Raw genomic sequence first — 70911 nt, 5'->3', positions numbered from 1 at the left:
AGAGAAGAAGGAGAAGGTGATGGGGTGGGAGGACTGCAAAGGGAAGAGATCAGAAACGTTTAGGTGTGGAATATTAATTATGGAACACACAACTCTCTTCACTTTTCTTTGCTCAGTAAGAAAGCCTCGTCTTCCCCCGCTCCCCCTCTTGCTCCTTCTCCCTCTCTTTTATTGGAAAGAGGATCCTAAATTCCTTTTGACTGATAGGAAGTTACAAGACAAGATGCTATTTTCCCTTTCTTTTCTGACAACTCTGTCATCCCCGGGATCATAGTCATGTCAGAGTGTCTGTCTGGGAGAAGAAGAAGAAGAAGGAAAAAAAAAAAATCAGTGGAGCCTGTGGCCATCTTTGCATCAAAATTTTCCAGACCTCTATTTTTGATTGTGATCCCGCTGATCTGAGTTTGAAATGCGAACACAGCAAAGCCCCTAAGCCTTCAATCGTGTGAAATTTTCAAAAGATCTCTAGAAGCAATCTCAGGCTGTCTGACCCCTGACAGGCGGAGATCTCTTTATACCTCTCTCTGCCAGCACTTCATTTGTTGGAATATCTTTCAGATTTGCACCTCCAGATGACAACCTGAGTGTTTATTATGTGTATGAATCTGAAATCTTCACTGCAGTACAAAGGAGACGTCTTAAACATCATGTTTAATTTCAGATCATAATTACCTGCTCCTCTTTTGCTTCTAATTATCTATTCCTCCTTCCTCTCTGTGGCATGTTGATATTTTGTTGATTCTCCCTTTTAATCAGCCTTTCTTGCTTACTTTTTTTTTTTTTCTTTTTTCGTATTACTTTAGTCCACGGGGGAATTAAACATGTCACAGTGGACACACATCATGCCTACGTGGAGAGATAAAATTCTAGCCATGAGTGCTTGCTCCCTACGGCTCTCTGTATATATGGATGTGCTCTGGAGAAATAATAACTATTCCTGCCATTATAATCCAGGTTGTTAGTATGCTTCATCTCCCATTAATCTTTATCCATCAGTTCAAATTGGCAGCAGTGTTTATGTTTTGTCCCGTGACGTAGCAGCAATGTCATTTGATAGCAACCAAAGCAGCCGGAGCCCTTTGGCGTCCCTCCTTTCAGGAAAGCAGAAAGTGGGGGGGGGCGGAGGAGGAATGGGAAAAATACAAACAATATATTAAACAAAACACCCCCAAACACCTCTAACTTTCCCCCTTTTCTTTAAGGGGACGTTTATAACTCCTTCCTACCCTCCTGTTCACCTGTTTAAAGAAACCCTCGGTTGTCCAGGCTCTTTGGAGAGGGAGATGGAGCTGGTGATGTCGATCCCGGTTATTTTTATTGCATTTCACATTGCTGGCGTTAATGCCTCAGGTGGAACGGCCGTCCATTGAAAACATCGTAGGTGCCATCCCAAGTGCCCAGCTCGTTTTCACAGGCTCGCTAAGGTAGAACCCTGCCTTGCTCTGCGGCTAAAAAAGGGGGGAAATAAATGATTCCTGTGGCATGGCAAAAGCCCGCAGAGGTGGGAGGCTGTGCGGGATCCCCGGCGTCCACCTCCTCCCCGGCGACCTCCCATCTCTTCCAAGGTGCTTAGGAGTGGAAGATAATTTTTTTCCCCTATGGGGATTTCACATCATTTGTCCCTACCCCGATGCTGTAGACCTGTGGTGCTGCTCTGCTGAACTTATGAAAATATCTCCTCCTTGGTTTAGTTTGCCCCGCAAACTCTTTGCCTATGTGTTCAGCTGTTTCTGTGTTTATCCATTTTTCCCATAAAACTTGTATTAAAACAAAATGTTACTTTTCTTTCTCTCAGGAGCTGTGTATAGAGACCCTCCCTTTTTGAAATAGACCGCAGGGACTGTCATTAGATCAGATGGCAAGCCTTTATAGAAAGTGTTTTGCATAATTACATACCAAAGCCAGAATAGTCACCCTCACATTTTATGGGTCACAAACCATCAACAATTGGCACATTATTGTCCAAGAAACCCAGTCCATTCACTGATAGAGAAAACTAGACTGCCTAATCTAGAACTGAAGAAGATTGAAATTTCTTCTAACAAGAACCCAGAGAAGATTATTTTCAAACTGACAACGTGTTTACATATAGTTATAAAGTTCAGAGGACCGGTGGGGAGAGAGAAAGGGTATAAACCACTAAACATGATTAAGAATCGCACAGTGGCCTAATATAGATGGTTCATCAAAAAGGAACAGACTGAAAGCTCCCCCCAACCCCGCCCGCCCCCCCCGCCAGCCCCTCTCCTTTTCAGATCTGTTCCCTTTTCTACCGTTGTGATTCAGTAATTAAGATATTCTTATTTGGACAGACAGCTCCTCTGGTAACTGAATAATATTAGTTCCCTTTGATGTCAAACTTTTGACAGTTATCACACTAGCATTGGGCAATTTAGCACAAATGCCCTCTTTTTTTTTTAGGGGGGAAAAAAAAGTCTTTGAAGAAAAGTAATAAGTGTGATCGCTATCAGCAAATGATGTAAATCTCAGTGGACAGGCATCCCTGGGTATAAATTACATTTTGTTGTATATAATGAAGCGAGTTTTGTTTTTACCTCATTCCCTTATCAATGTCCAAAATTAAGGCAATAATCCCACTTCCTTCACACCGATTCACCACAGTCCCTCTCCCCCCTGATTATTTTCTTTTTCTTTCACAGGAAAATTGGACGGTTTTCTAAACCCTCCCTCCTTCCCTCCCTCCCTCTCTGCCCCGCTTCCCACCCACCCTGCGCAGCGCGGAGCCACCGGCGCTGCCGTGCGGGGGAGCGGCGGCAGCTGCGGGCGGAGCGGGGCTGCGGCCCCGACCCGGCTCCCGCTTCACCTGAGCCCCTCCAGCCTCGCCCTGATGCCCCTCCTTTTGCCACGGCCAAAAAAAAACAAACCAGCAATCCAAAGCCCTCAGCCCTTCGCTTGTGGCGGCTGGCATTAGCGGGGTGGAGGAGGAGGAATAATAGTAATAGTAATAGTAATAATAATAATAATAATATAATGTGTGTCCCCGAGCTGGATTTTGCGAGGGGCGTGGAGCCCGGCTGGTTGGGAATAGAACCGGTTCCTGCGAGGAGGGGGGGGGTGGATTGCAAACATTGCAAGATCCAGTTCGGGACTTTGGGAGAAGGGGGTCTCCCGGGGGCTGTTCGCCTCTCTCCAGCATCCCCTGTCCCCGAGCAGGAGCTTTTCACCGCAGCTTTAGGGATGAGCCCCCCACTTGCCCCCGCGCCCGGCAAGAAACCTGCCCGAGATGCAGAGATGGATTTATTCTGCTTTTTCCATCATAACTTTGGTGGAGGGGGGCGGGGATGGGGGGGATGAATCCAGCTCTCGCCAGGTTTGCCTTATCGCGAGATCTGGGCAATTAAAATAATATTAAATGGATTTTTAAAGAAACATAATAAACCCACCCTTCAGTTCTTAGCGGAGGCGCACGGAGGGAGGTGGGGGGAGGAAGAGGGTGCAGCTCCCAGGCTGCAGTGCCCTCGCTAATCCCGCGGTCAGCCGGGACAGCTGGGTGGAAGTGGCGTGACCCCGTGTGCCGCCAAGCCGCATCCCCATCCTCCCCATCCATCCTCATCCTCCCCATCCTCCGCACGGCTCTGCAGGCACGGGCAGCGCCCCGAGCCGCCCCGCGGGGCCGAGCAGCGCCCCCCGGTCCCTCCCCAGCGCTCAGCCCGGCCCGGGGGTGCCGCCCGTGGGCTCCTCCCGGCGCGGCGCAGGCGGCCCCGGCCAGCCCTCCCTTCCCTCCCCGCCTAATTAGCAGCCGTGGGGAGCGCCCTGATTAATTTAAATGCTTTTTGTAACACTGTAAGGGTGAGAGCCGTGTCTGCGGCCGCAGACGGGTTATATTATTTTCGGGCTCGGGTTTCAGTGGCCCGGGAAGGGGGGAAGCGCGGCGGGATGGCTGAGGATGCGTTTGTGCTTCCCGGGCGATAACGTCGCCCCCAGCATCGTCGCTCGCCCCCAGGGAAGCGGCCAGGCTTTTCTGGACGCTTCGCTCCAAAAGGCTATCCTCGTGTTGTGTAACATTTTCCGAGGATTTTCATTACACGTTCAGCCAAAGGTAACACAATCAGAGAGGGGAAAGTTTCTTTCCGTGGCCTTTTCCCCGATGCCGGCACCCCGGGGCTGGCCGGGCCGGGGACTTGCTCGCCCGAGGCAAGGCCAGCTCGGGGCCGGTGGCCCGAGGGCTGTGACAGAAACTGGGCCCAGCTCGCCGCACAGACTCCTACCGTAAAAATAAATCTTCGCCTGCCGCTGCCTCCGCATCCTCCGTGCGAATAAACCTCGGGGAAACCTCCCTGGAGCTCCTGGGCAGTCCACGCAGGGTGTGGGGCGAGGGAAGCGCATCTCCCCAGCGCGGCGGGGCAGGGGACACTGGGCTGGGCTGTGGGACAGGCAGGGGACACTGAGCCCCGCACGGCCCGGGGTCGGCACCCACGGACCCCCCTGGCAAGCGTGGAGCCGTTCCCGCCCGACCCCGCGTTCCCCGCAGCCACCAGCTGCTGCTGCCAGCTGGGGGCACGGGGAGTCACTGGGGCAGTCGGCACTTGCAACAGGTATAGAAGGCATTTTCCTTCCTCCTGAGCTCTTTGCTAAACAGAGAGGCTATTTTTTTTTTTTTTCCGAGAGAAAGAGGTCCCTGTGGAGGATCTGTTGTTTTTCTTAGGGGAATAAAAAAAATTAAAAAAAGAAGAAAAATGTATCTGCGTCTCCATATTTTTCAAGGATAAAGACTTGAGAAGTGCAATGTAAGAGACAGCTTCAGCTTCGGAGAGAGTGTAGTCAGACAAGGAACTTCAAATAAAGTCCTTGTGCGGTGAAAGAGAAAGTGCGGAAACTTTCCCAAAGGTCACCTTTAAAGCAGCAGAGAAACTTCTCTCTCAAGTTCTCTGCTCTGACATTTCTCGGGGGGGCGAGGGCGCCAAGACTCGCCTAAACTCGATAACACTTTATAGAAAGAAGCCCGGGTAACATCTCAGACACCCCCCAGCCCCAGTTCCCAGCCCGTGGGCCGCGGTTGTGGCCGCTGGTCCCGCGCTCCGCACGCAGCCGCGCTCGGGCGTCCGCGGAGCTCCGCGCTCGGGCGCGCATCTCTGCCCCTCGCCACCTCCGGGGAAAGAAGCCCAGGACTAGAAAAAAATCAAGGACAGCTAGCAGTGCTGGGAAAGGAAGAGCAGCGCTTTGATTTATATTGTGCTCGGGAAAGAAAAAGGGGGGGAAAAAAGGCAATTAAAAAATCCGTTCCGGCCCTGAATCCCAAGAAGAGTTCTCTCCGTTTGTTTGTCTGTTTACAGCTTATTTTAACACCATTTTACGAACCAAAAAAAAAGGAAAAGTTTATAACCCCCCGGGCGGTATTTGTATTTCCCAAGAGCAGAGGCAAAGCCTCCGCACCCCGTCCCGAGCGAGGTTCGGGAAGGGCGCAAGGAGCGCCTGCGGGAGCGAACCCTCCGCACATAAAACCAGTCATTGATTCATCCCTGATCATTCCTTAGAAAGGAATTCCTTCTTTTTCAATTCCTTCTTTCTCAGTACTTTTCAGGTTACACGCGAGGCCGGGAAGGGACGGGAGGAACGGGCGATATCCCCATCACGCTTGCACTTGTTTCGCCCACGAAAATTATCTTTTTTCCCCGAAAAGAATCGACCTTTTCCTCTCTTGTTATTCCATTCGATTTTCTTTTTTTCATTTATTTCCCTTTTTATTTTTTTTCCCACGCTGTGCCTACAAGCTTGCAGGTAGTAAACGAATCAGGTAAAGGGGAGGAAATGGCCCATATTTATTTTGAAAACCTTCCTGGTGGAGCTACAAGGATCAGTTTGGCCTTAAATACCAGTAACGTGGCGAGACTTTTGCTCGAAAGGCCTCTAAAAACGACGAGAAAAAAAAAAAAAAAAAAAAAAAAATAGCTGATGCCTCCCTTTCCCAGCTGGATGTTGGGGATCGTTTAAATACCCCTTTTTCCCTTCGAGGGTCCGTAATAAAAGCGGTGACAATGACACTGGTTTCCGCACAAGGAGGAATGTTTCGCTGCTTTAACATTGTTATTTTTGGCGGCGGGTGAGGCTCGGGGAAGGCGGCAGCACCCAACGCCGCTGCGCTCCCGCAGCTCCTACTGCGACACTGTATTAACTCCTAGTTAAGCCAGCAAATAATATTGTTCATTCATCTTTTTCAAAGTTGATTTATAGCAATCGACAGGTTAAAGCGTCATCTGACTTCATTACTTTTAAAAGCTGTCTATTTCAGAACTGTCACTTTTCATCACTTAAACCGAATAAACGGTTGAAGAAATGAATTGAGAGAGACTTGGAGATCGTGTTTATAATTCTTTGTCTCGACGTTAACATTCCTAATGACCTGACCTGCATGGGGAACCTGCGTGCCTAACACCGAGATTAAAAACAATAATAAAATGAAAATCAACATCAACCCACCAGCCTCCAAAAGTTACAGGGAAGGCGGAAAGTGGGGACAGAGGAAGAGCAGGACCGAGATGCTGCACTGGCGCGGAGGAAGCATCATGTATGATCACACATGTGCCCACGCACGGGGATGTGGAAGTTAGCGCTGGGTTAGCCGTAAATAATTCTCTTGTGCCCGTTTCTTCCTCACGGGAGTATGAGGGGGGAGTAATAATAGTAATCATCATCCTCATATTCTAAAAACCATTACAGGAAAGGTATCTCGGATCCTTTTAGCTCATGGAGTAATTTTCATACACTATTAAGACATTTCTTTAAAAGCTACAAAGCGATCATCTCTGAGAAGGTTGCGGGTATTGCAGGGAAAGGATAGACCCACAAAGGATTTTTTTTCGCGTTTTTTAGAGACCTTACAAGAGTAAACAAAAAAAAAAATCTAAATCAGAGAAACGCACTCCTCAATGACAGCACGCGTCAAAGCTCTCAGGAGTTTCCCTGGCCGCAGAAGAACTGGCGGCTCTGTGTTTGCTCCCCATGCTGGGAATTCACCTTTGTGGGAGTTCTCCTCCCTGCGCGGCCAGGTTCCCGCAGCGTGTGTGGCTCTATAAAACTATTGCCAATAACCTGCGTTTATTAATAAATCCGCGCCAGAGCTGCTTCCAGGGGGCAGAGCTGGGCGAGAGGGGGAATTATTTTAAACAAAGCAGACAGGTTGCTCCCTACCTTTGCTCTCTCCTAACGCCTGAGCGCTGAAATAAGACTGACCACCCTAAAAACGCAGCAGAGGTGCCGGCAGAGCCTGACCCCGCTCCGCGGCCGCGCAGGAGGCGGGATGCCCGCAGGGAGAGCGCGGGTGCGGAAGGTGCGCGCTCCGGAGCGCTGCAAGGGGAATCGGGGGAGGGTCAGAGCTGCCATCGGGCGGGTTGTATTTTAATAAAAAACGCGTATGATGGGTTAGGACGGTGCTTTTTTTGGTGGGGTGACCCCGCTGCGCGCCCGCGTCCCCCCGCGCCGCCTCCCGCCGCGCTCCCCAGCGCCACCTCGCTGCGCTGGGCGCTACTGCAGCCGCGCAGGGACCGCGCACCTGCGGGGCCGCGCACGGGCGCGCGGAGCGAGGGGACAGCACCAGGGGACAGCCCCAGGGGACAGCCCCAGGGGACAGCCCCCGCGGAGCTCCCGCAGCAAGGTTTCAAAAAGAACAGAAAGGGTTTTCTCGCTTTCTCTGCAATTTTTAATATTTTTTTCGCCCTCCTGCACGGTGGTGCCTGACCTCGCAGGGAGATTGAGCTCGGGAGTGTCCCGGAGCACAAACTGCTTCGATAGGATTGGACATTCGGGTAAAAAGAGCAGAATTGAAGGAGTTCTCTCTACCCGCTATGGCCCGGGCCCTCAGGCAACAATTTCTGCACCAAAAACCAAAAAAACCCCAAAATCCCACATTAACTACTATCAACTACTTTCTTTAAATCAAAATGATACTCAGAAGGCAGAGTCATTTCCTTATGGAGCACGTACCGCTGCTATTTCTCAAGATAATTTAACATTTTTTAATCTGTTTGTTTTCCCCAGGAAAAAAAAATTAAATTAAATGGTAAAACCCCCCAAACACCAGCATTAGCGCCGATATAGTTCGAAATTCCCACGTCGCTTAAGGGAATAATCATAATAATAATGGAAAAGGAAGCAGTGAATAATGCAATGTAAAGAAGATGATGAAAACGTAAAGTCTCGAAATAGTTTCAGCACTTGGAGGACTCATTTGGGAAATTATTAAAAACAAAAAGAAAAGGAAAAAAAAAAAAAAAAAAAAAAGAGGAAGGCCCCTGCAGGCTCACAATAGGGACAGTGTCACATGCGCGTTTCAAAGCACCCCGCGGATCTCTCCGCGGGCCGGCTCTCAGGCAGGTGCTGCTCGGGGAGGCGGATTTGGGGGGATCCCTTTTCGGTCCTTCTGAGAAAGGAGCAGCGGCAGAGGCAGGGAGGAGAGGAAAGTCCCCATCTCCCAAGCTTTTGGTGGCTTTGGGTGACAACGGAGGGCAGACATCCCCCGGGTCCTCTTCGCCCTCCCGTTCGCACAGAACTCCTGCTCACCAGCGCACATGGCAGTTGTTTAGCATGAAACGTGCTATTAAGTATTGATCAAGAGCATCCACATGTTATTCCGAGAATGTAAAGAGCTATTAAGAGCCATTTGACTTTACCAGAAAGTAGCGAATATTAGTTAATGAGTCATGGAGGAAATAGAGAGGTGCGGGGCGGCGGGGCCCCGGCCGGCCCCAGCACAATTGGATTCTTTCAAAGAAAGCAGAAAAGAAGAGGGAAAATCGCTCTATTTTTTAATTCCAGCGAGAATTTCAACCGGGAACAATATAAGCCAACAGCTGCGACAGGTGGAAGAGAGATAATTGAGCAAAGGCTGCTTTTGACAATTAATATTGCGGGGAGATAATGTCCCCGGCCGGGGTTTGTTAAGAGCCCGGGGATGCGAACAGGCAGTGCGGGGGATGCAGCAACACCCAGAAATTATGAAAAACACTCAGAATTATGGAAAAGAGAAAAAAAAAACCCAAAAAAAACAGGAGGGCGAAAAGATTGGGAAGAAATTCCCTCTGTCCAGTGCGGACAGTGGATCCCTCAAGCTGAGAGGTTGCCCGTCCTAACACCACCTTTTGTTTGTTTGGTTGGTTGTTTGTTTTGTTTTGTTTTTTGGTTTCTTGTTTTTTGGGGTATTTTTTTGTTTAGAAGAGAGTGTTTCAGGTAGACAACTTAATGCCCGGAGTCTTTTTTAAAAAATGCTTTTATTGCTATTGCACTTCCTACCACAAGATGCAGAGCAAGTCAGCGGAGTTTGTATTACAACTATGTCATAATGTTTCACTGATGCAAAACATGTAGCCAGAGGGGGTTGCTAATGATTCCTGGATTAGAGAGAGGGAGAGCGAGAAGTGAGAAAAAGAAAACCTGGTTTCTTTTTTTCTTTTTTTTTTTTTTTTTTTTTTCTTCTTAAACTACGTAAAACCTGCCCATTAATAACCGGCCCTTGCGACATCTCAGTCACTCGCACAGACACGCGGACCTGCCACGAGCCTTTTAAACACCGCAAACGTTTTGCATATTCCACCTATTAATTATGTTCGCAGCCTATTAATTTCGGGAGGTTCTTTTCAAGAGAAGACAACTTCCAACTTTGTATCCGTGTGGGGGGCGGGATGCTCCAAGGGCTGGGGATTTCCGCTCGGGCTGAAGAGCGCTTCAAAGTTACCCTACCAGTGCCCCCCAAAACCTCTCCCCTCTGCCCAGGGCATGCAAAACCTCTGTCCCGGCTGCTCCGGGTGCGGACCGGCTCCTCTCGGGGCGTTCAAGGCCCCCGGGGAGATGAGGAGAGCGGTGGGAAGGGGAGATGTCGGGATTCAGGAGCGCCCTGCCGAGATGCCACCCGGCGCTGCGGGGCTTTCCTCGCCCTCCTCCTGTGCTGGGCTCCAGGCCCGGTGGCAAAGGCTCTGCTGGGCAGGGTGGGAGGTTTGTGGGGAGGGTGTGAGCCGAGCAGAGCCCCCCTGCACGATGAGCAGGGAGAGAGGGGCTTCGGCCGCCCGGAGCAGGGGCTGCGGAGCCGCCGGGCTCGGGGTGCCCGTTCCCGGCCTCGTGGTGCCTGTTCCCCGCAGCCTCTCCAGCAAAGCTGCAGCTGGAAAAGATTTCCCCTATTTGACAAGATAGTTTTCCTTTTAATTTCTCTCCTTCCTTTTTTTTTTTTTTTTTTTGTTAATTTATTTTTCTCCTGAACCTCTGAAACCTGTGCAGGGATCGACAGGCGTCCCGGGGAGCGGGGCAGCGCCCGGCCACCACGGGCTGGAGCCATCTCCATCCTTCCCGCAGGCTCCGGGGGGCGATGCTGGCCGCCGTCCTACCCCTCCTGCCCCCAGGGGCAGCCCCTCCGGTGTGTCCCTCTCCCCGGAGTGACACTTTGCCCGGTCCCATCCCTGTCCCCTGGGCCCAGCTTGGCATCACCCCTGCAGCGAGGCCGGATCAGGGACCTGCGGGGCCAGGTGGGACCAAAGAGCCCCAGACCTGTAGCATCCTCGGGAAAAGGCAGAGGCGAGGAGAGGGCTCGGGTCATGGTTACAGCCCCTGAGATCTGCCGGGCAGGAGTGAGCTGTGCCCCTAAACCCCGCCTAAGCAGGACCCTCGGGCAGCTGCCAGCCCTGAAGGCCGACCCCGACCCCAGGGCTGCCACCAGCCCCGGGCACCCCGCCGGGACGGGCAGCGGCAGGAGCTGTCCGGCCCTTTTATCTCCGCGTTTCGCTCAGAAAAGATGAAAAATAAAAAGTTTCAAATGTGACCTACTTCCATCTCCCCCTCCCCCTTTCCCTTCAGATATTCACGTCATCTATTAAGGGAAGGTGGGGGGGAGAAGGGAGAAGCTAAATTTACGAGGTCTGGTGGGTTCTGGAGTCTGGGTGCTGGGAAACAGGTGTTGGCAGTTCGCTAGAGTGTCAGTCAACTTTTGGAGATGAAGTCATTAGGGAGGTAGTCTCCTCGGAACAATCTGGTGGTTTCAGTCGGAGTTAATTTATACCGAAAAAAAAAAAGAGAGAGAGAGAGAGATGGGAGAAAAAAAAAAAAAAAAGAAAGGAAAAAATAAAAGAGCCTGTAGAAATACCGAAGGGGACAAACATAACGAGAACAGATTCACACTCCCACAGATTATGCCACTTGGAAGTCACATCCTGAGAAAAATAGCCGGCTCTCGCACAGCGGCGGCGAGGGGCGGGCGGGGGCTGCGCCGGGGGCGCGCCGGGGCTGGGAGGGCGCAGCCGGGGGGAGAACAGGTCCTGGCCGCTCCCCTGGCCGCCCCGCACCTCCACCGCCTCCGCTCCGGCTCCCAAGGCGGCAACTGTCCCGGAGGGACCGGCCAGGGTCACCCTCTGCCCGTGTCCCCCCCACCCCGGCGGCAGCGGGGCTGGGAATCGCCGGTGACCCTGAACTGTTCGCGGCTGTCTGTGGAAAGGCCGGCGATCCGCGGGCCGAGACAAAAGGTTTCATGTGCACAAACGCGATCTCCTTCAGGCCTGAGCACGGCGCTGCGCAGAGCCGGGGCCGGCGGCCGCTCCGGGAGCCGGGGGGCGGCGGGGGGCGGCGGGCAGGGGGGGCTCGGCTGGGAGAGCCCGGCAAAGGCGTGGTGCGAGCTCTGCCTGCCAGGCATCATGGCATATCATGTGCTTCAAAAGATGGGGGAGGAAAGGAATGATGCTCAGATCCCATCGCCCACCCCCCTTTGCAGTTGGGTGACAAATCACCTCCGTTGTATCAACCACTTGTTTCTTTTAGTATCGCAGGGAAAGATTTCATTAATGCTCCTCCAGCTCCCCTTTCCTTTCCTCTCCCCCCCCTCCCCTCCCTCCAAATCTATTTTCTTGCTCAGAGTGTGTCTTCTAATCATAATTAAAATCGTCTCATATACATCGGCGTCTCTCGTGTGCATATTGAATTGCAGGTGACTGGGCGGAATGTTATTTCACTCGTGTCTCTCGTTTTTACATTTACACTCACGCCAAAACCACCGCAACAACAAAAACAACAACAAAAAGGGGAGGGGGGAAGGAAAAAAAGCAAAAGGCCCCCCAGCTGCCCGGCCGCAGACAAGGTGGGTCGTGAACCGCGATAGAAAGGCGATAGTCACGATCGATGCTCTGCCAGGCAGCCGGCACCACGGCCAACCCCACGGCCAGCCCGCTACTTCACTTAATATAATTAAGATTAAAACTGAAGTGCTGGCGCAGGGAGCGGGTGTCGCTGGGTCGCAAGGACAGCAGCGGGATCTGCTGTCCCGGCTCAGGCACGCAGGGGTCACTTCTATTTAGCCATTTCCACCTTATTTCCTATATCCTGCTCTTTAGGTGCGCAGGGCTGCGCATATGCGCGGCGGTGCGCGGAGGTTCCGCTCTGGCACAGGGCAGAAAGCTCACCCAGATGACCTTTTTCCTTTTTTTCCCCCTCTTAAAAGCAGAGAAAGATGATCTCTGGGCCGTTATTTACAGCCACGTAATTAAGTCAATATGATGGTTTCGAACCAGAATCCCAGTCCCACTCGCGGTGGAGCGAGAGGGGCTGAGGCCAAGTTTATTGTCTGTCACTTCAAGGGATGGGGGGTTAATTTAAGCGCTATTGGTATTATTTCCCTGCGTCCGAGGCCACAAGCAAATCACAAACCGAAGTGCTGGGTGTTTATTCCAGGCGATGTGACAGTCTGGATGCAAGGCGAGGAGGGAGTGTGGGAGAGTTCAGGCGAGGGCTGAACCAGCCCCGCAAGCAGGGCTGAAACCCGTGTCTTCTTTTTCTTCCAGGCTTACATGAGGGTTTATCATTCTTTTCTTATTCTTTACTGATTTTTTTTCATCTTTTTTTTTTCCTTTTTTTTTTTTTAACCAAACAGATACGCTTTGCTCATTTAATTTCCCGACACCATATTCAGCCTCTGCACCTTAAAGTCCTTTGAGCGATAGGTGCACGTTTATACCTCCTCTGGAGCAAGTGCAAAATACACTTCAGCTCAAGGGCTGGAGAAAATCCTTCTCCGCAAGCAGAAGCTCTGCTGAGCAGCCTGGTGCTGCTGATTATATAGTGCAACTTGAAATGATCTCAGCCGGTGGAATATTAATCAAATCAATCAGGGTTGACAAATGAGAAATATTTGAGGGAAGGTGGTAATTTACAACTTTGTTATTAGTTAAGAATCTCCCGCCTTGTAAGAGTAATTAATAACTCCTGGATGGGAACAATTTGGAGACGGCAAGAAGACAGCGTCTTGAAATAAAACAGGATAAAGAGAGGGGTTGAGAAGTGAACTGCGCCTCCGTGGAAGAGAAATTGCAAATGATTTTTTTTAAAAGATGTCTACGGGGGCATTATATATATAATCTGTACATTATGTATACACAAGTATAAATATGGAATAATCAGGCGAGCGAGCGAGGGAGACTGGACAGGAGAGAAATACTGAAAAAATAAATCAAAACATTGATTCTCGTGGTCACGTCTCCCGTCCAAAGATTAGATGAAACGCTGGGTTTCAAAGTACTTCAAAGAAATGATCCCCAAAATGCAAAAGTGCAAGGCAGAAACCAAAGGAGTGAGTCCGGAGTGATTTGAGAAATGTATTTTCCCCCCTCTCTCTCGTTCACCCACACTCCCCCTCTTCCATGCCTGATAAATGTGAAGACCCCTTTTCTCCCCAACTCCCGCTCAGATGGGAAAACTCAATTGTCTACAATGTTTATAGTGTTAACCCTACTTATCTACAGAACCCACCCCTCCCCACCCCTCCCTTTTCACTTTCCATAGACACACATTGATTATCAGACTGTATGGACCCCCCTCCTTTTCCACAACCCCACCCTCAACAACTGACCAAAATAATGACTTGTTGGAAAACTATAAATCATTTTCGTGTTTCAATCCCTGAAGACTCTATTTAAGTAAATAGGCTTACTGTGAAACAATGCATAGATCCAAGTCCTTCTCCGGATTGCTTCCAAATGCTGCCATCTCCAAAACTTTTATTTACAAGAGAAGAAGAGGAAGAAGAAGGAGGGGAAGGTTACAAAAAAAAAAAAAAAAAAAAAAAAAAAAAAAAAGAAAAAACCAACCCAAACTTTGGCAAACTTTATCTCTTCTTTATTATAAGCTTCAGCCTCGCCTTGGTAAGCCCCAGCCTGTTCTACAAAAGGTGGCTAGAGATTGAGATTTATTGGTTTCCAAATGAAAAGATTCATTCGATATAAGAGGTTAACTCAAAGTTCCTTAAACCGTGACTAGCATTGGCAAGGAGCTTTGCCTAGTCAGCACAAAGGCAGTTCAAAGAAACCTTTAAAAATACACACAGATATACATACACACAAACACACTCTCACACTTTAGCCTCAACTGCAATTTTCTTTTCATTTTTGTTTCTTTCTGCCATTACAAAGCCCTGAGCCCCTTTGTAGGTAGCTGGAGGTTTTTTTTTTTTTTTTTCTCCAAGCTGAACTTTGCCATTTTGGTGTTGACCAACCCCCTTTTCTTTTGCAACCAGTGAATGAAAAGACTCGGTGAAGAAAAAAAAAAAAAAAGATTAAGAAGTAAAAAAAAAACCAAAAAACCTTCTAATTTATAGCGAGCAGAACAACGTTTAAAAAATAATACAACCCAAAAAAAAACCCAAATCCGTACAAAGAGGGGGGGTCAGGCGAGGTGACACGGGAGAGGAAAGCAGCCCCGCGCTGCCGGGGGTGCTCGGAGCGGGCTGTGCGGGTTTGGGGTGCTGCCACCACACATGTCCGTCTGTCCGGCTGTGCGTCCGTGTGCGCGCCCCGAGCCGCACACAGCGGCTGCGGGGCTGGAGGGCTCCGTCCTGTGTGTGGAGCCTGAGCTATGGAAATGGTAATGAGGGAAAATTAACCCGGCCGTTTGTTACATTGCAGGGAGATCAATGCCTGACCCGGGGCTGAAGGATAGCTTACTGCTGCAGGAAAGATATGAGATAATCGCTCTGAAACACGCTGGTGGCGGGGACAAACAGGCACCCATTTGAATATCAGTAATAATAATAATAATAATAATAATAATAATAATAATAATAATAATAATAATAATAATAATAAACATTAAGGTCTCGCCATAGCGCGAGAGGAGCTGCAGAGGGAAGGTGCTGGCAGCAGCGCTGGCGGTGCTGGGGCTGTCCCGGGGGACGCTGCGGACCCCGCAGCCCCGCTCGCCCCGAGCCCCGGCCCCGCCGCTCCCCGGGGCCGCCGCATCCCCGCAGCGCATCCGAACGGGAGCGCGGACGGAACCTCGGCTTGCGGGGGTGCTAGAGCGGGGACAAACTGACCTTTTGGGGATTTAATGTTTTTTTTTTTTTTTCCAGTGAGACCTCGAAATAAAACATGAGAAGATGAAGGGGTTGGATAAATTCAGTTGGAGGAGAGAGACTGAGCTGCTGTCTAAAAAGCAGCCAGCGGAGGCTAATGAGACCTTTGGGGTAGGAAAAGTGTAATTTTTTTTTTTTTTCTTTAGTAAGACATCAGTAAACCCACAAAATTGAAAATAGTGACAGTGCAAAATGAATCATCGTCCTATAAAGGGACTAGGAAACACAAAACACGAGCGGGGAGGGGGTGTCTATCAGGAGTGCAACATAATAAAAATATATTTTTTTAAAGGCAGCTGAGGAAGGTGGCAGGGTTCTTCCCATGTTTCAGAAGACAATATGGGCAGTGTGATGTGCTCTGACCTGCCTCCTATTGTACAAGTTCGCCATTGGCTTCAGCGAGGGAAAGATCGAGTTTTATCTGAATAAAGTCCAGCAAACTTTGCTGGATGGCAGCCCTTCCTCTCACTGCTCCTTTGAGCCTCACGCAGTGTCAATTGTAAAACTAGTCTGGATGTCAATGTCTCATTTAAGACTTTATCCTCAAGATATTTTGCATATGTTTCTGTCAGATTTTATTATTATTAATGTTGTTGTTATTATTATTTACTTTAGTGAGCTTTAAAAAAAAAGTTAGCTTCTTTTTAAGGGTAAGTGAAACTGTCTGCGGAGAGGATGAAATTTGAGGTCACTGTACAGCTAATTTCCAGGGGTCCTTCACTAATAACGATGCAGGAGTTAAGGCAGAAACTTGTTGGCTGAGATTAGATTCTGCAGGAAGGAAAACCTGCGAGTGGAATCCATTACATCTGCAGCAGGGGACGACTTTCTTGTCCAGAAAAATAAACCTTGCAAAGAATGGGGACGGACAATGATCTCCAAGGAAGGCGCTGGGATGGTTTGGGATGGTTTGGGATGCCCGAGGCTGAGCTCCAGCCGCTGCGGCCCCAAAGGCAGAGCCTTGCAGAGGGTGGGGAACAGCCCCGCTCCCACCGCCAAGCTCAGGCAGCAGAAATGTGGAAATGTGGTCTGAAAAAGGCTCTGGGGCAAGGGGAAAAAAAAATATTGGAGAAGGATGGAAAATCGCGCTTAAGATGACAAAACAGTTTGTGATCAAGGGAAGAGAGCGGCTGGTGGAGCCGCTTTCAAAAGTAGGATTATCTTTAAACCTGGGAATTAAGAGTGGCTGAATGTGGCTTCGCCTGCGGGGCGGGAGTTTGTGGGTAGCAAAGAATAAAGTTTTAGCCCTAGTACCTGGCCAATAGAAATAATCACGGGAATGGTTAAAAAGACGCTGGGAAGTATCAAACGGAAAAACAAACAAACAAACAAACAAACAAAAACAAATTGCGAAACTTTCCGGAAAGCTCGAAAGGGCACGAAAAGAGGGGATTGGGCTGGGGAGGGGGTGGAGAAAAGGGACAGAAAAATGATTCTGTGATGCCTGGATATTCCGACAGGAATGAATGAAAAATGAGAAATCGGAGAAGCGATTCTGTGCAGCTATATGGCAGGGACTTAAAAATTACATCTGGAGCAGAGCTGTCCTTGGCAAGTCGTTCTTGCTCTTTGATTTCATATATATGTATATACATTTTTATATGTATTAGCAACAAGTATTCAAAGATATAAACTCATTGATTCTGAAGTTTCTTGGAATTTATCCAAAGGGCAATATAGTTTTAATTGTACATTGCTTAAAACTCCATTTCTCGAACAGTGTGAAACAAGTCATGAAAGTCATAAAGCGTATCACTGTTTTTTCCCCGCACATAAATACTCGTCCAGCACCCTCAATTCTCTCCTGATACTCCTAAGAGGTGCGAAAATAATTTCGAAGGCATGTAACTACACCATTACAGAAACCTGGAAATTGGTAATCCATTTAAACTGATTTAGAAGGCGCTTCTGATTTTAAGTTTTAGTGGGAAAAGAAAAAAAAAAAAACATTAAGACACCTTCCCAACTATTTCTACTTACCCACAAGCAAGAAAGGTTTTGAAATCTAATTTTAAACCTGAGCACTAATGTTCCAGTTGGGCTAATGAGGTAGAACTGGGTTACTGTGCAAAGTATTGGGGTGGAGATAAAAAGGCCTGTAAAGTTTATATACATTTCTGTTTTGCTCATCCCGCCCTTGGAAACACAGCCAGCAGCATCCCCAGCTAATCAGCCAGAGCCAACCTCAGCGAGCGAACTTTTGTTTTTCAATTAACGACACTATATTTTCAGCATTAGAGGCCATGGCTATAAATATCTGACTATTTCTCTTAAAGAAAAAAAAAATTACGACAGAAGACTGACTGCCCCCCCCCCCTTTCCCTGCACACCCACACTTTTCGTGTCTAAAATTAGCAGGAAAACTATGCACTGGAGAGAAAGTGCGATGTAGCTAAAGGCAGGGAGGCTTCATTAGTTCCTGCAAAGGCTTGGGTTGGAGCTGGGGCCGGAGCGCCAGCCATCAAAGGAAGCCAACTGCATCTTTGCAGATCATTTTGGCGCTTCAGAGAGCGATTCAGGCTGGAAATCTGTAAAATCCACGCAAACCTTTCTCCTCTCGCTACTAGGCACCCTTTGACACAGTTGTATTGAAGTTGGGGCTGGAAGGTCCTTGGAGGTCTCCGAGTGTGACAGTACTTAGAATAGCGGGTAGATGGCACAATTTTCTAACATTTAGAGAGAAGAACCCACGCTGGGAGCAATAAGTCCATTTAAAAGCCCTTTATTTAAAAGGAACAAAGATAACTGACAAACAAAGTACAGAGACATCTCAATGAAATTTCTAGAGAAGAATAAAAATCTCTCTGCAAAGGAAAACACAAGTTCTCGGGTTTATTTATTGTTGTCCTAAGTACAATACCGAAATTAAATTAAATTAAAATGTAGATGTATCTAACAAGCTCCCAGAACTGAGGATGTTTAAATCAAGGGATCCAGGATAGTAAGATAGGAGCAGCTATTTGAAAGGAAGGAAATTCAGAAAATAGGGGTAATGTTTCAGAGTGAATACAGCTCTCACATGCCCGTTGTTTAAAGGGCTCCATCACATCAGCACATGCAATTTTTTTTCCAAGGCGAATCGGAGAAAGATGTGGTCAAGGGTGTGTGTGCGTGGGGGGAGGGAGAGGGGGGGAATAAAACCAGGGAAGAAGGGGGGGGGGGGGAGAAATCTGAGGTTGGAGCTACTTTCTAGGAAAGGGAAATAATCTTAAGGGCGCTATGTGGCTGCATTTCAGTAATTTTTTTTTTTTTTGACAGTGCTTGAATCCAACAATGAATGGTGCTTCTTTCTGAGTTCATTCCTTTTTATACGCATGCAGGGTATTGGGTAGGGTTCAAAGCAAAGGCTAAGAAAAAGGAGAGAGAAATTTCAGCAGAGGTAGGCAGCATCTCTGCGAGGTGCTGCGGCTCCTGAGAACCGCTCGCAAGCATTTATGAAGCGACACGCAGATAATTCAGGGACAATTTCCTCCCCTTTTATTATTCATCTTGGACTTCGAAACTCGACGGGTTTTGATACCTAACACACGTATGCTCGATATTTTGGGGCTGAAGGAAAAAAAATACATGAAAGTAGGGGGGAGAAGGGAGAGGGTGATGCCGAGAAATTAGGCATTGATCCGGGTTTGATCGAGTCTGGGAGCTTCCACCAGCAATAAGCAGGCAAACACTCCCAAAACAGAGACAAACACACGCTCTCAGCTCCACTGATTATGTTAAAAAGGAGGGAAATGAAAGGTGGACGGGTGAAAAAAGGAAAAAAAAAAAAAAAAAAAAGCGAAGGGGAAAAAAAAGGCAATAAGCTGTATGTTCCCTCGAATCTGTGGTGCTGTAAAGAAATCAGTTTCCGTATAAATGATTGTATTTGGGTGGGTGCTTTTCCGACTTATTTGTTGAGTAAATCTCTCTCACCGCGCTGAAGGCGAATCCCTGTTGATAAATCCATCATTACCGTTTGGATACAGGGAGACAGCAGCGCCACTAAATTTATCTTACATTTGTAGCGCTTTAATAGACATTTATTAAATGCTTTCAGAGAGAGACATGGGGCGCCTGATTACATCCTAGTTATAGACAGAACATAAAGACACACGTTAACAGCAATTTAGAAGAAGGAGGAGGAAAAAAAGAATAAAGAAAAGAAAACAAAAGAAAAGGCAAAGTTTGGGAGTGAAGCTGCTGGGAAGCAGGCAGCGTGCTCCTCTCCATATGGCCGCTAAATACCAGCTTTTTTTCTCCTGCATTTCTGGGAATATTAATCGTGGCCTAGAGATGTGTATGCGTGTCTCCATGTAGAGTACGAGCCACGCACTCGCACCCGCAGATGCGCGCGTACGGATCAAACAAGGCGACGCAGATTTCTGTTCCATTCCCCAACACACAAGAATACAGGAGAGCATTTACAATAGATTCATCACCCTCTTCCACACTCGCCCTCCACCCCCTTACCCCTCTTACACCCCCTCCCAGCACACCCCCCCACTCCCCCCCGCCAGCTTTTAACTCTAATTTCAATCTTCTTCAACTGGAGAATCTCCAGGGACCTGGGCAAACTTGTGTAAAATAGTTAAACCAAGCGTGTTTCAAAGAGGATTGCTGAGTTCCTCTTCCTGCCTTAATAAACCGAAAGGCCCAGTTCAAAGAAAACACGCTGGAATCAAAATTCAAAATATCTCACGACTCGCACGGATGGAGCAGGCTGCGAGCGATGGATACGGCTTCGTGCGTTGGTGGTCATGTAGTGACAAACATTTCACCCTCTTTTTTGTGTGTGTGTGTATGGAAACCCTTCCTTTGGGCTTTTTCTCCCATTCTTAAATATACATGTATATTTAAAACCTTTCTATTTGCTTTCAAACACCCTTTCTTCCAGCGTCTCTCAGGTACACGTTTAAAGCCACCTCTCGCTTTTATGAAGTTAACCCGCTCCTGCAGAGATCTGATCAAATTCGGGTTCACGCCGCTCCCTGCCCTCCGCTCCACAGCGCGCCCGCACCGCGGAGCCTCTGCCTTCAGGACCAAGGATTTAGACGCAAATACATGTATTTATTTTGTTTTCGGGCGTCTCGCAAGGCTCGCCTCCGCGTTACCTTCCCACCACCCGAGTCACTCCAAGGGCAGCATCGCCCGGATAACACATGTAGCTCGGAGCTTCTCCTCCTCTAACACCGCGTGGGTCGCCTTTCACCGGGGACAGGGACACACGCACACACACACAGACACATCCGCACAAGCACAGAGCTGATCCCTGCACCTCCAAGGAAAATAAATAAATAAATAAGCACCGCGCGAAACCTTCCCTCCACCTCTGCCCTTCTGCGAGAACACTTCTTCTATCTAAAAGTTTCCGAAAGAAAATAAATACAAGTGACACAGTGGTGGGGGAAAGCTCATTAGTTCGTTGTCCAAGTCTAATAAAAGAACAGAAGTGCAAATTATAGAGTTCAGCTTCAACACACGCTCTGTCAACTAAAATCAACCGAGTGCAGCCTTGATTCAAATAGCTGCGAAGTTGGTCCGCAATTCAAAACCACCTTCCCCCTCCTCCCTTCCCCTTCCCACCTCCACCCTCCGCCCTGCCGCAGGGACATTTGGTTGGAAAAATATTGTTCCAAGGAAGGTAATGATAAAGCTTAACATTAGGAAGAGGAGTGCGCAAACTCATTTCCCCATCGGTAATCCCAATAAAAGGAGCGTGGTGCTTCGCTGGGAAGGGCTGGGACGGGGGCTGCGTGTGTGTGTGGATCGGGGGGGGGAGGAGGGACAGGACTCCTGAAATAACATCTTCTTTCCAGCAAGGTAGAAGAAGAAACGGCCCCTTTGTTTTGATAATTAGCTAAGCCCAAACTAGGAAAGCAGATGTGTTTGCTTAGCTAATCATAAGACAAGTTTCTTTCAAAGAACTTCATTGAGCGATGGCAATTCCGAAGGAAGGAGAAGGATTTCATTTTCTTCTCTCCCTTGCCTCCCACCCCCCTCTATTTTTATTATTATGGGTTATTTTTTTCCCCCTATACTTCTAATATGATAGAAACGCTTCCGATTACCTAGATGGGAAGAAAGCAAACCCTCTTCATCATAGCACCGGGCTCGCCCCCGGAGCAGCGCAGCCACCTCGGGCTCTCCCTGCTGCACGTTACCAGCCAGATCTGTTGACATTTTACGTGGGGGGGGATGGGTAGAGAGAGGGGAGGAAAAAAAGAGAAGTGGGAAAAATAAAGTTTTAATGACATGTATGACATATTAAATTAGGCAGTTTTACAATTGGGTTTGAATGCGATGCTAACTGATTACAACTGTGTTATCAAAAGGGTGATAAGATTTATAACTTCGCGAGCACAAGCCTCTCCTCTTAATGACAATAGATGTTCAATAGCAGAAATCTGGTTTCTATTTCCCAAGAAGAGACGCTGTGTGTCTCCGTTGCCCCTTTATTACCGCAGGATTCAAGATCCTCTCTAAAACAGCTCGGCACTTGGAAATCCACAGGCCAGGAATACCTTTATGGTCCCTATTAACTACTGTGTTATTTACACTTTCGCTGGTGCTTCTCACTCAATACCCGTATCACATACGAGGGGATAAGACAGCCTCTCTCCTTGCCTTTCGCTGGCTGTTTTGGGTTTATATTTTGCATTTCTTTGCTTTACAAAAGGGGGGAGAGAAAAAGGGGAGAAGGGGGAAATGAAAAAAAACAACCCCACAGCTCTGTCCCTTACACCCTTCTCCTCCCCAGCTCCCTAAACCAACACATTAAGCAAACTTTAAAAACTGGGTTCCTATTACAAAGCAGCGCCCAGGACTAACTGCTTTAAAATTACTGCATAATTAGATTTAGTTGAATTTCACCATTAATTAGGCAGCCGCACTGCGGGGAGCCTTTGAAATCTGAGAAAATGGGAAAAATCATCTGAAGCACGTTTTTTAAACCCAACTTCAATAAATCCTGACAAGGCCTGCATTTCTCCGTGTATCTCTTTCCATTCTACAAAGCAAAGCGAAGCGAGCGCGATCCCCAGGACCCACTAAAGTTTTAATTAAAAAAAAAAAAAAAAAAAAAAGAAAGAAAAAAAAAAGAAGAGGAGAAGGAAATAAAAATAAAACCCATCTCCATTCCCACATCCCGCTCGTTATCAGCGGCGGTTACGGAGCGCCTCGAAACATCCTTGCCTTTTCCTCGCTATGCCTATTGCTTTCTCCCCTTTTTCTTTTCTTTTTTATTATTTTTCCCCTCTCCCCCCTTCCCTTTTCGGGCCCATCCCGAGGATGCCGCTCTCCCTGCGGGCGCAGACCCCGCTATCCCGCCCGGGGTCGGTGTGACCCCGCTGCTCCGCGCCGCGCTCGCACGGGGGAGATGCTTCCACAGGTCATTGACATGCGGATGGGATACGGGCGCTGGGGGAAGCGCCGCCCGCGGCCCCGGCTGATCCCGGCTGATCCCGGAGCTGCCGGGCGGGCCGCGGGCGCTGCGCGGGGCGCGGAGCGGGGCCGCAGGGCCCCCCCGGCTGCGCGGGGCGAGCGGCCCGGCCGGGGCCGCCATGTTGGCTGAGCTCCGCCGCCCACCGCGGACTTTCCCACGCGTCGCCCCCGCGGCCGCGCAGCCCCCCGCTCCTCCTCCGAACCTCCAAAAAAACCTCCAAAAAAAAAAAAAAAAAAAAAAACAACCCCACCAAAACAACCACCTCCCACCGGGCCGGCCCCGCGCACGGAGATACGCGCGCGGACGCGCTCGCACGCGCGGTTGCCACACGCGTTCACGCACACACACGGACAGACACACGGACACGCTCACACGCGCGGGCTGGCACCGCCCGCCCGGCGCCTCCTCCGGCCCCAGCCCCCGCTTTTGTCTGAACTTGGGGAGCCGCCTCCTCCCGCGCCCCCTCCGCGCCCCGCGGGGCCGCCGCCCCCCCGGCGGGGCCAGGGGAGGTTTGGGAGAGCGGCGGCGGGGAGGGGAGAGCGGAGCGGAGGAGGAGGAGGAAGGGGAAGGGGGGGTGAAGAAGACCTTTCCCGAGCTGTGGGTTGCACCGCGGGCGGCTCCGCAGCTCTCGCTGTCGTTCCGGGTCGCCTTTGGGTCTTTCCCCGCCAGTCCCGGTGGCAGGAATGGGAGGGGGGAAGGAATAGAGCGAGCTAAGATCAGATTAAAGCAGAAAATATAATAAAAGGGAGGGTTGGGAAGTGGGGGAACCGCAAGGAAAAAAAATAAATTAGACACTTAGAGGGAAAGAGTCGCCATGTTTAACAGCTTTTTTTTTTTTTTCTTTTCTTAAAAAAAAAAAAAAAGGATCTCCTCAATTCAACATAGAACAAGCTTCTCCATCCCAACCCTCCTCTTTTGTCCAATTCAATCTTTGGATAGATCTTTTGTTCTAACTCAGCATGAAAAGAAAAACTTTCTTTAAATGCTATAAACTTAAAACTAACTGAAGTCCCTAAACAAATCCTCCTCTGAGCATTCCAAACATATATACACGGGGCTTGTGTGTGTGCGTGCGTGTGTGTGTGTGTGTGTGTGTGTTTTTATTCAACCCTGGTGCATTTTCTGTTTACTATTATTCTCTGTGAACCAAAGCTCGCTGCAAGAAACTTATAAATACAGAGATAGCTTACAGGCTTTAAAACATAAAAAGCAGAGAATGTTTTGGATTTGAAAATCATAAATTATAATTTAATGCCAATAACAATTTACAACAAATGGTTGTTTACAATAAACTAACACAAAACAAACAAGTCAAGATCCTGTGTTCTTAGTAAGCATAAAAACTTCACACACACACACTCACATGGATAGCACTTGCAATAGAAAAAGCTAAATCTAGAGGTCAGCAATTCCCCTGCAATAATAGTATATTTATATATTTATATATATTTATATATTTATAGAAAAGGAGCCATGATTCAGATGTAAAACTCTGCTCAAATTCACAGTCATACGCCCCTCAGCCCCCAGTACAGATGTGTCTAACTGGAACACACTAAAGATCAGGGTTTAATCGACTTTACAGAATGATCTCTCTCCCTCCCTCTCTCTCTTTTTGTGAAACCACAACATGGTGTAGTTACGTGTGGTAAAAAGGGAGAGGGGGAAGCCTCAGACAAGAACAAAATTGCAAGCTTTCACATACAAAGCATCTGCTATAGACCAAGGGGAGGGCGGGCGGGGGGAGAGAGAAAGAAAAGAGAAAAAAAAAATAAATGACACGCACACACACGAAATAAAATATCAACCCCTTGCAAAAACCCACATCATCTTGCCTTCCTTCAGGTTTGGGTTGGGTTATTTGGTGGGTTTGGGTTTTTTTGCCTGCTCGGGACAGCAGTCAATTGCCCAGCGGTGTGTCCGGGGCTGTGCCCCCCGCCCAGGCAGGTCCCTGGCAGCTGCAGGAGAGGGCCCTGTGCCTCCACACACACACAGGGCACATCCAGGGATGCCCACGCCCGCCTGTGTGCCAGCATACACACAGACATATAGCCCATATGGAAAAGAGAGAGATGACCTGTGGTCATGCTTTCACAGTCTAAGGTTAAAAAATAAAAAATAAAAAAATAATAATAATAATAAAAAAAAGAAATCCACTTGAGAGTATATATACATTAAAAACCGACTCCTCAGTGCTAGAAGCTAAAGCCACTCCATTTGAAGACCTCTCAATGACAACGATAGATGGCAACTACGGAGTATTATAAAAAATCACACATACTTAAAGAAAACTCATTGCAAACAACTGACCTATATTTACAATACTGCTATTACCTTGCTTGAATGATCTTGTGCGCGTATGTCAGACATTTACAAAAGATTTTTCGCCCCATTCTGATCATAAAATAGATACTGATCTCCAGATTTCTAATACTTTTTCACAACAATACCTTTCCTACGCAGGCACTTAAGTGTGACAAAAATAAGGGCCTTTTTTTTTTTTTTTCCAGAAAATCCATTTTTAATTAACAGGAGGATTAGATGAATGGGGGTTGATGGTTTACCATTTCAGCATAGTACTTCCTAAAACCAGAGATAAACCACGAACTTAAGTCCTCCACCCCCATCCCGGAATTAAACAGGTAAATACACTACAATACATCTGCTACAAACTTACTGTGACAAGTAAACAAATCAATCGCCTATGGACTTAAATGACTGCAAACTATAGAGAAGTAATGTGGTTTCTGAAAGACATTTATGACAGCCAAACAAGTTTCAGATATCAAATAATATTTTAATTTCTGAATACTTTCAATTTTCCTTGGAATATAACACACAAAGACTCGACCAAACAGTTCAGTTATTATAACTTTTACAGTATACAGAAATGTTGCACTTAAAAAAAAAAAAAAACCTTCAGTTTTTTTAAACACAAAACTGTAAACTCTAAGATACTGAATCAATCACGTTATCTATAAGTGCCAACAGTGTTATTTTGTCATGCTGATTTCAATGGTATTTTTTAAAAAGGGAAAATATCAACAATTATTATAATACAAAGGGCTTGCAAATATACAAACAGATAGAGGAGTTTAATAACAATTCATGATGAACTATGTGGAACCCAATTCAAATTACAAAAGTTCACTTTGCTTGTTTGCTTGTTTTTTTTTTTTTTTCCTTTTAAATCAAAACCGTAGTGTGTCTTGGACACAAAATCCTTCTACCTATAATAAATCCCCACAGTTCATTTTCTGTCCGAAATATCAAAAAAAACCTAGATTTGGGGGGAGTTATATGACACGTGTGGTTCATTCGGGTCTATATAATTATAGCTCTCTCAGCTTCAAGCTAGATTTTGGGTCACCACCTTAAGTGCGCTTCCATCATTGTGTTGTTGAGGGTTTTTTTTTTTCTTTTCCTTTCTTCCTATGATACTTTCGTGGACTCAGTTTTAATTCTTTCAGAACATATATTTTAAGGATACACAGTTTATTTTTTTTTTTTTTAAAGAAGCCAAGGTTATATCAAAAATTATTATAGAACCACAGAATAAACTGGTTTGAAACCAGAAAAATACAAAAAAGAACAGCTATAGGTACATAGACACATAGGACAATTAATAATTTGGAAAAAAAAGACTTACTTTCTTCCGTTCTGCTAATTTTCTCCAAATTTCCTTTAAATGCACTTTAAGCGAGATTTTTTAAAAAGTTTACCCCAAAAAAAAAGAAAAAAAAAGAAGAAAAAGGAAAAAAAGAAAAAGCCCACCATCGTTTCTTTTCTTCTTCTTTCTTTTTTTCTTTCCCTCTTTTTAATTTTTTACAAAAAAAATGATAAGTAGCAAGTTTTTTTCTGAACGACACGGGAGTTTTTAATGCATTCTGTAAAAGTTCATTTGACAGTCTCTTTTTTTAATTCACAGTCCATTAATTTTTTCCTGTCTTCTCTTAGCAAACTTGTAACATCCTTTTACATCCTTTCTTAGCAGAAGGAAATTTAAGAAACAACCAGAACCCAAACGTCATTTGCTTTCCTTTCACTCTCATCTCCCTTCTCAATTTTGAATTTTTGTTTATTTTTTTTAATTTTTGTCTCGGTGTTGTTGTTGGTTTTTTTTTTTTTTTTTTATTTTCTCTCTCTCTCTCTCTCTCTTCTCTTGGATGTTTTATTGAATGGACATGTAAGGCCAGTTAAAACTGCTGCCAGACAGTAACATATCCCTGATTAGGGTTTCTATGGGGGTTTTACCTACCAAACGGACGAAAAACAATTGCTCTATGACAGAAGAGGAGACAGTGCGAAGGGAGGGGAGACGTAGTAATAGCTTCCCGAATCGTGTTGGCTGGTTGGGATACTGGCTCCTAACATACTCTTCCAAAGCACACTGTGACTTCTCCTGTAAACTTTCAACATGGGCTACATCAGAGAGACCACAGGCATCTAGAAGAAAGTGTATTAAAAAAAAAAAAAAAAAAAAAAAAAAAAAAAAAAGAAAGCAATCATCAGATTAAAAAGGTTTTGGTGGTTTGTGTGTTGTTTTTTTTTTTAATTTTTAATTTGGTTTTTTTTTTTCCAAATGTCTAGGTTTAAGAGTGGATCGTGCGCCATCACCTCGCCCCCCAGAGTTTAAGTGGGTTTCACCAGAAGGGACAATCTCTCTGTGCATGTGTGTGTGTGTCTGCATTTCTGTCTCTTCTAGAGGGTCTCCTTTAGGACTGAGCACAGCTCCCAGGGTCGAGATTTCTAATGGCACGACAGACCTGAGGGGTGGCAAGGAGGTGCTGGCCAAGCCTAATTTCATATCTCTGTGGTTTTTGGGGGAAAGGCTGGGGGGCCGGGGAAGCCTTGAGTCAAAAAGGGGGAAAGGGAGCCACTATTTCTCCACACCCCCCCTTCTTGGAAAATAATTGGGGGGAGCCTAACCCTGTGATGAGAAGGACTACTACTCACAGTGATAGAAATCATAATAATAAAAAAAACTGGCCCAGCCAAAGATAATGGCGCCCCGGATCCAGCAACAGATTCTCCCCCAAAGAAGACAACGCGTTTTTCTTCAGTCTTTGAAACTGATTTAAGTGGCCCTTTAAAACTGATCTTGTCAGTTTAGCCTATTCAGAGGCAGCCATGCAAACTGTGATCTCTCTGTTCATTTGAGCTGTTTCTTTTCCCCCCTCTTTTCTTTTCTCTTTCTTTCTTCCCCCCCCTCCACTCCCCCCTCTTTTTTTTTTTCCTCTTCTTCTTCTTTTTAAACCTAAAGGCCCTTACAAGAAGAAAACTCCCTGATAGGGTCTGGACATTTTTTCTTTTTTTTTTTTTTTTTTTTTTTTTTTTCCCTGATACGCTAAAATACAATAAGTTCCCTTTAAATCAGAGACGTCTGTGCTGAAAGAGCACAGGTTGTGACCTGACCTCCCTGTGGCTTTCCTAGGCACAGGGCTAACACATGCATATTCTGCGAGTCATTAGAACCCAGATTTTTCCCCCCTCCCTCTTAAAAGAGGCTGCAGCAAACATTATATGCATCTATGTGTGTCTGCTTTACATCAGGGAGGGTTATTGGGGTGCTGCAGAAGCTGCAAGCATCACCCTATATTTTTGTGCATGCGGCTGTCTTCCCCAGAATCAGATAACAAGAAACGTTTATCTAGTTGGGAGGCAATTTACACGCCAGGCCTCCCATTTTGAAAATAGTCATAAATTAAACAGTTACGACAGGATCGGACGATTGTTTTCTCAGAAGGCTAAAAAAAAAAAAAAAAAAAAAAGTGATTTGGGAGAAAAGGCAGGATTGGAAATAAACTCCTTGGTGTGGGTGTGAGCTGGGCAGGGGCTGGGGAGGGATGTGAGCGTGTGTGGGATCCTCGCTGAGCGGCTGAGCGAGGGAGAGGAAAATGCATCCTAGAAAAACGATAGAAAAATAAAATAAGCACCCCACGGACACCCCTTCCCACTCGGGATCCCTGTCTCCCTGTGGCTAGATGTGCCCTGCTCATTGATCATCTCAGGATTTAACACCAGTAATTGGGGGGGGAGGAAAAAAAAAAAAGGAGAAGTTTTTTATGTGTAAAGCAATAATATATAAAAGGAAGTTTAGGTCACGACCCAGAACCTGGACAAAGTCCAGAAAATGACTTCGTTCCCCAGACCCCCTTTAACACAACAAGGAACGGATTGTGAGCCCTTCTTTTCCCACATAAACTACATTTTTTTCCTGTTTCCTGATATCAGGCTTTAAAAAACTCTGATGAGTAATTATTTTGCAGGTCCTGCTTCCATTCATATGTTTATCGCGTGGCCACTTTCCCAAGCGTCCGAATGAGTTACAGGCGAAATACATGTATTTTTAAATTTAATCCCCAAACTTCCAGGGCTCCAGCACACTGGGTTGCCGGTGCAGCCTCAAAGTTAGTGATCTGAGATAACGTATTGCACAAATTAGCGAGCAGATTTTTTTTTTTTTCCCCTCAGAAGAAAAAAAAAAAAAATTTAGCCTCCAGAGTTAATATCAGGATTATTACTCACCCAGGTTAAACTCTAGTGCAAGCTAATTAGATTTCACAACGCACTCAATTATTGCTTTATAACTCATGCACTATTTCTAGGCAGCAAAAGTTGACACATATTTCCCCCCCCCTCCCCTCTTTGATTATCTAAGAAACACCTCGAGGTCTTTTCCTCGGGAGAGTCATGCTTGTGCCACCCCGGAATTACACTGCGGAGCGGCAGCTTCAGCCTCCTCTTACTTTTCCATACTATCCCTGTCTACTTATGGTAATGATCTTTTCGCACCCGCTACTCGCTTTGGACTATGCAGTTCCTGCTGGGTACAAATGCAAACTTTTCCCCTTAGCTTAAATGACACAGAACTGCTCACTGCCACATTCTGTTTAAATCAGAGACAGCTCTTTGCAAAGTTGATTTATTTTATTTTATGAGATGGCAGGGAACATATTTTAAACTCAGATTTGCACATTTAACTTTTTTTTTTTTTTTTAAATTCAATTTTTAATCCTGCAGGGCTTTTTTCCCTTCCTGGCTGCCCATAAAATGATCCTCTTTTTCAAGTGGTTTCACTGATAGGACGACTTGTATTTAACAACATCAAACAGATTTTGCTGCTGTTCGGATGCGTGTCATTAAATGCAACAACCCAGAGCTATACTGTTAAATAAAATATTATTTTCAATGGGAAGAGCGCAGTCTCTCGTGGCGAATGGGTGCCTCTTCCCGGGCCCCTTCTTTCCCAGTCCCCAGCATTATTCAGCTAGGCTTGGGGTGTATTTTGGCTGCCTGCTTTTTTCTTTAAAAAAAAATGAAAATAAATGGGGTGTGTGTATTTTATTTTGATTTTATTTTTTTCTCTGATTTGCACTCCCTAGAAGATGGGATGCTCGGATCCGAGGCCCTGCAGGGCAGAGCACAGGGCACCGCTTCCTAAAAGGAAAAGAGACCACGCTGGTTCTCGGGGGGCAGGGAGCGGGCATGGGGTGCAGGCAACAACACTTTGCAAGAGCAAACACTTCTCAAGGGGGGCCCGGGGAAGGAGAGAAAAAGAAAAAAAATAAAAAAAGGAGCAAAGAAATGCCGCCTACCTGAGGTGAAGAGGACTATGGCCTTTAAACAGCTATATTCTGCAGAGTCGACATGCAATGCTTTCAGTTTTTCTACTTGCTCTTGGAAGATTCGTATGTGGTCCATAAAGGCGACCACTCGGTCAGCAGACATTGGCGAAGCGTGGAGGCCAGCAGCTGCCAGGAGCGGAGCTACGTGGAGGGGCATGGAGCACTGGGCAGCGTTGAGGACAAATAACTCGCTCCAGGTCAGCCTCAGGAGAGCCACCTGGTCTGTGATCTGCAGGTCTGGGAAGAAGGGGATATTCCTGGCCCACTCCACCGCGCTGAAGAGCATCCTAGCTGCCAGTTCACAAATGTTCTCGATGCCCATGATGTTGTTGGGTTGCATGCACTGACTGCCAAAGCGGGAGGTGGGGTAGGGCTCTGCTCTCAGAAGAAGGGAGATATATCCGGATAGGTAGGAATGGCAGTTGAGAGGGTCCCCATTTGTCAAGGCGAACTGACCATGAGTTGGCTGTGTGGGTGGCATTCTGCCCCTCTGGACCGCTGCAGTAAATAAAGAAGAAACTACAGCTATTAATATCTGAATTGCGACCATCGGTTCCAATACAGCCTGCTTTGTGTGCTTGTGCGTGCCTGTGTGACCCCGCACCCGGCCAGCTTCGGGGGGAAACGTGCATTTTCCCAGCCAGAGTTCAGCCCCAGCCCCGCTCTAAGGCTCCGCAGTTCTCGGGTCAAGTCAAGCAACAACAAAAGCTGAGGGACGCTGTGGGCTCGGCCAGGGCTGCTGTGGGAGCCCAGCTCCTCACTTCCCAAAACACACCACAGTCCAGTTATCCCCCCCTCCCCTGCACCGCCACCCCCTCTTTCCAGAGATGCAGGATACGTCTTTGTGTGTTTTTTCTCCGTTACACCTAAACCAGCTCGTTGATTTGAGGCTGGGGGAGCGGGATGGGGAAGGAGGAGGGGAGAAGGAAGAAACACTTCAGTTCGAAAGCCCCGGCTCTGGTCCCACACGCGTTTCTCGCCCACTGAATACATTGTTGCTGCTGGTATTATACATCCCCCCTTCTCGTAAAAAATACCAAAGGAGGCGAAATCACCCCACAACATCCCCGGCAGGTCCCCTGGTGAGGCTGAGGGCATTATCCAAAGGCACCTTCCCCCGCTGCCCATGGAAAGTGGGCCTTTCATTTTGTTAATAAATTTACACGGTGACAGCGAGAGAAAAAGGAGAGAGAAAAAGGGCTCAGAGGCAGAGAGACGACAAGAAGGGAGAACGCCTAAAAATGTGCTTGATTTATATTTGTTATCGCCTGTATTCCAAGGTTAGTTACTCTTGCAGAAACACAAAGAGAGGAGCCCGGCGAGTCCCAAGCCCCCTCACCCTTAACCTACATAGCAGCGTCCAGACACAGAGCACGCACTGGAAAACTGCAGGCTCACATTTCCCGTCTAATTTTATATCACAAAGACTCCACTTGCAGAGATCCGAGCACCCCACACTTACTTCTGGACTGCTCCTTACACCCCCCACCCCATCCCTTCTACCCCCTCCTGCCTCTCCCGGAGGAACAAGAAAATAAGAGGAAGAAGAGGAAAGTGAGGTAATAACAACCAGGAAAGGCAGGCACACGGCAGTGTGTGTATACACACACACTCGTGGAGATATGTGTGTGTGTATATATATATTTTTAAAGGAGGAAAAATCCGGCTGGGAATCCACAGTGGAGTGCTGTAGAGCCTCGGTAGGGTGAGTTCCATTGTAATAGTAATTTGAACCGCCTGTGTAAAATTGCAATCTAAGGCAGGGTGCTGGAGGATATATATATATGTGTATGTGTGTGTATGTGTATGTGTATGTGTGTGTGCATCTCGGGAGGCTCCGTGTGTGTGTGTACACACACGCACATACATACACACACACACACAGGGCTGCTCGGGGGACGGGGGCTAAGGCTGAGCATGCAGGAGGAAACACGAAGGAAAAGTAACCACACGTCAGAATCATCATCTCGCTCCTAAGCAGCGTGAAACTAAAAATCCACTTTCAATAAACCTCCATCAGCAAAATCAAAACAAACACAAATCAATTACGAGTGCAGGAGAAAGCATGCGAGAGCCCCTGCCTCCCTGCCCACCCTCCCCAACACCGCTTTCTTTCATTACGAGAAAGTTTCTGGCTGGTTTATTCGAGGGGGTGGGTGGGGGGGAGGAAAGGTTCTGGTTGGGTTTGGGGTTTGGAGAGGAAAGTTAAAAATGCTAAGAGCAATTATATATATTATTTAAAAATAATAAAAAAAGGAAAACCAAACAAACCCCAAAACGCAGCGAGTGAAAAAAAAAATTGCAAAACAAATGAAATCCCAATACCTTCCCGTCTCATGCCAACTTTGAGGCATTTTTTGAGGCGGCAGTACTGACACTGATTGCGGTGGTGCTGGTCAATGGGACAGTTCCTGTTGGCACGACAAGTGTAGCTGAGATTCCTCCTTACACTCCGCTTGAAGAAACTCTTGCAACCCTCGCAGGTAAACTGGCCATAATGTTTGCCACTAGACTTGTCCCCACAAACCACACATTCAATGTGCTGCTGCTGCTGCTGCTTGTCTCCTTGGTTCTGCTGGCTCGGCGGGTTGGTCTGGGCTGGCGTACTGGGAGGGCCCCCGGGCCCCGGGGTCTGTGGGGTGTGCGGGGCCCCGGCCGGGGGTCCCTGCACCGGCGGGGCTTGCGAAGGCTGCGTTCCCTGAGCTCCGGGCACATCGTCCTGGGGGTCTCGCCACGCACCGACTACCATTGCCATATCTATTGGACACCGTTGCCAAACTTCCTGTTCCCCCTTTATTTTCAAAGTTTGTTTGCTTTGCTTTTCAGATCAGCTTTGCAGCAGTCTTTTTATTTTTTTGTCCTCCCCTCTCTCTCTCTCTCTCTCTCTCTCTTTTTCCCTCTCTCTCTTTTGTTGTTTTGCCTTTTTTTTTTTTTTCAGGAGGGTCAGGGTGGGGGGGATCTCCCGGTACCGGCGAAGGTGCAGAAGCACGGGGCGATGGAGGTGTGTGTGCGGGGGGGCGAGGTGCGAGTCGATTGTCTGGGCTCCAGGAGAGCAAAGTAAAGGGGTGGTGGGGGTGGGGGAGAGAGGGGGAGAGAGAGAGAGAGAGAGAGAGAGAGAGAAAAAAAAAAAAAATCTCTTCAAAGATCTCCCTCTCTCTCTCTTAGAGCTGATCTGCAGCAGAGTAGTTGAAGGAGGAGAGGCGGGTGTCTGGGGGCCAGGTCCAGGGAAGCTCGCAGTCAGCCATTCAGGAAAGCCATCAAAATAAGAATGAATAAAAGGTTAAAGATTACACACACAGCGGAAAAAAACACGCACAGCAGAGGAGACTCTTCTCGGCGCGGAGAGCGGTCGGTCTCGCCGTAGTTTTTGGAAGTCCAGCTTGCAGCAGCAACATCAACTGCGATCGCTTTGTTTTTGTGGGCTTTTTTTTTCCTCCTCCTCCTCTTTCCTCCTCTCTCTCTGCTCTGTCTCTCCTCCCTCCTTCGCTCGCTTTAATTCTTCCTCTCCGCCGCTCCGCCCGGCCGCTGCGCTCTTGCTCTCTCTCGCTCCCTCTTTTGGGCTCGGGGGTGTGGGGGGGCTGTTGGCTTTTTTTTTTCCTCCTCCTCCTCGCTCTCTCTTTTTTTTTTTTTTTGTTTTATAAAAAAATTCTTATGATCGTTACGATTACGATTATTATGAATTATTATTATGATTGTTTATTTGTTCCTCCTCCTCTCCGGCGCCGCCGCTCTGTTCCGCTCTGCCCCGTTCCGCCGGTTCGCCGCTCCCGCCGCGCCGCGTCCCCGCCGCCGCTCCCGCTCCCGCCGCCGCTCGGGTGCCGCTGCCGCCGCTCCCGCCGCCGCCGCTCCCGCCGCCGCTGCCGCCGCCGCCGCGCTGCCTTATGCTGCTTCTGCCGCCTCGCAAGTGGGCTCTCGCCTCCGCGCCGCCGGTGCTCACGGCGCGGGCAGGGGAAGGGGGGCCGCGGGGCGGGGGGGAGGGAAGGAGTCAACTCGCCAGCGCAGCAGCGCCCAGCCAGCCAGGATGATAAAAGAGGGGAGCGGGAGGAGGAGGAGGAGGAGGAGGAGGAGGAGGAGGAGGGAGGAGGAGGAGGAGGAGGGAGAGGAGAGAGAGAGAGAGAGAGGGAAGGATCATAACCCAGCGCGCAGCATCGCTCCTCAGCCGGGGAGGGAGGGAGGAGGGGAAAAAAATCACCACGGGGAGAGCGCGCCAGCGCCCCCCCCCCCAAAATAAAAAGAAGCAGGGGCTCCCCCCCTCCCCTCCCCTGGCGGCGGCGGGGAGGGGCGGCGCGGGGCGGGGCGGGCGGGCGGTGCGGGCGGCGTGTGGGCCGAGGAGCGGCGAGCGCGCTCCCCGCCGGCCGCTCGCCCCGCTGGCGGGAGAGTGAACTTTGACACGGCTGCTGCAACTCAGCGCGCGTCGCCATGGCGACCGCGCGCCTTATAAGCAACCGGGCCGGCGCCTGAGTGGCCAGGCGCGCGCGCCCCGCCCCCCGGCCCTCATTGGCCCGCGCCGCCCTTGCGCGGCCCGCCATGGCCGCCGCCGCCGCCCGCGCGGTCCTAGCGCCGCCCGCCGCCCCGCGCCTGCCGCCCCGCGCCCTCACGCCCCGCCGGGGTCAGGGGTGAGGGCGAGCCCGGCGTGCGGAGCGCGGCGCCGCCGCCGCCGCCTCACCTGGGGCTGCCCGCCGGGCCACGGCCTCGGGGGTCGGAGGGGGCGGCCGGGTGCAAAGCGGAAAGCAGGCGCTAAACCGAGGTAAAAACTCCACGGAATAAAGTAAAGCCGAGCCCCGGCGCTGCCGCCGCCGCTGCGGGGAAGGGGCGGCCGCGGGTTGTCCGAAAGCGCTCGGGAGCGCAGTGCGGACTGCCGCCCGCCGGGGGTCTCACGGCGGAGCTCCCCGGCCCCGCTCCGGGCACCTGCGCTCGGCGCGGCCGCCCCGTGTCCCGCCGCCCGCCCGAGCCGAGCCCCGGCCGCCCGCGGAGCCGCGCCGAGCCCGGCCGGGCTGCGCTGATGTGCGCCGAGCGGAGCGCGCCCCGCGCTCCGGGAGCGGCCGCTCGCGCTGCCCGGCCCTGGCGGGGCGCGGGGGCTCCGCCGCTCCGCCCGAGCGCTCCTGGGTCCCGCTCGCCCCGGAGCGAGGGCAGCGCGGCTCCGCTGCAGACAGTTCCGGAGCCCGGCGCTCCGCAGAGCGTGACAGCCTTTCCTTCCGCACGGCATCGCCACGGCGTGGCTCGCCTCAACCCCTTTAACTTTATTTCGGGGTTTTGCGGGTTTGGGGGCTTGGTGACCGCACGTACCCCGACACTGTAACCCGACCTCCGTTCTGTACCACGAGCAGGTAACAGAGCTAAGCACTGGGACGTGTTTATTTCCCGCTGAATGGAGCTACCGGCCAGCGGAGCGGGGACTCGAGTCCGTCTCCCGGTGAAAATGGCCAAAAGACACTCGAACAAGCGAAGGGACGGAGAGATAAAATAGAAAACATGTTAACATAGACAGATAAATGCCCGGCCGGACCATTCCTTCTCTGCGAACACACGCGTCTGTGAGCGCTCACATCCCAGCCGGTCACCAAGCACGGCCGCGGGGACACAGACCTGGGCACAACTCTGTCAGGGATTAATTGCCCCTCACCTCCTCACACACACTTTTTCATGTTGCACATGCCCACACACTTCTGCCGCAGAAATAAAACGTGTGGCTAAAGCCGCAGGTGCGGGGATGGTTGGAAAGTTGTAAAAAGCACCTCGACTTGAGAGTGTCCTGCCGGGAAACCTGGCATGTTCAGACCCCACGGGCGAAGAGGTTTTTGCGACTCAATTTCAAAGACAAGGCTGCAGCGTTCCCATTGATCCTCACGGAGCAAAAAATAACCTTTACCCAAAACAGTGACCAGGAGGGACTGGGAAGACAGAAAGTGGGGAAGGAATCTTTCCAGGTTAAAATGTGGGGAGCTGCCTTATGGTTTCCAAACAAGCCAGAGCTGAGGAGGTGACCTTTCGGGGAGGGTAGGAGAAGGTGGGGGTTCAAAATGCAGAATAGCCACAGATTGTTGCTGATGTTGGATTTCCTGAGGAAAAAAATAAAAGCCAAAAACCCAAACCACAACCCAACACCAACCTTTCCTGTCTCGAATCTGACAAAGTAAACAGGATTAATTCGCCATATGAAAAAAAACACAAACGCCGTCCTAACAAATGCAGAAATCAGAAGAGAAAGCGGTTTTAACAGGACGCACAATATTAATAGTTTGAACGTATGATCGTAAAAATGAAAAACCATTGATATACGCTTAAAAGCCGCCGTATACGCTGATTGCTCAAGCATTAATGAAGAATGCCCCAGATTAACTATTTGCTCTTCGAGGGATGCAGCGATATAACTATCTATTAGCACCATTAGATGCTTTGCTATTTATTTGAAAACACCCCTGCGAGTGGGTTGAGACAGAGGAGATGAATGTAAAAATGAACTGCAGCTAATTTCGCTAAATAATCCTCGAAACCTGAGCGCTTCGCAAGGAAGGGGGAGATTCTCCACTGTCCTTCTCTGAGGCTTAATGACGATAGAAATGCTCTGGTTTAAAAGTGAGACCGTGTTGGTTTTCCAAATAAACAAACGCATCCCTCCTGCCATTTTACTGCAGATGTAAATTTATTTTAATGAGAGGGAGTGGAAGGATTTATTTTGCTAAAATTGAGTTGGGGATAGAGCCGGTGTAAATCTTTAGGTTTCAAAAAGAGAGGAGGAAGGAGGGGGAAGCTGCTTTCCTGGCAGAAAGCTGCCTAACAGTCCTCTAATTCTTTCTAGATTAAATCGCAATATGAATACAGCATCGAACAAATACCGAGTTTCGCTCTGAACTCAGTGGAAAGCAGTTACGTCTAACAGAATTCAATGAATTCCTCTTCTCCCTCAATGTAGTATGTGTGTGTTTTTCTCTTCCACCACACTGAAGTTCCATGAATAGGGAAAGTGGCTCCTATTGTGTGCCTCTGAACTTCCAAGTCAATGCAATTTTTAACCACTGGCTTGTGGTACTTTGAAAATCACCAGGGGCTGTCAGAGTTGGGTCCTCTGAAAAATTTACAGTGCTAAATCAGAGCATATGCTGTGAGAGAGGAAAAAAAATTGCTTAAGATTGGAGCAAGTACAGTATCTGGCTGCCCCCTAGTGTAAGTCTCTTATCTGCCTAAAATTCAACTTTAAAAGAAAAGGATCTCTTAAAGGGAAACGACTTTTGGCTCACGTATGCATACGAGAATGAAACTTCTGTACATTTTAATCTGATTAATTCCTAAGGATTTAAAATTAATTGGCTTGGGCACTCCTAGACCGGACTATAAGATTTCTGCATCAGGGTTTCTGCGAGAGCTGTGCCGAATAGGTATTTTTAAGGGATAGTGGTAAGGGATTGGGGTGGGGGGGGGGAGATCCTGTTTTGTGATTTTTTTTTTTTTAACGAGGATCCGAGCCTCGCTTGCTGTTGTCAGAGCAAAACACTTCTGCTGCTTAAAGTCAGATCTACGTCTTTTGCAATAATACTTTAAAAAAAAAAAAAAAGAAGGATAAATAATTGCCTTAAAGCCTCAGCCGAACTGCCAACCACACCTTCGGATGGTGAGTATATTCCAGCTTCTTTCCATTGTACTTGCTTAGCCAGGGAAGCGGCCGGAGGGGGAGAGGGGATCTCGGCGCTTTACCTTCACCACCGACCCTTTTTTTTTTTTTTTTTTTTTTTTTCTCCCCCACCCCAAATAAACGCTGCCAGCTGCACACAGCGACGCGATCGCGGGCAGTTTAATACCTATCACTTAAGTTCAGAGCCTCGTCCTGCCCTCCCAACCCTCCGGAGCAGGTCGGTCCGCGCTCCGCCCGAGCATTCCCGGCGCCGGGCGCTGCTCCCGGGGAAATGACTCGGAGGCGCTTTGCCTCGGACCTGGAAAGCGGCTCCGCTCCTTGGGTTTGTTCGCTTGTTTGTTTGTTTGCTGCTTTTGCTTTATTTAGCTAAAGGACATGCTAACTGATGGTGCTGCAATTACACATACTTGGGTCTGCCCCCCTCCCCTCTTCCCCTCCTTAGAGCAACCCACGTAACCTTAGAAACGATCGTTTAAGACGCACGTTAGCTAACATTTGCTTTTTTGGATTTTTTGTTTTCCTTAAAAGAGAAACACAAGAATCACAACACATTGCCCGAAAAAAGTGTCAAAGAAGAAGAAAAAAAACTATAAGTAAACATACCAAAACCATATTTGCCTTGTTCAAGGTCCCAAATCGCTTGCATCTTCCTTTTTCTACCTCTCCTTTAGTTTGGCAGGTGAAACAAACAAATAAAAAAAAAATTCAGACCGCTGTTTGCCCCCCAGAAAGATGTGCGTTGGGTAATTAAAGAGAAGTCTCCTTCTTGGTGTTTATCTAAGCGATTGTGCAAACTGATTAAAAAAAAAAAAAAAGAGAGAAAAAAAAAAAGTAAAGTTACAGCCTTCAGGGGGGGAAAAAAAGGAAGCAAGGTGAGGGGAATAGATTTCCCACAACCTAAAGGGAAGTGCTTTCGATGTATTATTAGCGATCAGCCTTGGGAGAGAGAGGAAAAAAAAAAAAACACCCTGAACACACTCTAACTTTACACAGACAAGATTTCAGGGGGGGCTTTGTACACAGCTGCTTAGGAATGTGCGCCTTGCCTTTAAGAAAAAATCCCCAAGCCCAAGGTAGGAGATGTCTTTGAGTGATCCTTGTCTCATTTCATTCCTTAGAAGGAAGAGCGTCTCGCTACACCTTGTTTGGAGCTGGAAATGCGAGACTTAAAAAAAAAAAAAAATTAGAAAAAAAAAAGGGGGAAAAATATTCCCAACCCACCCTTCCAATTGGGGAGAAAAAAAAAAAAGAGAGGGAAATCTCCTAAGTTAATGACTGTGGGGGTAGGATGGATGCGAAGGATTTCAGCCCCCCCTCCCCCCCTTTCCCACCTCCCCCCCCCCCCGGCAGAAAAAAAAAAAACGAAAAGGGAAAAAAAAAAAAAGCCAACCGCAAACAACTACAGGCTGGACTATCAACACATGCACCGAAGGGGAAAAAATATATAGTGTCCTGTGTAGGGTCGGCAGGGAACGCAAGCACACGCTAAAGCAAGTTGGGAAAGAATCCGAGCTAATCAGCAATCTCTTTCTCTCTCTCTCCTTCTCTCCCTCTCCCCCTCTCTCTCTCTCTCTCACTGCCCCTGAGATCCCAGCTCGAAAGAGGTACTCCACATTTTTTCATTACCAAAAATCCGTTGCAATAATCATTTGTTGCTAATTGAAACCCTTGGAGACATTTTTCCCCACCCCCTTCACAAACATGGCAACTTTTAGTCATGGGAAGCACGTTTAGTTTTATTTTATTTAAATTAAAAAAAAAATACGGTTAGGAAAAGGCTGAATCTTTCACCCACGAGAAATATCAGCGAGTCAGCCCCCTTCCCCGGGATGGGAGGGGGGAGTGGGGGGAACGGGACCCCGGTACAGTGAGGGCTTGGGAAAATTTGGAATACATTATACCGCCTTTGGCAGGAGAATACTCTCCAACTAATGGATTCCTGCTCCTTTTTGTGTGTGTGTGTGTATCAGTGTGGGGGGTTTCTGGAAAGAGGGGTGGTGGTCGTGGTGGTGGGGAGCCGAGCTTTTATTTTAAGAAACTGTTAGGGTAGGGAGTGTGTCATACTTGACAAATGGAACAAACGCTCTTCCATTTCTTGCTTGTCCTTGCCTTAAAACAGGAATTAAGTTAACCACAGTGCTGCATGTTAATTGCATGTTTACTGGGCTAATGAAAATTACAAAAGGGTTTTGCCACCTCGATCGGTGATGAAAAAGTATGAAGGCGATTGTCATTGCAGCCTTCGGGGAGGGCCCGGGGGTTGGGGGGGAAGGACCGGCCACGAACAATATTGATCAGAAGAAGGATAAATCTTTTAACTGCTTGTTAATACCATAAATATGGTCTACACAAGTTTCCACTCTTGTTAAGTCTAATCAGTACATGGAAGATGGAGACATAGCCCACTTGAATGAATTTTTATTATTGCCAGAGGGGTACTTGCATCTGTGGGCTCCCTCCCCTCCTCAATTTGAGCACCCCCCGGCCCCCCCTTCCAAAATCCCCCCTTGCAGGGGAGGATCGTGAAGGTGTGCAGAAAGCACAGGAGAAAAATCCAAGCTTTTTTGTCCTTTCTTCATTTTTCCAAATGCTCCTTTTTTATTTTTTTTTGTAAAGCTGAATGGGTCATGGCGGGGAAAGCCTAAAGCGGGGGGACATCCCTGCCCGACCCCCCCCGTCCCCCCCTTTTATTCTTGAGATCTCTGGATGAAAGGCTGACCCAGTAATTCAGTTTGATGATAACCATTTTCATGCTTGAAAACAATCTGCCAAATTAAACCTAAATGGAAAGAGCAGTGGGAAAGGTAGTGAGAGCAGGGCGTTTTGAAATCCCCCCCACCTCTCCGAAAGGGATTATTTGGCCAAAGGAGGAGGGAAAGGCAATTAAATAGACTAAAGATGATTTAAATCCCAACCAAAAATAATTCCAGGGAGAAGTTTGCCCCCTCCGGTGTTGCCCAGCCCTGGATTTGAAAACTTTGGCCCAACTTGTGGCAATAGCTACAACTTTGCTCCGCAGGGGTCAGAGGTGAGGGCTATTTTAACCCTAAAAGCCTGCGAGTGACCAAGGTTGCGGCTGGGCTCGCAGCACTAATAGCCATAATTACCTCCTCCCCTTCCAGGGACATTCCTCGCAGCAGCAGTGTTAGACGCCGAATTGAAGAAAATCCTGGAGTTGAACATATCTTCGGGGGTAAATAACAGCAATATGAAGGAATTTCAGAGCTCTCCCTTTCGCTTGGGGGGATTGAAGCTTTTTTCCTTTTTTTTTTTTTTTCTCCCCTCTTTTTTTCCTTTTTTTCCTCCTTCCCCCCCCCCCCCGCCTTGCCAGCATTCCCAAGGCGCTGGGTCTTTGTCTTAGAAGGAATGGAGTGTCTGAATGGTGTGAAAGGGACAGAGAGGGTTGCTTCAAATCGATTTTACTTGTCCTCTCTGTCTTTTCGGATCAACGCCCTTCAATGGACACATAGGTGCTCTTTCAACCAAAAACTTGTGCAACATTTTCTGCCTGTATTGGTGCTAAATACAATAAATGCTGGGCAGATTTTTTTTTTCTTTCTTTCCAAAGCAGAAAGCACCCTAATTAAATTGTTTTATATGGACAGTCAAGACAGACCAATTAAGTATGCATTAGTATAAAGATATATTCGAGAGATAAGCGCTCTATAGGAGCCCTGTCTAGGCAAGGTGTGGAAAGTGTCCTCTCGAAGAGAGGCTGTGAGCAGGGTTTCATATGGATTTTTCCCCTCCATTGCCTCCTATACTCGAGTAACGGGCTGAATAAGTTAGAGAAAAGCCATTAGTGAGAGTGGTTTCTAAACAAAGTTAACAGGTGGATGTAGCTGGTTTTACATTTGAATAACAGTCGCACATCTGTAATACACAGCCCTGGATTTATGCAGCGCCTGTGCAGGCAATGTCCATTTGCAGAGATAAACGCCTCTGACCTAGAGCTGAGGTGCAAACGCACACGCACGGGGATGAAATAAAGATCTGGGCACCTCTGTGGGCTGCAGGGCATGGTGTGAGTGAGCACACAGAGGCGATGCAGAGATCACTGGGTGGCCATTGTGTGCAGGCACCCAGGCTGCATCAGACAGGCACCCACGCAGCAGGCGCTGCTGCCTCGGACATCTCGGCGGGCACAGCACACTCCTGGGGGCATTGCAAGGGGAGGCATTGGCTTTCCCAGCAGTGAAAGAGCACATCAGGATAAAGCACACACATCCACACGCGAACTTCTCCTGCTGCCCATTTTATCACTCTGGGAAAGCTCTCGTTATGGTTAACCACAGGAAACGGGCTTTAAAGCTCTTCTCCATTTCCATTATTATTATTATTATTATTTTCCTTCACTGCAGCTTTTCCATGTCGTTTAAAAAGAGAAAAAACACCCCAAACAAAAAAAAAAAAAACCCAGACAAACAAACCAACAAACAAACAAACCACTGAGCCGCCAGCAGCCCTGCCTCAGCCTGGTCCTGGGGCAGGCAGAGCCGCGGGATGCCGTGAGGAGGAGGAGGGAGGCGGGCTGGAAGTTGCTGGGGCACCCTCTATCCCTGGGCACACCGTTGGCACCGGCTGAGGCTGAGCTGTGCCCGAGGGTGCTGCAGGGTGGGTGCGAGCGGGGAATCGCCCTTTCAGCGCCGTGACACCGCAGCGCAGACAGCGGCCGGGGTTCTCCTGCAGGGGAACAGGGGGAACAGCGGTTCAGGGGTGCAGAGCTGCCCGCTCTGATCCCCATTCTCCAGCAGCGCCCTGCGTGTGTCAGCCCATGCCAGGGATGTGGGAGACGGGGATGAATAAGCCATTCTTCGCTTTGGTGCTTTAATGGCACGGTAAACAGGTTAGAAACAGACGGTTTTAAAGACTCGGTTTTTCTTTATTGGTCACCTTCGAGGATAAATCATAACAGGCAGTATGGGGGGCAAAGAATTCATCTAAAGGAGATCTCAGCAAGTCACTACCCGGACAATAGTCCACCTCCTGTTGGGTTGCGTATTGATCAGGAGAGGAGCTGAGGATGTCGCCACACTAAATATTTACTGATCACACACAAATAGCCGCGACTTGAACGATTTTCTCCTGTGAGGAGAGCAGAGAGAGAAGGGTAAATCATTTTATTAGTGTGTATAAAGCAAAGAGCACACTCTGGCTTGGAGTGTTTTAAAATGTGTCTTCAGCTGGATGAAAAGAGTTAGGGAAATCGATATGGAGTGATTAGACGAACCAGTCGTGTCAAAGAGAGAGGCTGTGAATTTCATGGATTTGGTTATACCGGGAGGGGGAAAATATACCGAGAGATTAAAGGGAGGAACCCATTGTAGCGGAGCCAATGAAAAAATAATATCTAATCAGAGCCGGCAAAGGTAGGGACGGGATAAGACCCACATTTCTAAAGAATCACATCAGCTGGAGAGGGATCAGGGACACAGATGAAAGAGGCAAACGGGGGGAGAGCTGGAGAGTAGGAGCCTAGAAATGCTACAGAGCAAATCCAGGAGAGGCAGAGAAAAGTCGCCTCTGTGGAGCAAAGCTGAGATACCACGAAAATGGGGACAAAAGGCTCAGGAGCGAGGGAGAAGGGCTGGAGTGATCGGGCGCCTGCCTTGGAGGTGAAGTTGAGGGGTGCCCAGCCCGTGTACCCACCAGGCACAGAGGGCTCTGACAGCACATCCAGCTCCCATCCGAGGGGTTTAAATCCTTCTCCTACAAGTTTGTCCTCCCCTCTCCTTCCCGCCCCCCTCCCTCCCCACAAGCAAATGTGGTGAGTAAAATGGATTTTAGCGTTTAACCACCTCATTTTATCCACGTAATGACAAGGCTCGTAATATGTAATCTACAGATTACTGCCATTCGAGGGTGACCACAAGTGGCATAGAAAAAAAAATTAAAAAAAAAAAAATTTCAGCATTTCTGCAAATGACAAAATGGCTAAAACCAGCCCTTGCTTTAAGTATTGAAGTTGGGGAGTTGCTGCTGCAGGATTTTATCGGTTGTAGGGAGCAATTTAGCCGTGGCTCAGGTACAGCCCTGGGGTGTCTCGGCGGATTAAAGAAAACTTTGCTGGAGACAAGCAAATATCTGAGTGCCAAAGGGCAGAAAGCTGGGACTAGGGCAGGGCTCTGCCATGCGACATTGAAATACGTTCTGGGGGGATGCTCGGGATTATGATTATTATTTTTTTGCCTCGAATCCGTGATGTTTGGCCCGTGTTCACATGCTACCTTCTCTCCGCGTATTTTTCTTCAGCAGAAAATAGGATGCGACTGCAGAGAACTAAGTCAAAGCAGCGAGAGAAAGTTTGTACCGCACTTTAAATGATGCTGATTGCTGGGAGGGAGGAAAGGCATCTCAAGCTAGGAACCGAGGAGTAAAACTGATGTGAAAACAGCTTTTCACTTCTCCTCCAAGTGCTAATTTTGCTACTGTAAACAAACACTGAAGTTAGAAACAGCTGCAAATAGCCTGCCGGGCACCCAGGGCTCAGGGACCGGAGGGGGTTGACTTTTGTTCATCTCCCGGGCTGAATTTCGCCCCAGTTTTGCTTTTTAAAACCCCGAAATCAGGGGCTGATGCTGATTTCAGCTGTGGAGAAGGGACAGAAAGTTGGGCACACTAGGAGCATTTCAGGCGAGCCTATGGAGCGCAGGCAGCTCGGCTGGATCTCTAATGCAACAGGAAACCTCGGGACAGACCCAGCCTAATTAACAGTTTTCCATAGCTGAAGCGATTTTTAAGAATCCCAGTGGATTAGCCCAATATGTTCAGGTGTGAGGCTACGAGGGCCTATAACTCCTTTCACTATAATCTTATAACCTCCTTACCTAATTCCTTAGATTGCAGATAGGAAGAGTCTGACCCTGGAGGTCGTAAAGAGCTGGGTTTCATTAACCCTTCCGTGGCCGGCGCCGCTCCAAGGTTAACTGCGCCGGGCTGTGTGCTCGGGGGAGCGAGGGAGGGCGGCCAGGAGAAAGGGATTTGCAAGAGGGGTCGATCCGCCGGGAGGGCAAAGCTTAAAATGATTTCTGCTCCCTTCATTCCCTCCCTTCAGCCAAAGGAAATATGGAAATAGGGAACTTTTCTCTTTCCTATGCATCCGGAGGTGTATAAATGCATAAATGTACGGATGTTTGTGAGGCAATTCATCCCCTTCGCACCATTTCAATATTATTTATTATTTAAAATTATTTTTTTTCCCTAAACGTGGAGGAAATGAAACATTCTAGAATCATCAGCAAAAAGCAAAGCAATCTCCATCTTTAGGACCAGCACCAATCTCTTGAGCTTCTTGTCCACAGTAGAGCTGTAATCTTTAAAGAAAAAAAAAATCCAGAGAACCTTCTCAGACTGTATTTGCCTGGGAACACACCTGGTTTATATTTTAATAGGTAGTTACATTGTATTGATTCAGGGTACATCATTGATGTTGAAAGTTAATAACTCTCAAATTATATCTATCTGCCTACATACATAATTGCATACACAGTGTAACACTGGAGGAATTTGCATTTTGCAGCACATTCTTTGTTCTTAAATCTTTTAACACACTGAGTTGTTCCTTTGAAGAAAATGTTATTGAACCACATGTTTAAGGAAAAGATGCTTCTAAACTATATGTTTAAGCAATGAAATTGTTGAGTGAAATACAGATTTCTTTGTATCTCACACAAACCTTGCCACACGCCAGTCTTAACCTACACATCGAACTGCCTTTTTTTTCTTTCTTTTTATTTTTTTTCCTCCCAGTTAGAAGGCAGAAATATGTGAACTGCTGAGAGAGGTGGGTACTTTTTGGTAAGTATGTTTAGATATGATCTTCAGATACATTTATTGTACTTTCAAATTCTTGGGATACTAATTGAGCTAGCAAACAATATCCCAGCTGAATGTCTCAGCTTCTTCCCTATTTAACAGGCTTTAATGTAGAAGTATATTGTAGCCATCCTTCTACCAAACAATGTAGCTGAGGAGTCAGCAAAAAATGAAAAAAACATGTTTAAACCAAATTATAATTGCTGCCTTATATCTGACTCTTCTTCCTTTCCGCAGTCCTAATGAACTCTTTAAAGTTTTATTTATTTATTTCTTTATTTCTGAGTGACAGATCAAAAATAATTAACAGAATCAGAAGCAGCCGGGAAGCTTGAAATAATGTGTCTAAATATTTCATATTGCTACTTATAATACCAGCCCTTCAGCTGTAAAAAGGAACCATTCCCTATTTATTCTGTGGTGGTTTATAAATACAGAAGGATAGATTCTTTTTTTTTCCCAGGGCCTGTCTCAACGATGCCATAAATAGAGATTGAGCTATCAGGAGGGGGAAAAAAACGGAGAAAGAATAAAATAAAAGCAAAACCCTGGACAGGAATAGAGACAGACAGATAAATGTATAACTGCATCTGAACAATGTTACGTAGCACATTAGGAGTTGGTAAAAAAAAATTAAATCTATCGCATATTTATAACCTCATAATTAAAATACATTCTTATCTCTCTCCTCTGAAAGGTTGCAGCTTTCTTGGAAGTATGTTGAGTGCATATTTTAAACTCCATGTCTCGAACTGAATTAAGATGAGCTGTTTTGCCCAAGAGTAAAACCTTTGTTTACAATTTAATATTTAACTTTCAGCTGCCTACCCATCGCCATATCATTTTCTTTAGATTTCACCTCCTTACATTTGCAGGCTTTATTTAAAATAATGTTAGCTCATATCAAGTCCTAATTTCTTATAATAAGAAATGAGTCTATATAATCCAAAACAGTCCCCCTGGTCTGATCGAGGTAAATTGGATGAGAATCTTTCACATTCAAAGGGTTAAAGCTAAACTGAAAACTTTAAAGCAAAGAGATACCAGCAAAGAGTGAAAAATGGTACATCTGCTCTCTCTTGACAAGCTTGCATTATATCACATGTAAGGAAGCCCAAATTTTTGAATCTAAGACCAGTTTTAGTTTTTAATAGGAAATAATTACATGGAACTTTATTTCCAGAGAGAATGTCCCTTCCAGCTACAGTGTTTTGCTTTGATCTAAGTATTAACTGGTAATAAAATAACCATATTTTGGATCCTAAGCATATTGATGCTTAGAGGAATGTTATGCTTTCAATCAAATTTTAACTTTAGATTATCCGAAGGTATTCATCCTTCTTTTGTCAGAAACCAATTTGCTCTCTTACTCCTACAGCTACTCACATGTGGTTTGGTACACTTTGTTATTTTATAGTGGAATTTGCACTATTGAGGTGGAAAACTTTTAGGTGGAATGAGATCATGTTCCAGCCTGGCAATTTGGGCTGTTTCTCATGCAGGTCCCCAGCCCAGCCCTTCTTTACACTTGTTGTGCACCACCACCATCGCTCACCTCCGAGGGCGACCACCGCATCAGAATTTTGTTTTAAATATTCAGATTTTTTTAATTTATTAATTTATTTTTTTTTAACCTGGAGAATCAATCATTTGGACCCATCCTGAACAATTAACCTCCCCTTTATATTAGAGCCCCAAGTGCAGTACTTCATAAAGACATGAAAAGGACATCCCAGTCAGCAGGACCCGAGCCCAGGCTTGTCACAGAGTATAAAAGGAGAGAGAAGGGGAGTTTTTATCTCTTTGCCCTGCCAATTCTTAATAGTTCTAAGTTTCAGTGTGACAATAAAACAGTTTTGATAACATAGCTCATGGGTTTCTCTGCTACATAAAGTTTTCTTAATAATAAAAAAGAAGAAACTTTATCCCTGCTAAATTAAAATAGGGCAGATGTTGGATATGGTTCATATTAGCTAGCCTTTCACCCCTTTGCCCCTGGCACTAAAGTTCTGACTTTTTCTTTCTACTATGTCTGTTTCTAACTGAAAGGTATTATTCCTGCCCTGGCTCTCTTCTTCTATTTATTTTTTCAATGTCTAAAATTAAACCTATTCATTTAGTAATATACATTCTATTTCACATTGCTAAACCTGGCCAGAGAGGGGAAACGCTTTCCAAAAAAGAGATGCACCACTGACCTTAAAAGAAAACATGAAGCAGGGAAGGCTGTTCTTAAAAGGTTTATTTCTAGAGAATTTTGTAGCTCTGTTGACATTATAGGGATAATGGCTGTATTGCAATGGGCTTTCAAGGCCCAAGAGGTTTATGTTTTCTTCTGACCGTAAGTCTAATAAAATTTTAAAGGTGCACAAAGTCTCATCACTTTAGATATTTAAAACTAGTTTGAAAAATCTCTTGGGAAACATATATTATGGTGGATAGCCCCACTGAGAAAGCAGGGGATAGACAAAAAAATACCCTGAGTCCAAACCCAAATAAACCCCCCAGTTTTTTTCATGCTAGCTCTATGAAAATCCAGGCTATTAAACTCCCAAGGATAGTGCAGCTATTTTCTGCAGGGCTCTGCAGATAGAATTTATTGTCCATTTGGAATGATCAAGTTTAGGCCAATAAAAGGCCCTCTGTAAGCAGAAATGCCCAAGTTGATGTTTGGCAGAGTTTTCAATGGTGGAGTTTATACAGGACGGGGGCTCTGCACTATTTGAAATAACTCCTATCCCAGCAGCTGAAGATGATCTGACACACAAGCAAACCTTAGCAGGCAGTGAGTGAAAGTTAATCAGTGCTGCTTTCTGAGCTGGCTGCTTGAAAGCAGGAAAAAGTGAAAGCTGCTTTCTCTAGCCCTTCCCTATGCAAAGGTGCTGCTAACTTTTATGATTTTTCCCCCCCTTCCTCTTTTACTATCTGTCTTTGTGCCTGAGGGCCAGTGAAAGAACACTGCAGATTCTAGATTGCTTTCAGAGTTTCCCTTTGCTGATGATGGATTACCATGTCAATTTAAACGGCATAGGATTAATTTGTTTCAATGATTTCTCTTTAGGCTGAATGCCAGTCTTTTTTTCTATCTCTCTCCTTGCTCTTCAAAAAAAATAATAACAATAATAATAATAAATCCTTAAACCCCCCCAAACACTTTTGAGATCCCATGTTAAAAAGACAATAATAGAAATAGACAAGTTAGGTGTAATGTTGCAACACAGTTGTAGGTTTGAATGTTTTTATCTCGTTCTAAGGGGCTGCAGCATACAGTCAGTCACATTAAAATGAAATTGGATCCAACGTTTATTCAATAAATACTTGTCTTGTAGGTAATCCAGAACAGAGTGCTTTTGACACATAAGGACTTAATTTGTCTTGGATAACAAGTTATTAATATGGCACATTTAAACTTGCCACCTACAATAAGGTCATTTAGATCTATAATACGACTCATGAGAGAACTTCATAAAGCCAGAAACAAAGTTTGAGACTGCCTCTGAGGCGCGGAGCAGACGCACGGCTCACGGTTTGCTCTTTTCAGAAGAAAGTTCAGAGCAACTAGGAGCCACCCAAACCCAAATGGTGTGCATCTGCTCCTCTTTGAAAGGCAAAACGTAAATGGAGTAAGGAGGGGAGAGAGAGAGGAGAAAAAAAAAAAAAAGGAACCCAAACACACATTTTTGAATGAGTAAGCTTTAAAGCTGTGCTGCGTCTGCTCGCAAACTCATCGCAGCTTTGAAAGTGAAAAAACAACATTTGGTTCAGAGTGGAAATTCGCCTGCATTTGCACCCTACCTCTTCCATGTGCTTCGCAATTTACTCGCTTTTAATAATAAGTGAGGAAGTTGGAACATAATCCACCCATAAATGTTATTGCTGTAATTTGACTGCTCTGTGTTTGTTCATGCATTAGTTGTATATGTAAAGCGAAGTGGGGATGGATGGTGGGGATCCCCGTGCAGCACGAACAAACAGAGCTCTTTGGGATCTCAACACCCAAACATCCTGCAATTGTTTTCAGTTCTAGTTTCAGACCTGTCCTAACCCTGTGGTGCCTGCAAGAGGTGCATCAGGAGGGGAATAGTGTGCGAATGCTGCTCGGGACGTGTTTGGTGAGTGGCAATTCGGTCTCCACGCTGTGTCCCTGAGCTTTGTTATTCTGCTTTTCTGTGCTAAGCTCTTGGTTGTTCTTGCCCTGGCAGATTCTGTCTCTTTAAGTAACTAAATCTCATTTTTAAGCTATTCCTGGGAAAAGGATATTACACATGAGTAGAAAAATGCAGGCAAGAAAGGCTAATTGAATGAAAAGAGAGAATTAGGTTAAAAATAGAGTACAATCTAGTATCACATTTTCACTAGTGTAACCTGAAATGAAGGTGTCTCCAAGTCCCCAGTGATGCCAGAGTGTTTAGATGTTGGGCACAGATGGAGACACCTATTGAAATGTGTCTGAAGAAGATTAATAGGACTTGTCAGTGTTGGGAAAGCACTGCTTTGCTGTAAATTTCTACTAGCACAAGATGAATTACCGATGAATGCTCAGTTATCAACCCCATCACTATCATTGGACACTAAATCAAATTGAGCAGTTATCTACAATCAGAAAATTTCTTTTAAAAGTAGGCATACACCTTTAGGCTTAAACTCTTTAATAAGACAATATCCTCGATGGTATGTGTGTGTTCACAAAAGGATATGATTAAAAGTTTCTATACAGAAAGCTTCTGTTCAGAAATGAACTCCAAGTTCAGTGTGAAAGCAGGGCTGTCAAACAATAGAAGATACTCAGAAAATGCTGGTTATATAATACAGAGTTCTGATGGGGGTCTGATCCAAAATGGATTTTTATGTGTGTCATTAGATTTTGGATCCATCCATGTTTATGAGAGGTTTTTTACAATCTCTGCTCTCCCCTTATTTATGGTCATGATAAACACACCCCTTCTCTCTACCTTAAAAACTGAGCATCGAAATCATACATTAATGCAAAACAGCCATCATGACTCAGGATATATGTATAATAATATTACCACCCCCCAAACATATTTAGGAAATAACAATAATATAATGAACTATGTGATGAAAGAGTCAATGAATAATATTTTAGCTGAGAATATTTCTTTCTCTCCTTTATGAAAGGGGAAACTGTCACAAGCAAAACTACCACAAGCATTTATCAGCCCACTCCTGAAGAATATTACCTGCATTTACCATCTGATGCTGCTGATGACAATGATATTAAATAAGCATTACATACTTTTAGTTTCTAGGATTTCTTTCCCTCTCTCACAGACACTGAACACTTTATACAAGGAGATTTATCATGGTGTGTTTTCCAAAGTCAATTTTTTCATTTTTTTGAGACAAGGGAGGTCATTTGTGTTTAGGGAGGGAGACAGGTACAGAGCCTTTATCTGATCTGCGTCCCCAGCCACCAGCACCTTCTTAATCGACGGCAGATCCCCACTCTAGAGGATCTGGCCCTGTCTGGGTTACTTCTTAGCCCAGGAATGTTTCCTTCCCTTCATCTCCTCATGTCTCACCTGTGGTGCATGTTGCTTTTTGAGAAGGGAATAACACACTGTTTACCACACAGCCCAGTTTCAAAGCCTTTGTGCGTTTCTCATCTCCAGCCAAAGCTTATTATTTACCACCCTAAAAATCCACCATGGTAAGGGATAGCAGAAGTTATTTTCCTCATTTTTACACCCCAATTTTCACACAGCAAATGCCCTGCCTTAGGAGCAGATCCCACTCAGATGGAAGTTATTAACTTTCAGCAGAATGGGGCGATTTCAGCCAGCCACAGCCTGTGCCCTTCGAACACGGTCGCTTTGCAGCATCCCCGTGTTTATTTTTTTTCTTTGGAGGGCATGATTCTTTAAACATATTTGTTTTACACAGAGCAGCAGTTGAATCCTAACTTTTTTTCCCCCCCACAAACACGTAAAGAGAATATTAATAGGGAATATTAACAGAGGTGAGTGCAGCATGAAGCTAGTTAGGTTGTAGTAGCTGAGAAATATGAACTAGTGAACATAATCCATAAACTCCATTTGGTTACTATAATACTCCAATCTGTATTTATTACAACCCCACTCTGATGCTTATACAACTGCAATTGCTAGATTTATACACTCTAATGATTTCACAATAGGAAAAACCTGTGTCTTTATCTTTCTTTTCCTGTCCAAAATAACCCCTTCCACATATACTTCAGGCTTCTCTGGACCTTGTCTGGGTTTAATCACAGGCTTTGGGACAAAATGTGCATTATTAAGAAGTATAAATATTTTCAGAAGCAATCAAAGGGTTGAAAGATTGATTCGGCATGTAGATTGGATTTAATTCGAAGCAGCTTTGTTCTAATGAGGACTACTGGGATACAGAGACGGCAGCCGCTTATGGCCACCAGTTGGGAACTTCCACTCGCTGCAGCAACCTGTCAAGAATTCCAAGGAACTGCCAGGTATTGAGCAGAGAAGTGCTGGGGAGGATGGTGGTCTATTGTTTGCAGCCTCCTTCTGAGGCTGGGTTAAGATTTCATAAGTCTCTATTTTACCAGAGTTACAATTCAGCTTCTTGCTGCCCACAGGGATAAATCCTGCAGTCCCTCGCTTGGGGGAAACCCCTATGGACTTTGTGGGTGGCTTTGCCTTGAGTGAAAGGTGGCAAAGCTTGGCTGAGCCTCAACTCCAGCCAAGTTTGGGAGCTCTGTAGCAATTTGTCCTGCTCCCAGACCTGGTTGCTTTTGCAGTGATTTGTTCTGTTCAGTTTTGCTATCTGCACTTCTAGATGTGATGGGACCTTTTTGCGTAGGGAGGTGTTTTTCCCTGGGGAGAACGACAGCTCTGTAAGGCTTGGAACCTCCTGTCCTTGTTGGGTGACCCAGCAGAACTGCTGGACCCGTCCTGCTTCCTGCCTGCAACGTCCAACAAAACATTCTTGGGATGATGCTGAACCAAAGGGGACCCTTGACTGCTTTCCCCTCAGACTTAGAAAACCCCAGCATCAAGATGTGAGTGTGGCCCTGGGGGGTGTCACGTCACAGGTGCTTGGTATCCTAAATGCCGAGCGTACAGTCAGAATCACAGGATATACAGGATCAAACACGGACCAGTTTCTCTCTCCCCTTAGCCCCTCCTTGCCTACTTTTGTCCATAAAAGCAACAGAAAGAGAGAAAGCTTGAATTTTCTGAACTGTTTCACCCATCCACAGCTGGAATTCCAAAGCGAAATGAAAATGCCTTTAAAATCAACCCTACATGGGAGCCTGAGAGAACAAGTTTTCCTTTGTTGTAGGGTATAGTATTATTTGCTGTAGGTTTTTGATATACATTCTAAATTAGGCCTGCAAAGGAATGCTTCATCTTTAATTCATCACTCTCAGCTGAAAGAGATTAGCAATGTCTAGCACGCACCCTTCGTATGGTGCTGACCTCATCAAGTATGGCCTGAAATTAATTAGCCTCATTCATTCCAAATGGAAAAGGATAATGGAGCTGCATTTTAGAGATGACCATCACAAATTGTATGCAGCATATTTAAAATCTTTCCCCCCCTCGCTCCCCTCCCCATTAAAAAAAAACTATGTAGATTAAAATTCTTTCCAGAACTTGCAATATGTCGGAGTTATCGAGGCTTTAGGAGCAGAAACCATTCCGTTTTCATTTGTGGAACTGGGAGCCACATTTTGTATGTGTGGCTGTAAAAGCAGCAAGCCTGTCTTAATGGCAGAACACCTGGAATTAATTTGATATTTCCAGGTGCTCTGGCAAACTGGGACATCAAGCACTTGATGTTTAAACATTCTTCCACTGGCTTGCTTAAATCAATATGAAAGTGGTGTCCCTTTGTCATTCATACATGCAAAGTGCTAGCACAAACTCCAGCTTGGCTTCAGAGTCCTACATCACTCATAATCTAATTAGAAATCAGAGCAGAGCTGAAGCAGCATTCTTTGTGGATTCTTGGGCAGCAAATAGGGATACTTGTCTTTTGTTTCCCTCCTCGATTGCATCGTTCACAAGCTTTCACACCACATCTCTAAAGGTGGTTAGGTGCCTCAAGATGTTGACAGGCATGAAGGACAAGATTATTTAGGTGCCTAACCCGGGTGATTTCAAATGGAATTAAGCAACTGGATGTTACTGGGCTGGGAGGGGGGATGGTGGTGGTGTGGGGATGGGGGGGTGAAAAAAAAAGCGGCCAGTGCATATTAAAAGCTCTAATTTGTTGTCCTAATCTCTAGCAATGTGGGTGATGTTTTTGCAGGGTAAAATTGCCTGCAGGGTACGTTTGCTGAAGCCTGTTAATTCCTCCTGAGGTCAGTGGGTACCGGGTGCTGGGCAACACAGCCTCTCCTGGCCGGGCACGGTGGGCTCCGACTGCTTCCCAAGAGACAGGGACAGCAGTGAAGAACGTGGGATTTCCCACAGGAATTTGGAAGATGCCCTTGTCTAAGACAATGGTGACGATTGGGCCAAAATCCAGCCTTGATTCCTTCATCCAAATGACCCTGTGCTGACCCACGGCTGCTGATGGATCGCAGCGACGTGGACCGTCCTCCCTCCCTCCTCGCTGCCCTGCATCAGATCTCCAGGAGGACCTGAGAGTACTGTGAGTAAGAGATACATTTTTTTTTCTCACACAAGCAATTCATTGCAAAACTTCAGATTTTGAAATGACAAGGTCAAAATGGCTCATATCTGCAATGCTGGGGCTTGGGGAACATTCCTGCAGTTCTTATACCCAGGGCTGGAAACACAGGGAAAACATTTTGTGATATGCACTGTAATCACCTCATACCCAGAAAAATGGAGAATTAATTATTTCTCTTTTCACACAAACAAACATTTATCTTCCAAAGACTCCATTCATTAAGAACTGCCATTGAGTCCAAGATTGAACCTATTGTTATTAATCCTAAATGAATTCAAATTTGTCTACCATGAACAAAGCTGCTCGCCATCTGATAATCCAAATTTGCTTAGGAAAAAAGAATGAGCAAATGTTAGAAGCAGCAGGTGAAATCATACCACAGTTATTAAGCCTTCTTTCAGGGGAAGCACAGGATAGATTAAATTGTTATGTTAGGCCATGTTGTGAGTCCACGTCAATTTTGTCTGAGATCTTATCTTAGCTCAGAACTGTTTCCTCCTAAATTAAACAATGTTGAAGACATGAGAAGCATATTGACCCAAAGATTCAAAACTTTGGATTCAGCAGACTTCTGATCTTTTGTCCACAGAGTATCAAGTTGTAAAGCTGTGGAATATTAAATAATCATGATTATCTTCAACTTGCCCAAGTTCATTTGTCATGCTGGGACGCTGGCACAGATTCTCCTTGCTGGTTTTTTTTACAGAACCAGGCATTGATTTTGCCTGCTAGCTTGGTATCATTTGCCACTGACCTTATAGACCGTGGTCTTATCCTAATATTAAGTCTCATGGACCAACTGTGGGCTGTAATTCCATCTCTGGTGCTCTTCACCTCTCTTTTGCAAACACCATTGTCCAATAAAGCAGCAAACAAAAATCTTACAATCAAAACAACTGAATTATGCTGGTACTTTGATCAGCTGTTATCAGGCACAGGCAGTTCTTGAGATTCAGAAATGCAGTGTAATTCACCTGGGATAAGAAATCAAATTTAAAAATGAGCTGAACAGACATTTTTAGGAATATGTAAATTTCTAAATAAACCAGCTTTTTAATTCCACCTTTTCTATATTAGAACAAATCAATGTTGTCTGCACTCGGAGATGAGTTTCAGCTGTCATAATTAAATATCATCCTGCTTCTTGCAGGACAGCCAAACAAAGATTTTACTCTTGACACAAGAGTTACCTCAAGTAGGGACAACTCACTTATTACAGCAATGATCCACATGGTTCCATCATGTTGTAGAAAACAAATCTCTACCAAAAAACACAGCATGATTCATCCCTGGTGTCAGAGCACTGAAGAGATGGAATAATAGAAGAAATAATATATTTTAAATGCTTTTAAAATACAAACATAACGATAGTACATTAAATAATGTGATCTACCCAGCCGAACATCTAATTATCTACATGCAAACCTCATGTTCATTCATCACTTCATTCTCTTCAGCTGTAATGTTGGTTTTTGGTAGACACTAACACAGAGCCATGAATTTGAATGGGAAGGGAAACAGGGACAGCGCAAGGCTGTATATTAGCTTAGACAAGTAGGATGTCATTGCCAGCCTGAATTTGTTGATGAAACCAGGCATTAAGCAAGCAAATTTTCAGCCACTGAAGAAGAGTTTGCTGACTTTAAGTAATGACATCCAGGAGGTGACACAGTGGATTTAGACCAGCAACTACTTATGGACTAATAATGGCCACTCAGCCCTGGCAAAATAACGAGACAAAATGGAGATTCATCTCCTCCCTGAATAGAAAGATTTTGTTTTTCCTTATTCTAGTCTAATTTCAAATGTTCAAGAATCTGGGTTTGGTCTTCTTTGAGGATGGGGAAAGTCTTTTGTCTCTGAAGAATGGAGCTCATGGAGTCACTTGGTCAGTCCCCATTTGCACCCAGCAGAGACCATGGAGGTATTCAATGGTACAAAAAGGTATCAGCTCCCAATCTAGGGGCTGAGGTTTGTTTCCATTTGTACCTGATATTGGAGGTCTATAGTGGTTTCACCTAAATCCCTGGAAATTGCAAGTCCACATGCACATGGTGATTTCATGTGCTGAAAACACAAGTGTGACCAGGAGCCATCATAGTTCTTTGTCCCAGCTAAACTATTTAGCTCCCCTTCTACAATGTTCTCTTTCTGTACATCCCAATTCTCCCATCCCTTTCCCCTAATAACAACATAAATGAGTACTTCACAGGTGTAATTACGGTAATAGTTCTTTTACTGCAAATCCTGGAAGCCTGTAACCTGTAATTCACTTTTTCTGATAGTCTCCTATTCCAACACTAGACGTGTTATTTTAAAATGTCTAGGACCTGAAAGCTAAATTTATAGTGATAGATAATAGTAATGGAAACCAAGCATCCTCCTTAGTTCAGACTTAAGAGCTGTGCTGTATCTCTTGGCCAATTGTTGCCTTGTTCACCTAGAAATGTCATACCCACCACTCCCACAGTGATTCAAACATCAGAGTTAAACAGAAGGGAGCAAAATACATCTCAATTTGTTTATTTTAAAGTATGAACCTATAAAAACTCAAGACATACAACATGCTATGTCTTTTTTTGAATTATTCAATGGCAAATCCTGGGGCGATTATTGCTTCTCCAAAGTGAATCTGCCATATTTCTGATAACAGGAGCTACCCTTCTTTTCTAGGTATGAACCATCACAAGACCTGGATTGGAAAGCAGGGGGACCAAGCACTCAGAGGTGGCTGATGCAGCTGGTTCTCTGGCCCTGGGCTCAGCTCTTGGTCATGGCCCAAGCACCAGAGGCCAGAGGTGGGGACTGTCTCTGTCTTGGCTACTCCTCATCAGTGCTTTGAGCTGCACAAAGCCCTGAGAAACAAGGAAACACAAGTGCACCACCAGGGATTGGCTCCCTCTCTACACCTGAAGCACAGCACGAAGTTCCAGCCTTTGCTTCTGCAGGTAGGAGCTCAATCTAATTTACAGATTTAGTTTTAGTTTACAAGCAAGGCAATAATCCTGAAATAACTCATGCAAATGGTCACCCTCTTCTAGAACTGACATTGTTTCATCATTTTCTCTCCATTTTCTGGGTGAAGCAGTCAGTGTGAAGAGGGCACTCTGGCACATACCCCACTTGATAGCTGAGAAGAAGAAACTGACAAATATTTTTAATATGCTGCAGCTTATCAACATCCCAGTGAATAAAGGCAAATGAGATTTTCCACTGGTTATTCATAGATCTACATGGAGATGCTGAAAATCTGCCATTTAGTCCAGAGACTGGACAGAAATAAATCACCAGATAAAATACAATATTCCTAGTGAAATCCTTTATGGAACGTGTTCTTGCCCCAGACCCCTCCTGGAATAGGCACAGCAATGCTCCCTGAGACCTGGCAGCCCTTCTAAGTGGGCATATGGTCTGCTCAGCTCTCTCAGTGCTGGTGCAGGGTGAGTAAACACGCTGAACTGTCAGAGCAAACAGGGGGCTCTTTAATAGCACGAAATTCTGTGCCTGCTTCAAACTCCATCACTACTCCAGAAATGGATTTCCCTTCTCTGCTGGAGCATGCACTGTTTGCAGGAGGGGCAGGAAAAAAAGTGGGAGAGTTTCCTTGGATAGTGTCTGTGACCATCTCCCATAAAGCTGTGGAAAGGTCTTGGTGTGTCAAAAGTTGCATTTTCTGGTGATGCTACATCGCCTTCTCTGCCATTTTCAGATGTGCCCTGATGCATTATAACTTGCTCAGTCACTGGAATAGAAAGAGGGGCCTGAAGGTAAAAATCCCAGTGTTAATCAAGGCTGGCAAAGGGCAGAACATTAGCTGCAGTAATTGTTTTTCTGAGGGAGTCAACAAAGCCGGGCTCGTCGGCGCTAGCAAACAGATCCAGTCCTGCCTCTGTGCTCCTCACACGGGCAGAACATTGCCCTGAAATCACTGCAGCAGGGATCGGGCCAGGAATGAGCAGCTAAGTTGCAAAGCAAATTAATTCCTGCCAAAAAAGTTCAGCTATGCTCAGAAGTATGTAAAGTGTCTGATTTGAGAAGTGTCAAGTAGCATTTGTGACCAATTATCCAAGATGAAGGGGGCAGAGCTATGTTTACATGTACTAATCTTCAGCCAAAGTTTGAAAACTCTAATTCATGGACACGCATCAAATTTCCTTTCCAGGCTTGGCATTTGCCTGTACGCACGCATGCACATTGCTCGGGGATGACAGGAAAACATGATTATGACTTGCAAATAATACAAATAAAAAAAAAAAAAGAAAAAGCGAGAAGAGCTGCCATGCAGCAGCAGCGTGGTAATTAAACCTGTACTGTGATATGCAAAAAGAATCGTGGACCACTGTATGAGTAAAATAGCTTTATCAGCTGTGCTGAAATATGATGTGTGGTGTGTCTGTATTGTTATTTTTCCACAACCTGTGAAGCCCTGGGAAATGATCTACACCAAAGAATAAGTAGTAAAAGCTGCCTCTGCCATCTTCTGTTTAATTAACATAGGTATACCAATTTAATGCAATTAATCAAGATAAGGAGGGATTAAACAGTAACTCAGCTGACAACGACAGAGTTAGCATTGCTGTGGCATGAGAAGGGCTGCAAAATGAGAGTGGTGACTGGGAACACTGTGAGGAAGAACAAGCTGGCTCCAGTTTTGGGAGGTTTATGCAGATGTATTGAAATTTAGGGGCAGCTGATTTTTCATGTGGCCAAGTGTTTATCTGCCCCTGCCCTTTCCTTTACCCTCTCAGACCTTCCAGGGTAATCCCCAGAGTGGCAACAACTTTTAAAGCGATTCCTCTTTCTTCTAACAGATTCCTGATGCTAAAGGTCTGACCTTAAAATGAGCAGTGCATAGGGCAAGAGTGGGTACTGCAGTGAGCTTCTGGCCTTCAACCCTTCCAAATACAGCTATTTTGGTAACCAGAACACTGTATTCACCATGGGTGAGGGAACAGAGCCTTTCAGTGCAGGGCTTCTCAGCACATTAACTCTCTCAGTGCTGGATTCTGGGTCCCTGTGCAAGTTGCCTGTGCCTATTCAAGACCATAAATGCAGATTTGCAGAAGCCTGCAGCATTCTGTAATTTCATGGTTGTGCTTTAGTGCCCGATGCACGCAAAAACTGGACAGAGTCCTGTGGATTTCCATGTGGATCTGGGAAGGACCGTAATCACATGCAGCTGAGAGTAGCTCAGACTTGGATTTCTTGTTGGCAGGAGAGGCACAGCCTGGTTTGCTACAATGCAACTGTCCTCATTAATGTTCTTCAAGCCCTGATGTACTGGGACCGCCATGGTTGGGTCAGAAGATGGCTGAGTTTTCCAGGCTCATTCTCTTGTCTTCAGAATGTTAAATTGGGTGATAATGAGTAGTAACTGTGTCCTTTTTTATGGTGAAGTTGACACTTGCCTTCTAGTAAACAGACACAGAGATGACCCTCCTCATTTCGCACAGGTCACCAAACAGCCCTGGAATGGTAGGGGTTATTGGCCATTTACCAAACTCTGTTTGACTTGGGTTCATGGGTGAGAGATGAAAGGCTCTATATTGCATTACCAATCCCTGGGGCCAGCCAGTCTCCCTAAAGAAGCATTTCATTTAGCAAGGCAACTGCTGGCCCATGGGAATCCGAGACTTGGGAAAAAGAGGACACAGTTTCAATTGCAAATGTTTCCTCAGGGCAGATGTCTTAAAGCCACACAGAAACTCACTGCTTCAGTGTCACAATAGTTGCTCCAGGACACTTAATGACCAGCAGATTTTCCTCTTTAATTAATCTCCCCTTTTTCCCAAGAAAACATCCGTTAGGTTCCTTGTGGTGTTGCTGCCTCTGCCCTGCTGCTTTGTCCATCTCCCTGGGGCAAGACCATTGCAGCAGTTGTGAACTGTTACCTTTTCCAAGAGCTTCAAAATTGAAACAGATGAAGCAAGGAGCCCTGGTAACACACTTAGAGGTTTTGGGCTCTTGGGAGGAGAAATGAGTACTCCTGAAGTGTCCAAATATTTTCCTTACCCTAGAGCAAAGATGCTGACTGATTTTCTTGGTTATAGTAGAGTGGTCATTGTTATTGGGGTAGTCCAAGTATGGCCTTTTTACAAATAATTAATGTAGTGATTGATGGCTACAGGAAGAAGAATATTTGATTCAGACCAAGAATTCAACCCAGACTTGTCCTGATTTTCCTATGATCTGAAAATCCAGTGTTGTTCCAAATTCATTATCACTGGTTAAAATCCTCTTTCACTTTCCTCCCTCTCTGTTTGTGATGTGAGTCATGAGACATTCAGAAGTTGCATTTGTTGTTTGATAGTTTTACATCATGGTTGTAATAGCGCATCTGCCGAGTCAGCAGGTCCTTTTCTGTGTTTGTTTATTTGTTTACCACTCCATTTCCAGCAAGTTCTTGTTACCCAATTCCTGCTGACAACAGAGGAAGAGGCACAAGTCAGCTCAGAAAATGAACGACTAGAAGGTAAGTGAAAAGAATAGTAAACACAGGCCATTCATGTAACAGGATCCGATTCATTTTTATGCCAGGGAGATTTTTTAAATGGGACTTCTCCCAGTGGAGAGCTCTCAATGCTCAAGGCCTGTTTCACTACAAAGACAATACATAATTATTCTGGGCTTATTATTATTTTTTATCACTCTTATTCCAGTTGCAGGGAGTGAGGGCAGAGATGAGATCAGGACCCAGCTTATTGTGCAGCACACGGGGCTGCAGGACCCTGTGGAGGCAGGTAATGCACCCAGGCTGAAGGTTCAGGTGGCAGGTCTGCGATGGGAGAATCCATCAAAATCCAGCAAAAATGGGGACTCAGCCTCCTGAGCTCCTCAGTCCTGGGCTCCTGCTGCTTGTTGCTTTCAGCATCTTCTCCCTTCACACTTATTTTGAATCACCGAAATGATGAATTGAAAAAATGTCATGTCATTTGAAGCACTCTTTATTGTATTTATAGGAAACAGATTATCTGTTCTCTGAGGACAGTGGAAACTGAGTATGATGAGCTCATCTGGAGAAAATGTAGGTTGGGTGTGACAGAGAAACTTGTGTTTTATACCTCAGTGACATCTTAATTTCTGGTTTTGGTATGACAGACTCAGTGATACTGAACCATCCTGGTTCCTGCTTTCAGGCTGGGGTCACAAGTTGGACTTGGAAGAAGGAACTTCCATGCAGAGATGTGACTGCAGTGTGAATACTGTGCCAGGGTAAGAGAAATTTACTTTAATTTGGGGTGTCTACAATATGTAAAGTCCATACAAAGTCTGTTGTTCATCCCAGCCTAGTTAAACTGCATTTGACCACTACTTGTTCAACCCAGCAAAGTGTACCTAGATACCATAGCAACACCTGATCTATTTATATATTAAGATTATTTTGCCAGGTCAGCCCTTTAGGATTTAGCATTTAATTCATAAAGGATTCTATAACACATGCCCAGTTGTGCTCTCTCTCTACTTCCTGATGGTTTGGGTGATTTTCTCTAGCCAATTTATATTTTAATTAGTTATAACACTTCTTTACTTTCTAATTTGAACAACTGAGAGTTTAAAAAAAAAAGAAAAGCTAAAAAATAACTCTCAAAGTCTGAATGGATACTCATTATCATTTTCTGTTCAGTGTTTGCAGGTCCTGGGTTATCTTAGGTGACATTTTCATGTTGACTGCTCTGTGTTAGCTCTTCTCAGGCAGAAGGCAGTGACAGTGGATCATGTGTTATAGGTTTCTTTACAGATGAAACCTGGATTGTCCTAAAATCCAGTAACTACTCAATACCAGCAACTTCCACACCCCTCCGTGCTCCCGCCATTGCTTTGAACCAGTTTATTTATTCATTTGGGCTCTAAGCACTCGGATGCATTCCTTCTTGCTGCAACAGCAGGGGTACAGGAAGGGGTGTTTGAAATCACGCAGTCAATTCCACCCTGGATTTCAGGAGGAGTTATTCTTGTCTCAGAGATGACGCATTCAAATATCCCTCTACGGATTCCAGGTGAGTTAGTCACATTTAGATGCTTCCAAGTAATACACAGAAAGGTGGTGAGAAAATGATGAGTCTCTGCCTAGTCACAAAAAGAAAAAAGCTCAGGAAAGTACATCTGAGCAAATTATATGTGCTAGCCCTCAAAATATTCTAAAAAGACCTGGGGCCAAAGGGGTTTTGCCTTAAAAACAGTAGGGATGCACAGTATTTACTTTACTGACTGACCCATCAGCTGCTCTCTGTCCCCAGAAACAGTTCAGGAAATAACTGGAAGTATCTGAAGACATAAAAAGGATAATTAAGTTTCATTGTGGAAATAAGAGGGTAATCTGTCCAGACAAATCTAGGACCTAGTACTGAAAGCTGTAGTATCTGAATATAAAAAATGAGTAATTTTGAAAAAAGATGTGTATCAGGACTGTAAATTCAGAGAGTAAAAAAGTAGCTTTGCTTAATAGACCATCTCTCTCTCCATCTCCCTCTAACTCATTTTCTTATTCTCTTTCTTCCCTCTGTGTTATTGCAAAAAAAAAAAAAGTGTGCAAAATCTGATATTGAGAATGCTTTAGCTTCATTTCCATCTTCTATTCTCAAAATGTTTTGTTCCACTGGGAAGATTTCCCCTGGGAGATAACCTCAGCCATGACTGCACGAGGCTCATGGGGTGACTGATTTGCAAAGCTGCATTTTGAGGGGGCTCTGAGGCAGCCACGTCCCCACTCTTCTGAGGCTCTTAAAGATATTTGTGGGCTGGCATGAGAAATCACCTGGGACTCAGAGCAGACCACAAGTGCTTAGGACAGTGTTTTCTCTGCACCTTTTCTTGCTGAGCAGAACTGCAGCACTATAAACAAATGTGAGTTTTGCCTCATTCTTAGGTCCTGTGAGTTATGAAAGCCCACTCCAGATGTAATGAATGTATAGATCACTTTGACCAGATCATAATCTATTAGTAAATAATGCTCTCTGAAAATGTATAGGTGAAATAAAGAACTTCTTGCTACTACTGCTGTATTGGTATCAAGGATTATTGTGGAGGCCAACACAATCCTCAGGCTTTGTGCTACTTACATTTAGATATGATGCAGAATTAACTACAGGGTTTGGTTAGTAAATTCCCTTCTGGATTAGGATATCCAGGATTTACACTGCTGGAAACAGAACCCAGAACTATACAAGGCTTACCTCTGCCTTGGCTTCAGCTCACTGACACCCTCATTCATATTTACAGAATTTTTCCATTAGATTCCTAATTTTGGTGGTGATATTAATTAGCAAATCACACAATACTTTTCAGAATGAGTAGAGTCTGACAGAGCAAACCCCTATAATATCTATGACTTTTCTTTGCTATCCCTGGAGGAAGCCCAAGGGTACCAGACTAAGACCTAAGGCAAATTGTCAGCACAGTCTATAGGCCATGGGAAGGTTAGGTTTAAAGAAGATGTCACTTTGGGGACATCTGTGTGACACATGCTGCAGTGTCCAGACATTGGAGACTATGTTTTTGCTCTAAATCTAGAGAGGAAGTCAATCGGAAAAAAAAGGGAAAAAAGCACAGGGGAATAAAAGTACTTTTGAAAGAGAAGAAATCTACATTTCAATGAAAATCCTTTCAAGGCATTTCAAATAAGAGTCTGAGAGAAATAATTACAAAGTTTGGAGAGAAAGAACGTTAGCTTTGATATCTTTTTCTTCTATGAAGCAATTAAAATAAGCAATTTTTCAAATACTAAGCAGAAAATTACTAATGGCTGAACCCAAAAGCTTTCATTTCCTTCTTGGAGCCTTTATTCTTCTAAAAAAAGACAAAAAAAATGTGAAGGTGGTTTTCCAGATAGATTAATGCATAAAGCAGTCGCTAGTTGGATGTCATAAAAACTACAGCAGCATAGAATAGCTGAGATTAAGAGCTAGATTTAAATCATGCAACAGTCCAGTTAATATCAATGTCTAATTAAGAAATGCATAAGAAGTCTGTAATGTTGATTTGATGGAGAAAAACTCTAATAGGGTTTCTTTTGGAATTTTCCATTTCAATTGCTGTGTAGACTTTTAATGGATGTCCTATCCAGTCTTTGGTATTAGCAGGAATCATCCTCAAATTAAAACCAAGGCCTAAAATGGAACACAGGTAGACAAATTAGCTGGTCTGGGAAGCAGCCTGGGTAGAATGACAATGTGAGCTGAAGCCGAAATTTGGGTACAAATAAAAGAGAACAAAAGTCTCAAATCTGGAGTGGAAACCCTCTCTGCTTCTCGTTTGAAACAATCTAAAACCCTGTAATTTGAAACAATACAATGTTAACCCATTTCCCCACCTCCCCGAGCCTGCGGAAATCCCTGACAGTTCATACTTAGACACCTAGACCACTAAGAATTATTAATTAGTCTTTTTTATTTAAAAGGCTTTCCATAGTTATGCATATTAGTAGTGTAGAGGTGGGTTCTTCTCTGCCTGTGATGGGATTTAGAGCACACAGGTCCCTGTCACCATCAACGAGCACCATTAATCTCCCACTCCTCTCTGGGTAACTAAATCTCTCAAACCCCTGGAGCAAAACTAAGCCTGTGGCATCTTCTGTGTCCCATGGATCATCCAAGACATTTGGTCTCTAGATATGAGAGGGGAACTGGTTTTGAGCACATGACTAATGCCCTGAAGTTGCTAAAAGAGGAGCAGTGTAACTCTTGGTATGCACAAATCCATTTAGCAAAGAGGGGGAAAGCACAGTGCTGGGTTAAAGCAGCAGTGTATTTGTTATCACAGCTCTGGTGTTGATCCAACAGATCCAGAGGGAATGATCTGAAGGATCCAGGAAGATGGCACACTCAGGATGACCCCTCTGACCAATGCATGCTGGGGGATAATTTTAAAGTTCATTAGAACACATTAAAATATAATACATTGACCATGGCAAAGCAAGGCACATGATTCCATCTGTCTACATGTCTCTTTCCAGCACTAAATCCATCCAGAGACCTTTCAGAATTATATCATTAAGTCTTGTCACATCCACAGAGAGTGGAAAAGACTGGAGGTGAAAATCAGAGTAACAGTGAAATTTTGGCACTTTTATTTTTGGGTCATTGCCTGAAATGTCACGGTCCAAATTCATGCCTGACATTGCTCCGTTGACCCATGAGGCACAAATATGTCATATTAAAGAGTGATACCATGGCCCTGGGGCATGCCCCAAGGACCTTTCTCCTTGAGACAGGAACAAGGATGCTCTCAGTGAGGCATCTGCCTTCTCAATGTATAGAAGTTCTGATGTGAGGACACTCAGGGCACCAGAGGAGTCTGGGTTTATTTACCCTGCTCTTGACTGTAAGACTGGGAGGTGCCATGTGTTGGGATGATGCTAGAGGATTATTCAGGTGAAGTGCTAACAGGGTGCTCTGTCTGCAACCTTTATTAGATTTATGCAATACTTAGGGAAAAACAAGAGTATGAAGCAGCCCGTCCTTTCCAAACACACACAACAGAAAAAATCCCAAACCTTAACTTGTCCAACACACTTGAGAGCCACAAATTCTGTTGCAGTTTTGTTAAATGAGAAGAATATGCCTCCCCTCCTCTATAAAACCATCCGTTTAGACATTACTGCAGTCATGACCTCACCGCAGTTCCTGGATTCCTTCTGAAAAGATTAAAATGAACTAATACACAAATGATCTCATCACAGCATAAAGGACATCTTACACAGGGGGGAAAAACTAATCAGGAGAACTTTAGTGGTGCATTTGTAGTAGCAGTAGAAAAAGAACTGTAACACCACTGTGGAAAAACAAACTAAAGGTACAATGCCAGAGAGGCATTTTTCCATCTAATGAACCATTTGGATTTGTCCTGCCTCATCCTGCCTGTTACACCTGTCATCCTCTTAGCTGTCTCCACATCTATCATCTTTCCCTTTTTCCTGCCTTTATCTACAATTTCCTTTGTCTATTCTATGCATTTCCCACCTGTTTTAATATGCCTGGTAACTTTGAATTGTGTGCCCTACTATTCTCAACTCCACCCAAAATGCGTTTTGCAAAGTACATACGTACAACCACCTTACACAAAAGTATTCACACATACTTCATCTGTAGTTTATATTATTCTAGACTAAGAACACCTTTTCTATGTTTTCATACAGTTCTCAGCCCAAGAGGTCATGGATGGTGACAGCTCTCATCTACTTTGGAGCTGTTCTATCTTCCAAGAGAAATCAGGAAGATGAGCTGGAAGAGATGCTTTACTTTCTTTGGTAGGACAATCTATAAATTAACAATTATGTAAGCGAGACTCTCACCACATTTTTAATGTTGTATCACATTTTGAGGCTGGAAAATAGAATGTCTCAGAACTAGGTGATCTTGAAGATCTTTTTCAACCCAAGCTTTCGTATGACTCCATGATCTTCAGAACAAGATGAATAGTGTTACTAATGCAACCTTATCTCTGGTGCCCATAGGTGCTCCTCAGCTCTGCCTTGAGGTGACACCGTTAAGCAAGAGGTGACAAACCGGTTTCCTTTCCCAAGGAAATGTCACGTAACTGCCCAGGGGCCCCTTTTTGTGGGGCCTGGACCCTGATTTTCAATGAGAGATGTGCTGCTGTGGCCCCTTCCCAGCCTGGCAGGAGGAGCTGAAGCTGCTCGTTCACAGCTGCGACATGTCTCAGGCAGGAAGAAAGGCAGAAGGCATCAGGCTGTAGGGAGAGATCAGGGCAGCCACCTTCAGACACTGGCAAAGAAACCTGCAGAACTCATCCAGAGGGGATGAGCTCCCAGGGCTAGACCATGCTGGTACAAAGGATGGTGGTATCATCCTACGCACCCAACAAGATTTGCTACTCCTAAATGGGGGAGCACATACATCCAACCCCAAATGCTCTGCAGTTCATAGACTTGCTCCAGTGAAGAGAGCCCTGAGCAGTGATGAGTGTTGTAGGATATGTGCTGCAGCATTAGGACAGCCCAAGGAGCAGTGCAGAGCATCTGTCACCAACAAGAAAATATCATGTGGAAAGCTGCTGTAATTCCTGTCCCCAGCAGCCTAACTGGAGGCACAGACTTCCCAAGGCTTGGAGGACTTGGAGAACTCAGGATCCTCAGTGAGATCTCTCCCCAAACGCTGCAGATTTACCAGGTCAGCTCAGTCCAGGCCAAAGTTGCTGGGAAAGGTCCTTGGCTCTGCTCCAAGTTCAGTGCTCTATTGATTGGGGAGGTATTTATTGTAGGTCAGGATCTTGAGCCAAGACAGCTGAAGCTGCAAGGACTAAATTGTCTATTCCCGACCCACAGATAAAACAAATGGCCAGTTTTAGCCTAATCATCACTTCTGCCTGAGGAAAGAGAAACTCTTTGAGGTAAGTTCCCTTGGATATAATTCTTTCTTTCTAGGTTATGGAAGGGCTGCAGCTAATACATATCCTGAGTCATAATGTGGATTTGCACCTTTCCTGTTAAATATAGCTGGTTTATGTCCAAAGGATCGCTCCTCTCCCTAATGCTCACTCATATTGTTACAACTTCTACATTAGTTGCAGGTGTGAAATGCCAACTGATCCACACTTCTGGCGCTGTCAGCAGGGGAGTAATGTGTGTCAAAGGCCTGCTGCTCAGAGGGGAGGTCACCCCGATCTCCATTTGCACATCTGCTTTGCTAAACACAAAACTCTGGAGGTTTGAAAAGCTCCAATGTGCACAAAGTGGGATGTGATCACATGTACAGAAGGAGCTGCTTGTGCCTGTCACTTAGTAGGCAGGACACAGAATTTTCCCTCAGTACAAAATTCTTCCTGCATTACAACAGGTGATGTTTTACTTGTAAGTTCTATATTAATAAGGAAAAAACCACATTTCTCTGCATTCCACGAGCAGACAGGATACCAAGGGGTTAAAAAAGAGCCTCACACATTGAGCAGCTTCAGAAAGATGCTAATATTCAGCATGTCCCTGCTTGGAGTGTGCAGACATGAGGATCAGGGAAGTGCCTGATCAGAGCTCCTGGAGGGACCGTGCTGCTGGAGCCTGCCTTGCACAGAGGCATCCTGGCTTGGTTCTGAGGGCTTCCACAGGAGCTTTCAAACGTTTCTATTTCCTGCTGTTAGTGGATTTTTTTCATACCTTGGAATAAGTCTTCCGATGGTAATGTGTTTGCAGTTGATGCTGAGATAATAGTTCTTGCTCAGGGGACCTCTAATACACAGTATTTTATGCTTTCTACATTTTATGTGAGATCAAGAACTCCTCCTATATGTACATCTATGCCTAATTCTTTCTTGATTCCTGCTAGAATCTAGAATATCCCTCAGTATCTGCCATAAGGGTGCCCACAAGTAATCTATACAGAATATTTTTTGGTCTTAATATGTTTGGCCTTTCAATGTCATGTTTGTGACATCATGATTCTGGTTACTCTGCACCTGCAGGACATTCTAAATACATGCATCCAAGCATCATTCACCACTATGCACTTTATTTTTTCCTCTCACAGTTGACTATTTCCAATTATTTTGGGGATAATGAAACCCATATTGACCTTCTTATCCAACATGAGAAAACAGGGACACGGTCTTCAGCTGTATGCTGATGTTCCACGGCTGTAACATCATGTTCCATGGAATTTTGACCTTGTATCCTCACAGTAACTTAGCCAGAATTAAAGAAAAGTGATTTCTAAAGCCCAAAGCATATTGGGGTGAGCCATGAGCTGAACACATAGGTCAGAGCATGTTTCATGAACATGGAATTCCAGCCCTGAGCCTCTGCTGCTCATAATGGACATCTCCTTAAGGGAGCTGTTGAAAATAATTTCCATGAGAAGCAGAAGAAAATAATTTTCAAAAGAATCACTTTTAATACTGAGGAAGGAGAGCGCTTGCATTTTAAAGAGAAGTTTGATTCTGGAAAAGACTATTTGTTGGTGAGTTAGAGGAGCTGTGTTGTAGAAGGCAGAGTGGCTGTTTGGCTCCTCGTGGAAGCGTCTGTTGAATTCAGGCCTTTTCCCTGAAATTTACACCAGAAATTCAGAAATTTCATCTTTGATCAGAGCAGCTTCATTGCCTTCCTGAGTAATAGGAATGGCCTTGGTTTCCCTGGGCTCTATGTTATAGACATGACAGAGCCATGAAAAGAAATGGAGAAAGGGATACTGATTTTCTTGGAATGAAATACAGAAAATTTGAGCTTGGAAAACATTTGAGTATAGTATGCTGAAAGTTTACAGAAACGTTTTTAAAGAAACATTTTCCAAGAGCATGCCTGTTAGTTTTATCTTAATTTTTGCCATGTATAATTATGAGAAACACAGACAACTCATAAGACTTTTTAGTTTCTGTTGAGAATTGCCTTTTCCAAGATAATTCTGTACACTATTACTTCAGCCCACTGGGTATCATGTAGGGAAGGTGCAAGATTATGCACATGAATATTTCTGTCTACCACTTAGGCGTGCTGAGACAATATCAACTTATACTTTCTCCTGTCATTGGTCCTTATTCCATAGAGGATATTCTTAATTACCAGCAAGACAATTTGGTAATATCATGTAAAGTGTAACAGCATAATTTCTGTGATGATTTACACCTGCTAAGGATCTGAATACTGAATTTAAAAACATAGCTTAAGTTCAGAAGAAAGCGTATTTTTTCTACAAGACACTATTTCTATTTTTAATAGAGATAATTTCATTTATTTAATTTATTGGCACTGTTCTTCTAAATGAAATGGAGCTTTTGAACATGAAGACACCATTTTTACAAATTTTCACTGCCCTGAAAAATTTAGAGCACACTTCTGTACTGGATTAAATCAACTTGAGTCTAAATGCCTAAACACTATTTTTGACAACTGTGCATGAGGGACGTGCCTGTACAGGGATTCTAAAGAATAAAAAACCTAAAAATATCTCAGTTGCAAAGAAAATTCCCTGTATTCCTTCTTACACTTTGTAATAGTGGTTATATATATATCTTTTTTAACCCTCACAGGTTTATCTCTAATTCCGTTTGAATTGATTGAAATGATTCCATTGACTTTAGCAAACTCTCTTTCCTGCTGGATTAGAGGCAATATTTGTGCCTCAGATTTGCTGGTGATGTCCCACTAATGAAATAGGTAATTTTATAAACATGTCAGGGAGGGTAAGTGCCCAATAAAAAGATGTCAGACAGAGATGCACAAATTGCAGTCTATTTGTAATGGAAACAAAACCAGGAATTCTTACTGTGAGTCATGGATTTCTTTATAATTGCTTCCACATTTGGGGAAACTTTTCCCTAGGTTGTCTACAGAAACCCTGCAATTCTTGGGGCTTCTGATGGCACTTATGATCACAACAGCACATCTCATTTCTGATAAAAATTACTTACTTTGGGAGGATTGTTTTTTTCTCAAATTGCTTTTCTGAGTCTTTATCTACAACTATTTTCTTATCCTCCTCCTCAT

General features: G+C 45.5%; 1 protein-coding gene and 1 long non-coding RNA gene across 13 annotated transcripts; one reads left to right on the top strand and one right to left on the bottom strand.

Moving 5' to 3' along the window:
* Nucleotides 1-23967: 23967 nt before the first annotated feature.
* Nucleotides 23968-39565, bottom strand: NR2F2 (nuclear receptor subfamily 2 group F member 2). 3 transcript variants are annotated; one of them, XM_030954904.1, is made up of 4 exons: nt 39397-39565; nt 38610-38800; nt 30347-30874; nt 26878-27194 (listed from the first exon to the last, which is right to left on the bottom strand). In XM_030954904.1, exons 2-4 carry the CDS (start codon nt 38650-38652, stop codon nt 26920-26922), a joined length of 846 nt encoding a protein of 281 aa, XP_030810764.1. In that variant the 5' UTR covers nt 38653-38800; nt 39397-39565; the 3' UTR covers nt 26878-26919. The 3 variants fall into 3 exon arrangements, with proteins under 3 accessions (XP_030810762.1, XP_030810764.1, XP_030810763.1); XM_030954902.1 differs by lacking the exons at nt 38610-38800; nt 39397-39565 and adding an exon at nt 32702-34153 and having other exon boundaries at nt 23968-27194; XM_030954903.1 differs by lacking the exon at nt 39397-39565 and having other exon boundaries at nt 38610-39183.
* LOC115907221 lies at nt 37848-69428 on the top strand. Of its 10 annotated transcripts, none has more exons than XR_004061028.1 (11): nt 37853-37985; nt 45756-45803; nt 49843-49933; nt 52121-52290; nt 54096-54440; nt 57156-57430; nt 60879-60954; nt 61442-61506; nt 61619-61694; nt 62107-62479; nt 66616-69428. It is a non-coding gene; the product is annotated as an uncharacterized LOC115907221 (long non-coding RNA). The 10 variants fall into 10 exon arrangements; XR_004061024.1 differs by having other exon boundaries at nt 60879-61694; nt 66616-66726; nt 67765-67829; nt 68004-69428; XR_004061030.1 differs by lacking the exon at nt 61442-61506 and having other exon boundaries at nt 61581-61694.
* Nucleotides 69429-70911: the final 1483 nt, after the last annotated feature.

The sequence above is a fragment of the Camarhynchus parvulus genome, chromosome 10 (assembly GCF_901933205.1).
Source record: "Camarhynchus parvulus chromosome 10, STF_HiC, whole genome shotgun sequence".
Lineage (NCBI taxonomy): Eukaryota > Metazoa > Chordata > Aves > Passeriformes > Thraupidae > Camarhynchus > Camarhynchus parvulus.
This window is presented reverse-complemented; position numbering and strand designations above follow the sequence as displayed.

What these genes read in the sequence shown, in the direction of transcription:
- NR2F2 (XM_030954902.1), bottom strand. Translation starts at nt 33,131, where the DNA reads ATGGCAATGGTAGTCGGTGCGTGGCGAGACCCCCAGGACGATGTGCCC. An exon ending in AGTTGGCATGAGACGGGAAG is followed by an intron (nt 30,875 to 32,701) that starts GTATTGGGATTT and finishes TATTTACTGCAG; the next exon opens with CGGTCCAGAGGGGCAGAATG. An exon ending in CATAGTCCTCTTCACCTCAG is followed by an intron (nt 27,195 to 30,346) that starts GTAGGCGGCATT and finishes ACTTTCTTCTAG; the next exon opens with ATGCCTGTGGTCTCTCTGAT.